Source organism: Camelus ferus, chromosome 35 (assembly GCF_009834535.1).
Source record: "Camelus ferus isolate YT-003-E chromosome 35, BCGSAC_Cfer_1.0, whole genome shotgun sequence".
Lineage (NCBI taxonomy): Eukaryota > Metazoa > Chordata > Mammalia > Artiodactyla > Camelidae > Camelus > Camelus ferus.
Window position 1 is genome coordinate 27,044,956 of NC_045730.1, and position 64,139 is coordinate 27,109,094.

The window sequence follows — 64,139 nt, forward strand, 5'->3', positions numbered from 1 at the left end:
CTATGAGAAAGAATACGTATGTATAACTGAATCACTGTGCTGTGCACCAGAAACTAACACAGCACTGTAAATCAACTCTACTTCAATTTTAAAAACATTAAAAAGAAAAGAAAAGAAAGAAGGTGGGGAGGGTATAGCTCAAGCGCTAGAGCACCTGCTTAGCATGCACGAGGTCCTGGGTTCCATCCCCAGTACCTCCTCCAAAAATAAATAAATAAACCAAATACCTTCCTCTTTTTTTTTTTTTAATTAAAGAAAGAAAGAAAGAAACTGTTGAACTGCAAAGAGTAAAAATGTTCGGCCACCCCAGAGAATTTAGTGACCACAGGTAAGAAAGGAGACACGGTGAAGTGTTCAGCCATTAGCCAGAAAATACATTTAATAGAGAAGAACACATTACAGCAGATAGTTAAGTTCTTTTTAAGAATGGGAGAACTCATTTGCAGCACAGGCAGAAAATTATGAAGGTAAGTGTAACCTTAAGGAGCTGCAGGCGTACCTTCCATATTTGCTGGATATTTATCCCTTGAAGGCAAGGGTCTTTGATCTGTTCATTGATGCATCCCCCAAACTCTAGAATGGTACCCGGCCCTCGGGTGGTGCTTGGTAAGTACCTGTCAGCAGCATCCGCGTCAGGCCCCAGACTACCTAACAGGGCAGCAGAACACAGCTGCGCTGGGGAAGGCCTGCGGGGCTGCTGGTCGCCCTCCCTGCCTGCGCTTCGGCTCAGTCACGTCTCACCTGGGAAAGGACGGGGGCCCAGGCTCCTCTTAGCTGATTCTGCCATCTCCTAGGTGTGTCCATGGTGTGCCTGTTAGGGTTTTGTTTTTCTCTTCCTTTCTAGCACCTTTAATTATCCTGAAAAACAATCTGAGAGTGATGGTAAATGAGATCATTTCTCTAGCATGGGTAATTTATTCTGATGTATGTGATTTTCCGGGTTTTCGAGCAGGGACAGACCACACACGGGGTCTGTGCAGTTGGAAGGGTCTGAGGAAGGCCAGCTTGCCCCCATATCTCTTCCTTCTGGTGGTGTGGCTCAACAGGAGGTGAGCCAGGAGTGAGGGGACACATACTGAAGCTTGTGACGGCTCCCACCGGGAGGAGGAAAGTGTTGACTGTTCACTTTGTTAGCTAAGTCCTGAATGGTGAGAAACAGTATGGAACACATTAGAGAATGAGTGGGGGGGTGTGTGTAGCTCACTGGTAGAGCGCGTGCTTAACACGCACAAGGTCCTGGTGGAATGTTCTAGGCAGAGGAAGTGGTGGCCTGGCACCTGGAGTGAAGCAGGTGTGGAAGGTCTGAAGGTCAGAAGCTCAGGCGGGGTCCTGAGCACCCAGGGGAGACAGCAGCGAAAGCGCTGTGGAACCCTCTAGAACAGTCTGTCTCATATAACCTTCTAGAAACTCACAATTCAGGCCATCCAAGGTGGTGGATACCACATGTGGCTAGTGCGTGCTCGAAATGAGGCTAATGTCACTGAGGAACTGAACATTTAACTGTATTAAATTTTTAATAATTTTAAGTTGCCACATTTGCTAGTAGCTCGCATATTAACAAAGCAGCTCCGGATCCTAACATTCTGATTTAATCCAAAATCACAGTTTTGTCCATCAATTCAACTTTTTCCTGCACCAAGTCCTTTGCTAGATTTATCTCCTGTCAGGGCGCCAAGCGAACCGGAGCTCTGCCTGCCGTCCAGGTTAGCAGGCTCTCCCAGACAGCGCCAAGGCCCAGAGCTGGCGGACAGAGGCGGAGCCCCGGCTTAGCTCAGAAATGGAGTTCACATGTATTAAATGTCTACAGCAACCCCGACACACATTACCATTCTTTGAAATACACACTGTTACTTTTAATTTAAGAAAACAAATGCAAATATGCACCAACAGTGGGAAAGACCCTCGCCTCTGGGGACTGAGGAACAGAGGTCAGGAGGTCAGGGGGCAGAGAGTTTCTTTTCACAAAATGCCCTTTTCTACCGTTAGATTTAATAGGAGCGCACACTAACATTAGAAGCGAACCAAACCCCCAAAACAATGGCTGTTAGTGGTAAACAGTGGCTACTAGAGACCGAAGGAAATTAGAGTTCTTATCTGCTCTGGGTGCCAGCCAAGCAAGGTCCAAAGCCAGCGAGATTTACTAGGTGCACACACTGTGGGTGAGATTTCAAACGCTCACCATTTCCCAGAGGCACTTCCCACTGCTGTCTGGAGAGGTGCGAGGAGGCTCGCCAGATTCCACTGAGAAGCAGGCAACCTACAACACGCCCAGTTCCAAACAAGCATGAGTTGTGACACGTGTACTGTAACTGGGAGAGAGAGAGTGAATCACAACGGAGCAAATGCGGTCCCGAGAAGGAGTCAGGAGAAGGGTCTGCCGGGCGACTCCGGGGATGAGTCGGCGGCGGCCGCCCCAGCGTGCTGACCTGGCCCTCCAGCGGCGGCAGCTCAGCCCCCTCCACCCGGGGCGAGGACCTCAGCGGGGTATCCTCGAAGGATACTGGGTCTCCTTCGCATTTCCAAGTGCATCTTCCCTTTGGGGAGAGGCAGTGCTGACCAGTAAAAATGAACGCTGTCATGATGCCAGGCTCCCCCGGGAGTGACTGCCGCGACGTCGGCGGTGCCACAGCCGTCCTGCGCATCTGGACTTCTGGAGCCAGCGCCACCTGTGGCGCGAGCACAGGCTTGGACTGAGAGGAACCAGCTCCCAGCCGCAGCTCCCCTGCGCACTCCTGTGTGACCCTGACCTTGTCCCTGCACCTCTGAGGCCCCGCCTCCCGCAGTGTAAGGTGGACAGGAGCTTGGGTGGAAACGGGAAGTCCAGGCAACGCAGCTGAGTCACTGGACGGATCCTGAGAGATGGCTGTCTCTCGCCCATCTATAAATGACCACACCAACCATGCACACGGGACACGCCCCCCCCCCCCGGGAGCTGGACGTGACCCCAGCCCCGCACACAACCGCTGAGCCCCCAGGGTGGGTCGCCAGCTCCACCAGTCTGTCCGGGTTTGGGACAGGAGCCGGAGTCTCGGCGGGTCAGGCTCGGTGACAGCAAGTGACTCGACCTGCCCGGCCTCAGAGTCCTCACCTGTCACCCGAGGCGTGGTTGAGCTGCCACTAAACTGAATCTCCTTCTCGGGCGTCCTTCACTGTGGCCCGCTCCGTGGGAGGCGGCGTCTGAGCTCCCTGGGCCCCCGCGGACCGCAGAGCCGTGCGGCCGCGGGCGGAAGGGGAAGCGCGCATGCGCCATGCCCAGCGCATGCGCGCCCACGGGGGAGGCGCTGCCGGGTGGGGGTGGGGAGTGAACTTCTCCGCCTCTGCGCTTCCTTCTTCCCCGACCCCCTCGCTTTCCTCGCCTCTGTTGCTGGAGACGTGGAACCCAGCAGGGCCAGCCCTTGTCTTACCTGTCCTTGGGCGTTTCCTGGATTCCCCGTCCTCGGTCTCCCACGTGCATCAGAATCCCCCAGGAGCCTTTTAGGATCCAGGTTCGGGTCCGGCCCCCTTCCTGTTCTGAGTCCATCGGCTGGGGTGGGGCCCGGGGATAGGGTCAGGGGTCACCCTGGCCCGACGCCTGTCCCTCTCTCCAGCTGTGCGCGCTGCTCCGCACCCCGGGTCTGGTCCTGGTCCGTCGCGGCAAGACGAGCAGGAGGCCCGCCCTAAGGATGAGTGAGACCTCGCTACTCATGGCGTCTCAGTTCAGGAAATGACAACTTCATGCTTCCGTTGCTGCTTTGGACTGAATTGTGTCCCCCAGATTCATATACTGAAACCCTAAACCCACATGCGCCTGTACTGGAGAGAGGGTCTTAAGGTGCATTAAGGTTAAAAGGGTGGAAAAGGTGGAGCCCTGAGCTGACAGAACCTCTGTCCTTACAAGAGGAGGAGACATGGGACGTCGCCAGCACGTCCTGTCTTCGGAATGCTGAATGCATCAAGACTTCACCTGCTTGCTGCCCATCACAGCGGGGTCAGGCCACTGGATTATCGCAGTAACCTCTTAGCTCATCTTCCTACCTTGGATTGTCACACCCCACCTCAGTCTATTATATAAAAAAAAAAAAAAAAAAAGCAGACAGAGCAATGCTTTTGTTAGTTAACTATTGAAGTGTAGTTGATTTACAATGTAGTGTTAGTTTCAGGTGTACAGCCTAGTGATTCAGTTATACACATATATGCATATTTTTCAGATTCTTTTTCATTATAGACTATTACAAGATACTGTCTGTCAGACCTTGTTGTTCACCTATTTTATATGTAGTAGTTAGTGTTTACTGGTCTCAAACTCCCCCACCCTACCCCTTTGGTAACCACCAGTTTGTTTTCTCTGTCTGTGAGTTTGTTTTTGTTCTATAAATAGATTCATTAGGATCATTTTCCAGGTCCCACGTGCAGGTGGTATCACATACTGCCTGTCTTTGTCTGACTCTCTGCACTCAGTATGGTCATCTCTAGGTCCATCGTGTTGCTGCACACGACATTACCACCAGAGCTATGCTTTCATTGCTAAAACAGTGTGTCACTTCTGCATTCCAGCACCTTCCACTGGCTTCTCCTCTTGCTCCGAGAAAAGCCTTTCTCTTTAAGACCAGCCTCCAGGCCCTTACAAGGTCGGTACCCCCTTCAGCCTTACCCCTCCCCAATTCCTTTCTGACCTCAGGGTCCCTCCTCTGGTGGCCTGGGCTTCCCAGACTTTCCTTACTGGGGTCTGCACAGGCCTGTGTCCCCCCTCCCTCCACGAGGCCTTCCCTGCCTCCCTACTGGGAGTGCAGCCCTCCTTCACCACACTCCTCTCCCTTGCCCGGCTCTGTTTTCTCCGCAGCACTGACACCATGTAACACTGTGCTGTTTGCTTGTTTGCTGGGTCACTGTAGGTTTATACCACTAGAATATTCTTCGGGACGGTAGGAATTGTTCTCTGTGTTGTTCATTCCTATGCCCCAGACTGAGAACACACCTGCCATGCAGTGCCGCCCACCCCACAAAGATGCCTGGAATAAATGGATGGATGTAGTAAGTGTCTGTTTCTTTCCATTTTTTTCCCCAGAAAACGCAATCTTTTGAAATAAAGCGGTCTTTAACATTGGTTTACATAACTGATCTTGTACTTTTTAAAGAGTAACCCCACCGCTACTGAGCGCCACAGCCGGGGGAGTCCAGGCAGCCGGGGGCGCAAGTCACCTGGTGTTACTACGTGCTTCACTGCAGGCAAAGGAAGAGAACCTCGCGGTGCCTGCGTTTATAAACCTGAAAGAAAAACAATGTTCTAGCAGAACTGTTTTTAATGTAAAGGCTGAGTTTTAAAGGATACTTTTAAAGACAAATTACCCAGGGCACTTAGTTCATGTGGAAAAGACTCAACCTTTCTACCGTTCACCTGCAAATTCTTCCTTAGGAACGTGGTGGGGCGGGTTCCATTTTTCTAAGGCTGGAATAACCCTTGGATTAACAATATGTAGGGTTCACACAGTCCCAGTGGTCTCCTTGTAGGAAAAAGGGAAATTACCCAGGAAAGCAGTGGGTCCGATGTCCCGCCAGCGTCCACGTGGGCCTCTTGCCAAGTCCAAGTCCATACTGCTCGCCGCATGACAGGCCAATAAGTTGAAGGATGAGTTGTTGGGACAAGGAATAGTGACTTTATTCGGAAAGCCCTGCGACCAAGAAGCTGGGAACTAGTGCTCCCAAGAACTTGCCTGAGTCAGAATTCAGGCTTCCTTTATACTAAAAGGGGAGGGAGGAACATCAAGCACTGCCTGCTTCCGGTCAGCCATTCACAGGCGGGCCTGGTCAGGACGCCTCCTACGAGCACGCAAGGGGGTTTTGGCTGAACGCTCCTCACCTCGGAGGCAGGGTTCCCAGCAATGGGCCATGATGTATCATTTAAGCTACAGGCAACATCCCTTTAGTGATTAACTTGTAGCAAAAGCAACAGAATCAAAGGTTAAAGTAAAAGCAACAGATCCCATGTGGAGTCAGGTTTGTTCTTCCCTCATTACAGGCCTGCTGAGAGCCCTGGCCTGGGATGCGCGTCCCAGGCAGCCTGTCCTCGGGCCCTTCACTGTCTGCCAAGCCTGCTCTGACCCCGGGGGGATGGCTGACACTCGAGCAGCACCTGGAACATGCTGGAACAGCACGTCCTGAGAGCTCCTGCAGAGATCACCGACACGGTTTGCTTCAGAATCTCCCCTTCCAGGAAAAGCCTTCTCCAAAGCAGACTGAAGAATCATGCAAAGCCACAAAAAATATTCTCTCTGACAAAGGGTCAGGAGGATCCAGGGCCCGCCTGCCCTTCAGCGGGGGCTCAGCCTGGGGCTGCCCGCACCTGATTGCCCCAGTGCAGGAATTTATCCTCCTCGGAGGCCGGGAAGCCCAGAACAGCAGGTGTGATAAGCAGCAGGTATTCCTGGAGCTGGCTGGGGGGAGGCAGGGGGGTTCTGAGCTCGGCCCCCGCCGGCCTGGTTCACCCCCTCAGAGCACCTCCCCTGTTGAATGTCTGTGCTCCTCCCTTAAAACCTGAAGCAGGCTGTAGTTACTGGTGACTTCAGTGTGCAAGGGGTTAGGCAAGCACAGTGGATGGATGTCTGTGCAGCATCTGTCTTCAGAAACGAAGCCCTCCACACCAGGGCAAGTCTTGAAATACGGCCCCCAGACTCCGAAGGCCCAGACTGCCTTCCGTCCCTTGCCGTGGATGCTGGGGAGACTTAAATGATTTGTTTCACATCCTTAATAACTTACTTAAAATGATCACAGTGCTACGTGCAGCTGGTTAAAAAGTTCCAGTGGCGCAAAGGCTCGGTGAAGAGCCAGGGGCTTTGCTCCCCCTGCCCCCTCCCCCTCCGCTCCCTCCCCTCCGGGCCTTTGTCAGGGGACTTTCAGTTTCATGGTCATAGTTAACATCCAAGTCCTCTCCTGGAAGCACAATGAAATCTGGCGCTCCACTGTGGTTTTATTCCAAATGATGCAAACACAGAAACAGTGTTTGATGTGCGAACGTCAAGGTCTTTTAAGATCTTTAGGGTCTAACTCTCTGAGGGCTGCGTCCGTGTGTCCTCGCTGAACGAGACTCTGGCACGGCCATCCAGTTATCTCCCCGTTACCCCTTGGGGTGGCGGGGCCCTGCAGGCAGTGGCAGATTCCATCCTGTCGTCTCTGCGTTCTGCATGTACCTGCACGCTCCAGACCAGGTCTGCAGGCCCCCGGCAGCCCTTGTGCAATTCCCTGGGCGGTAATCACTGCCCAGTCTTGCCTGCTGCCTTGCAGGAGAACTCAGGGAGCAGCGCTCCACAGCTCAACCACGTCAGGTCCCCAGAAGGCCCAGTATCTCCTTCTGAGCCAGTTTAGGAAGGAGAGCTGGCGAGGGTGGAAATGTGTAGCCGCAGAGGTGAACTGCTCTCAGCCCCCAGGTGCCTTGTCACTTCCAGGAAACAGAGCCAAAGGCAAAGTTTCACCATTGTTGTCAGCATTGAGGGCAGCAGCCCTGGGAACGGGGGCCTTCCCACCTGATCTGGAAAAGTGGCAGAAGTCAGCATGGCTCGGTCCAGCCGTGCTCGGCCCAGGAGGAAAGTCAGCCCGGAGCTGCCTTCCCTTCCTTCTACGTGTGAGTGTTTTATTGAAGTCTAGTCAGCTGCAGAGTGTCCATTTCTGGTGTGCAGCACAATGCTTCAGTCATGCATATACATACATGTATTTGTTTTCATTTTCCTTTTCATTAGAGTTTACTACAAGATATTGAATATAGTTCCCTGTGCTGTCCACTATACACTTGTTTATTTTATATACAGTAGTTAGTATCTGCAAATCTTGAACTTCCAATTTAACCCTTCCTACCCCCTTCCCCCCTGCTAACCATAAGCTTGTTCACTGTAAGTCTATTTCTGTTTTGTAGAGTTCATTGGTGTCCTTTTTTTTTTATTTAAAGATTCCACATATGAGTGATATCATATGGCATTTCTCTTTCTCATTCTGGCTTACTTCACTTGGAATGACAATCTCCAGGTCCATCCATGCTGCTGCAAATGACCTTATTTCATTCTTTTTGATGGCTGAGTAGTATTCCATTGTGTAAATTTACCACAGCTTCCTTATCAAGTTCTCTGTCGATGGACATTCCCTTCCTCCTCTTTGATGGTGACCTGGTGCCCCTCACTGCTCTGTCTGCCTCCTTGGACCATGCTCCTGCCGCCTGTGGCCTGGGCCACCAGGCTTTTTCCAAATAGCACCCCCACCAGCTGACAAACTGCAGCTTCACAGCTGAACTACTGCACAGCGATACCTTTGTGCCAGAGGAAGGACTTGTCTGTTTCTACCTCTAGTGCAGTGTGGAGGCTTCAACAGTCATCTTTATATTAATTCACACGTTTAGTCACTAACCCTAGAATCAGAAAGTGTTCTCAAAGCTGCAAAGCATTACCCAAATCCAAAGCGATATTTTGCTTGCTGTGGCCGGCCTGTTGGAATCTGACTGTTGTCGCATTCCACAATCTCTTTCCCTCTAAAAGTGTGTGCTTTCAGAGAGCACAATGTAGGAGCTTATTTTAAGGGGCAGGGACTTAAAATCATATTATTTTGAGAATTTCACAATCGCTCTTGGAATAGAGACACCTGGGGGTGTCCTAAAACCAGGGCTGGGAATCTGTGATTTAACCACTTGGAAAGCAGCATATAAACAGGGCTGGGTACCCAGGCAGACTTGAAAATCTAGTTCGGATTTTTTCACAAGGCTCTCTGTCTGTGAGTTAGACACTCCTGTGTTGGTTTTTGCTTTGGGGCCTGGGAGGGTGGGGTGGTAGGGAGAGGGGAGGACGCAGGAGGTCTGACACACAAAACGCCCCTCCAGTCAGGTCTCTGGTCAACCTGAGGGGGGGGCACCTGTTGCCTTCTTTCCTTTGAGCACCTACGGGCACCCATGGGCATCAAGCTTCTGTATTTTTTTAAGGCTCAGAATTGCAACTGCCCAACTCCTGGGCAAATCCTGACCCCATGGCCCTGCCATGGTGAGTAACCAAGCCAGCCGCCTGTGCAGGACGCAGGGAACCAGGCACACGTCCACCCACACCCAGGTCTCCTGTTGCTGTGCTTCCTTCCAGCTCTTTCTCTCTTGAAAAAAAAGATCCCTCTTTTGATTTCACACGTGGGTCGCCCTGGGCGCCCCTTGGTCAGCGCTCATCCCTGTGCAGTCTGCCCTCCTCGGTCCCACCCGCCTTCCGGGGCGAGGCTCAATCCCTGGATGGTGGGTGGAGGTGGGCGGTACCCGGGGCGGGCGTGTGTCCCCGAGTCCAGGCCTGCAATGGGGTCCCCACGGGCTGCACCTGCGTCCCTGGCCTCGCGGGGGGCCCACTCCGCGCTGGGCCCACCCAGGTGGGCAGAGGCCTCGCCCTGAGTCTCTCCAGCCTTTCTCTTTCTTCAGAAAGTGGTTTTGATCATTTGCAACAGTGTTTTCACTACAAAAGCAGTTTTCTCCAACATTCCACCTCTTTCTAGAAGTGCATGTCAACAGATGAAACACAAATGACATTGGTGACGAAGTTGCCAATGAGTCGGTGTGCAGATGAAGAAAAGGCGCGAGGGGCCGGCGGCTAGCTGACCACAGCGCGTATCCCGCAGTCCGTACACGCACATCGAGTCCCGTGCTGCCCACCCAAAACCAAGAGAGGCGCTGTGTCAGCTGCATCTCGGTAAAACTGGGCGGGGGTGGGGTGGGGTGGACACCGCAATGACAGGTGAGGCTGCTTTGGAAGGGCCTTTCCTGCCTGCAGATTTCACAGACGCCGTCCTGCAGCCCCTCTGGTCCCCAGCGACATTCCGCCATCTGAGCTCCAGCCTCTGAGGACGCCGGACCTGGAACAGACCCCGGGCTGCGGCAGCCGGTTTCCTCTCGTGGCCCGTGCTCCTGGTAACACAGACCCCTGGGCTTTCTATGGGGAGGGGCCTTCTCCTCGGCACCGTCCCAGGGGTCCCCCAACCGCTGCATCTGCCCCAAGCTTTAAGACTAGGCTGGTTGGATTCTTTTAAGTTGAAGCATAGTTGAATTACACTGTGGTATTAGTTTCAGGTGTGCAGCAGAGTGATTCAGTTATACACACACACGGATATACTCTTTCTAAACTCCAAATGCTATAAATACTCACCTTAGCATGTCCACTCCTTCCCTCCTTCATGGACACCTGTCCCTGGCAAGACTCAGCCAGCCATCTGAGCAGACATGACGTGATTTCAGATGACGGCTTTCAGGACAATCAAGTTTCAAATATGGATCTTCAGGGACCTGGGAGAGGGGGAGGTCAGGGTCTCGTAGCAAGGCCCGGGGTAAAGGCACTGGCTTCGCAAGCACCCTTCTTCCTTGGGTAAAGACAAGGCTCATTGACCGTCCAGCAAGAGGGCTGCACTGCATCCCTTAAGGTGAAGTCAGATACAAGCCCACCTTCAAATAACTCTCCACCCACCCCACGTGAAAATGGCAACTCCTTCTCTGAAACAAGAGTACCTGACAGGTTGAAGCTGGCTCTCCAGACAGATCACAAAGCCCTTTTCTTTTTTTATTCTTCTTTTCATCAAAGGAATACGTACACTTGGCTTTGAACAAGAAAATCCATTTCAACATTTCTGCGTCATGAAAACCCTCCTTCCCGGCAGCAGTGAAGCATCTGGTCCCAGCGGGGCCCAGGGCCGGGTGAGTGGGTTCTGCCTACCGCCTGACCTCCCCATCTGCACCCACGAGCGGGGCCAGCCAGGCCTCCGTTTGCTCTGTTGGTGGGGCAGTGGGCGGCCTGGTGGCCCCTGGACAGTGCAGTCCAGTGTGGGAGCCACTATAGAAGCATGGCCTCATCACACCTCCCCGTAATTCTTGGAGCTCAAGCTAGTCCTTAAATGTCCGTCTCCTTAAGGAAAAAAGCTGGGGGAGGGTGTAGCTCAAGTGGTAGAGCACATGCTTAGGATGCATGAGGTCCTTGGTTCAACCACCAGTACCTCCATTAAAAAAAAAACCCTAAATAAATAGACCTAATGACCCCATTGCCAAAAAAAAGGAAAATAAAAAATAAACTAGATTTTTAAAAAATTACATATATTAAAAAAAGAAAAGAAAAAGGCTCGGGTGGATTCTGTTGCCTCAACTAAGAACCCCGACAACACAGACTCACAGGTTCACAATGAGGAACAGCAGCCCGGCCGAAGCCCCGCTCCCGGCGACGAGCCTGGAACAACTGCAGGCGACGCTTCTGGTGCGTGGTAACCCAGAGCCAACGTTGTAACAGGATTTTGTGAACTTAGCACAACTACCTACTTCTGTTTTCCCTTTTTCATTCTCCAAATATATTTACACTTCGTCCATTTTATATTAGCTATGTAAATATTTACTGTTGAGTTAAGCAGTGTGCTATGCGCTTCTCTTCTCAGGGAACATTGATTTCTTAACTGTTTTCCAGTTGCTCAGTTTTCTAAGCCAAAAAAGATCTATTGGTCTGATTTCCAAATGTCCCAACAGACCCAGGATGAGGATGTTCGCGCGCTTCGCCCAAGATGCCCCAGAAGAGAGAGGGTAGAAGACAGCCCGTGTTCCGAAGGGGCTAGTCCTCCTCCGTGGACGTGGATTTATAAAATACACCCCCAAAGTCACACACAGGAGGCAACATCCAGAACTGGGTTCTGCAGCTAAGCCAACACCACAGACTCTCCACATCTACTGATTAACAACTGCTCTCGAAAGATTATCAAAGTCAATGACACAGAATAGTGCCATTTTGCTAAGCCTCCATTTCTTTTTGTTTTTTAAAAGTTATGCTTCATTTATAGTTATTATAAAATACTGGCTGTGTTCCCCATGTTGTTCATCCTTGTAGCTTATTTTATACCTAATAATTTGTACCTCTTAATCTTCACCTCCATCTTGCCCCCCTTCCGTCTCTGCATCTGTGAGTCTGTTTCTTGTCTGTTACATTCACCAGTTTGTTGTGTAGTTTTAGACTCCACATGTAAGTGATATCTTACCATATTTGTCTCTATTTCACTCAGCATAAAGCCCTCCAAGTCCATCCATGCTGTACACCAGAAACTAATACATTTAAAATCAACTGTGCTTCAATTAAAAAGCAAACAAACAGCCCATTTAAAATATGGCCAGAAGAACTGAACAGACATCTCTTGAAAAGAGGAAATGCAGACGGCCAACAGGAGCATGAAAGCTGCTCAACCCATCACCGACATCAGGGAAACACATCAAAGCCACCGTGAGACCCCACCTCACACCTGTCAGAACGGCCGTCATGGAAAAGAGCACAATGACAAGGGCTGGCGAGACGTGGAGAGAAGGGAGCCCCTGTGCGCCTCCATTTCTTTGATTTTCTCTTAGGCTTCAGATATTTATTTGTATTGATTGATTTTAATATTTTATTGCTTCTTAAATTACCAAGGTAACATACTGGCCCTGGACCACAGTCCAATAATACATGAACAAATAAAGCAAAAGGCGTGTCTTCTTAACTCCCTCCCCAGCCTGCCCACCCCTTCCTCATGGGAGAGTTTCCTCCCAGACTCCCCTGAGGGGGGAGGCGTGTGGCGGCGGGTCACCCGACCAGGAGGCTGGAAGGATCGTTCGGAAACCTGACTGCCAGGTCTTGCTCAGCCCCTCGGTAGCTGAGTGACCGTGGGCTCTGGGCCCCGGCCGCCCCCTCTCCAGCCCCGGGACAACAGCGCTGTGGGCCTCCTCGCAGGGCTGTCTGGGTGCGTGTCACACACTGTGGACCCAGAACCTTGGGGCCCCCAGTGACACCCCCCCACCTTGCTGACCTCCCAGCAGCTGAAACCCAGCTCACTCTTCTCATCCCGACACTCAGGAGGGAAGTAACCTTTAGCCTGAGTATGTGCGGGACTTAGATTACTTTTAAAAGATAAGTAGCTTTGTAAGAAGATCAGCGGCTGCCAGGGGTTTCAGGGCAGCAGGGACGACCAGAGGGGCACAGGCAGGGAAAATACTCCGTATGAAACTACAGTGATGTACACTGTATGTCATTAAACATCAGTCCAGGGTGGGGTGCAGCTCAGGGGTAGAGTGCTTGCCTAGCATGCACAAGGTCCCGGGTTCAATCCCCAGTACCTCCATTAAAAATAAACTAATAAATAAATAAACCTAGTTACTCCCTCCCCAAAACAAACCAAAAAATAAAACAACAAAACCCCAAAACATTTGTCCAAACCCACAGAATGTACAACATCGAGTGAACCCCATGTGAAGTACGGGCTCTGGGTGATGGTGGCGTGTCAGCGTGGGCTCTTCCCTGGGAGCAGACGTACCACCCCGTGGAGGGTGTTCAGTTCATAACGGGGACAGCTGTGCATCTGTGGGGACGGGGGTACTTGGGCAACCTCTGTGCCTTCTCCTCCTCAGCTTTGCTGTGAACCTAAAACTGCTTTTTAAAATGAAGTCTATTAAAAAAAATAAAGAAGACATAACTACAAACATGAAAGGAAGGAAGGAAGAAAGGAATAAAGGAAGGATGGAAGGAAGACAGACAGACAGACTAGTAGCTTTGTAGAAAATAGCCCTTAAAAAAGCCAAATGCTGTGTGTCAGTGGTGGAAGTTTTTCAAAAATTAGGAACGTGATGGTTCTGAACCAGGAAGATCCAAATTGGGGGTAAACAAAGGAGGGGAATTCAAGCTACAGTGCTGCCCTGGAACAAGGGTGTGTTGATCAAGTGACTGCCCCCCCAGCTCTAGAGACAGAAAGGTGACAGAGGGCGGACAGCCACGGTGGAACACACTTAGACAAAAACAATGAGTAACTTTTCATGTGTGTCCCAGATGTTGCATGGGATGTACTATAGTAAAAATAGTCATTGTGTATCTGGAATTTTGACTTAACTGGTATTAAATCTGTCTTTTTTTTAAGCTGTATTTTTATCTGCCAGATCTGGCAGCCCTGTCCGTAGCAACACTGCAGGTGTCTTCCTCAACATCAGACTTCTCACCAACACGCACACCCACAAGCAAGATCCACAGGGCCACAGAGACACGCAGGCAGATGTGAAGGGTCAAAAACATTGTGAATTATGCTCCTCTTCCTGCCTTGAACAGCCCGAAGGTCGTGGTGATGACAGCCCTTTAGAAACTCAACCCAAACAGTCCTTTCTTCCAGACCAAATCCTAGGAAGTTGCCAGAGATTTTGACTTTTGATTCTCCCAGAGACACCATCCTGAATGTCGCTGGCCATGCCAGGAATGTGGTTTGGGCCGGGCCCAGCACAGCTTTTCCCAGCGCTGTTCTAAGGAAGCAGTCATGAAGCAAAACCAATCTGTGTAGTTGAAAACTGCAGGGCTGGCTGCTTCGCGATGCCCAGACCCTCCAGGTGCGGCTTCCCCTCCACGCTGTTGGCTGTGCTCCCAAGGCCGCTGAGGCTGGGGGGCGCTGGCAGCCACGGCTGGAGGCCGAGCAGGGGAGCGGGGGCCGGAGCGCTGGGCCGCAGCGGGCCAGGGCCGGCCTGCCTCCAGGTGGCACCGCCCACCCCTGCACCCACCTCTGATGGTGGATCTGCTTCCTCCACTTCACAGCAGTGAGGCTCCCTCAGTCTCCGCAGGGCTAGAGGTCAAACTCAGCTTTTTTCTTTTAATGGAAGTACTGAGGACTGAACCAGGACCTCACGCCTGCTAAGCACACACTCCATCCCTGAGCTATATCCACCCGCCTCCCAAGCTCGGCTCTTTTGGATCACTACTCTTCTGCACAAGGTTCAAAATCCAAAACATACTTGGAAATCGGTGAAGAGTCTGCTTCCCCAGCCTCTTGCGCCCCTCCCTGGAGGTGACTGACACCGTGGAGAGAGATTTGTACAAATACATGTTTTTCTTGCTCTTTTTCTTCTAGACAGATGACATCTTGCTATTCTGCCTGAAACCAAGCGCTTTCAGTCTCGGTCTAGCGCTCTAACTAAAAAACAAAAAAGAAAAGGAAGTATTTTCTTACTACAAAATATAGCACTATAAGAAATTTAAGAGAATGGAAAGAATCCGCGGTCACGTCCTCCCTGCTCCCCAGAGGCCACCGCTGCCACCGCTGCCACCGCTGCACAGCCCGAGTCTTCCCATAGATGATGCCTCTGAACAACTTGTGTGTCCTCTTCCTCCTGCGCCAGGAAGCTCCTCGGACAGGAAGACGTGGAGGAGGAGGAACAGGAGCAGACAGTTTGTGGAGGGCCCCAGAGGGTGCGGGGCGTTCGGGCGGGAGAGCTCCATCCGTCCAGGGAGCAGGTGAACTGACTCATCCTTCTGAGAACACTTTTTTGAGCCCCAAGCACCTGCTCTGTGGGAACACAGATCCGAGGATAAATCGAAGCAGGGAAAATAATGAAACCAACAGGCCATTTCAACACCGTGTGATGAGAGTTAAAACAACAGGAAGCCTGGGGGGCAGATGCCAGAGGAGGCAGAGCTTGCCGGGGAGGGCGGCACTGGAGCTGAACCCTGACCCGGTGACCTGCAGGTCAAGCCAGGTGACGAGTGGGGGGCATTCCCATGCAGAAAGGGCAGTAGGAGGAGAGATGGCTCAGCAAGGCGGCAGGAAGGGAAGGTGAGTCACGTGAAAGGAATGCTGGCTTGACCCCGAGAAGGGACACTCTCACAGGTCCCGAGGCAGGAAACTGACACAGCGGACTTGCACTTGGACAGCGACCCAGGTCGGCAGCAGGGGAGAAACACCTGAGGGTGGATGTGGTGGAGGCAGTCTGGGGACTGGAAAACCGGTCAGGGCAGTGCTGTGTGAAGCCGGGAGAGAGGATGGCAACCTGAACACAGGCCGTGGGGGCCCTATGGATGGAGACTTGGCTGGATTCTAAAGCAGTAATTTTGGATACAGATTTGGTGACTGGCTGGGGGAAGAATGGCTTCCAGGTTGAGTCCTGGGCATTTCTTGATTCAAAATTCTCCTTTGGTTTCCCTTTTTCTACAAAAATTTACAAGCTTCTGGCCTTGACCTGAAGACCCTCACTGACATCATTTCAACCTCCCTCTGTAGTCTCTCTCTCTCTCTCTGTCTCTGTGTCTCTCACCTTGCACTTGGCCACAGTGGAATGCTGGTAATTCCCCAAGCACACCCTCCCTTTGCCCAAGGTCCTCCTCCACCCACCTGGACTTCCTGAAGCGTGCCCCATCCCTCAAGCCCAGCTCAAGGCCACCTCCTCCAAGAAGCCCTCCCAGCCCTGCCTTCCCTTCTTCCCTCTGCTCATTTGGAGCTAATCTCCTCCAGGCTCCAGCAGCACTTTTGCTTCTCTATCTGCTGAAACACTCACCACATCCTACATTTTGCTTTTTGTGGAAGTGGGAGGCCAGTGGAGGCCAGCGTTTGCACTCCCCCTGGAAGGCTGCCCCCACGCTGCCCAGCCACTCAGCCACCTCTTCTGACTCAGCAAATGCTTTCTGGGCAAAAGCAGCCCCCATGCTGGTCTCCAATTGCTGGATTCCTGTCTCTGCCAGGTCTTCTCCTTGTAACTATTCACTGTCTTTTTAGTTCTCTGATGCTTTTAGGAAGACTATTTTTTTAAAAAAACACATGGCATTTTTTGTTGGCTTCAGCAAGAGGACCGGGGTATCAGGAAGTGGAAGGGAGGTGCTGTTCATTCTTTACTGAAAGCACAGCCTTGACCCCGTACTGCGGACCATGTGCAGGCTTCGCTCCTTCCCTGGAGCACCACTCCCCCCAGGAAGCTGTCTCTGAACACCCACCCTCACCACGCACAATACCTGGTGAATATTCAGCTTCAGCTGGATACTGCCAGACTGTGAGTCACCTGAGGGCGAGAACTGCTCCGTGTTTAGTGTCCACCATGGGACCCTGCATGTGGGGGCCATTCAATGACAGCTGCATAAGTCAATGTCTGATTAATAACAGCTTTGTTCTGATTTCTTAGATTTTTGACATTTCCTCTGAAAAGTGGGTCTTATCTTTAGGAGCAAGAGTTCAATCTGTTCTTCAGGGACTGAGTCTTAAAGGAGAGGCTGAAGGAATGTGCCCAGGCTCGCTGTCTGTTTCCTCGTTCTCATGGAGCTGATCTCTGCTCCACTGAGAACCTCCTTTCCAGGCAGTCATGTTCCAGCAAGTCAGGAGGTGACGGAGAGGCATGAGCGTGCCGTCAGCAAGAAGTCAGCCTGGGGTCCCAAAACAGAGTTTCAAAAATCCACACACACAGAATTAATTTGTTGTAAAATGCTGCCATTTTCTCAAAAGTGTTCTGGCGAGGACAGGACGATGTAAATGTGTGTGTGTGTGTGTGTGTGTGTTCATTTAAAATGCACTTAAGAAGTCAGTTTCTTTAATCAGAAACTTGCCTTCCGAGAGCGGTCGGCTAGTACGTGACCTAGAAGCCGCACAGCACAGCCAGCTCCTACAACGGCTTCGCGAGATGGATCGACCGATCAATAGGAGAGCCCTTTCTACTAGAAAAATAACTGTCAGAAACAGGTTTTCATTTTGAAAAACAGTGACCTGCTAAGCATGACGGATGTCAGAAATGGGCTCTTTCCCCAGAAAGAGAACAAGAAGCCCAGTTTGTTTTGCAGGCAAGTCGGCCCCGCTGAGGAACAGAGCACCCTCATCTCATAAAGCCTTTCCTGGAGGCTAAAGGGGAGACACTGGCCCTTGGCTTGTTTCAGGACGCGAGTGTAGCTCTGGTTTTTAAAGAGCAGCAGGAACACTGTCCTTTCAAGTCAGAAAGACGACAGTGTCCCTGTTACCACGTCCACATAGCACGTCCCAGTCAGCACAGCAGCACAAGACAAAGAAGCTCGAGCTGCCAGGGCTGAACGGGAGGAGACAGAGTTACAACATTTTATGATGGTATGACTGCCTTCACAGGAAACTAGAAGGAATTAACAGACAAATGACTAGATACAAAAAGGAGACAGTCTGGCCTGATGCCAGATAGAAACACATACATGGCAGTTTCACCCTATTCGCTAACAACAACTGATCAGAAAATTTTATTTTTAAAAGACACCATTTAATAGAAACAAAAATCTTAATGAACCTAGAAATAAATCTAATAAAAGATATGCGAGCCCTATACATAGTAAGGTGCACACCTTCACCGAAAAGCATTGAAGAAGCCCCGAATGAAGGGAAGGACATTGTAAGCTGATGGGTAGGAAGGTGTCACCTGAAAGTGTCAGAGTTCACATGCTGCTCCACAGAGCGAATGCAACTCCCTTCCAAGTTCCCAACAGCGTTTCTGTGTTTGTTTTTGTGAAACATGACACATGTATGAGGAATAACAAAGAACATCCAAGATACTTTGAAAAAAAGGACCACGGAGAAGAGACCAGCTCTGCCAGATGCAACGACAGGATGAAGCTGGAGTGATTAAGGCAGTTGTGTTACTGGCTCACAGACAAAGTGACCAACGGAATGAAACAGCCCAGAGGCAGGACTATGCAAATGAGGACCATATGACCAAGGGCCATGGCAAATCCTTGCGGAAAAGACAAACTGCTCAATGAGAAAAACAGGTTATCATTATGGAAAAAAAAATGAACATGGGTCCTCAGTATAAAAGTAAACCTGAGAAGAGGGTGTAGCTCAGTGGTGGAGCACATGCTTAGCATGCACGAGGTCCTGGGTTCAATCCCCAGCACCTCCATTAAATAAATAAATAAACCTAATTACCCACTCTCCAAAAAAGAAAGAAAAACAGTAAATCCTGAATAGATTAAGAACTTGGATGTCAAAAGAAAAAATTTTACCTTTTAGAAGAAAACATAGGTGACTTCCATCTTGAGAGTAAGGAATAATTTTAAAATAAGGTCGAATCTACAGAATACTTGGCCAGTTCTCCTCAAAACTGTCATGGCATGAAAAGCCAAGAAAGATTAGGAACAGATTAGGGAGACGTGACAAGCAGACAGACTGCGGTTTCCTGCGGGAGGTCCTGGAACAGAAAAGGACATGAATGGAAAATCGACAAAATCCAATCGGGACTGGGGTTTCCTCAACAGAAATGCTGCTGGTGTCTTAGTTCTAAAAATGTCCTGTGGTAACGCAGGGGGGCGTTAGGGGAAAGGAAACTGGTGGGGGAGGACTTACCCTCCTTGCAACTCGGCCATAAACCTAAAATTACCCCCAAAGGAAAACTTAACTTCAAAAATAAATAAGACCTGGGGGGAGGGTATAGCTCAAGTGGTTAGAGTGCATGTGCACTAGGTCCTGAGTTCAATCCCCAGGACCTCCTCTAAAAATAAATAAACCTAATTACCTCCCTCCACACAAAAAACTAATCAATCAATCAATCAATCAATCAATCAATCAAGTCACCTAGAAAATGTGAAGAAAAAATAAATATTCGAAGCAATTTGAAAAAAAAAACAATTTAAAAAATAAAATAAAAATAAAAAAGACCCAAGAATCTCTAATGATAAAATATTGATAAACTTGACTACCTAAAATTAATAACCTTTTCTCATCAAAATACCTTAAGTCACCCATTGATCATTGTTAGAAACAGATGCGTGGTTAAGACCTGGTTAAAATCTGGGGAATTCATCAAATTATACTGCACTCCAGATTCGCAGACAAGAATGGAGGAAGAAAGGTCCCCTCTCCAGGGACAACCAGGGACTTAACTGGAGGTGGTGACAGGTCAGGGGTCACTGTGCTTGGACTGGGGTGGCTCCGGGGTGGATGGGGGGCTCTCCCCACCCATTCTAGCCACTCAGGCCTGTGTCTGGGGAGCTGGGTGGGAAAGGGGGACGTAAGGATTTCCAGCTGAGAGTTTGCAGCGTTTCCCCTCTTCAACCGGCTGCCCTTCGACCCGCTCCGGCCCCACCTCCCCCCGGGCCGGTCCAAGGGGAACCACCCCTGGAAAGGCCCCTGTCGGAGAAGGGCCCGCATGCTCCCGGCGCAGCCCCTCCAGGAGACCTGACAGTGGTGCACCTCGTCTCCTCCTCGCCCACAGGGGAGACGACGCCACAAACACTGCTTCCAGGTGCTGGGATCTCCAGAATACAGACCAGACACCAAACTGTAAGCAATGTTCTCTTAAAATTATTTTGCTATCTGTCTATGTGGCCATGATTCTCTCTCCTTTTTCAACTTGTGATCAGGCTCAGAGGCAGTTTTCCATCCCGAGTTATTTGAAATGGGTAAGTTAGACTTCATCAAAATGTTAAACTTTCGTGTCAAGGGACCCTATCAAGAAAATGAAGAACAGGGGGAAATATGTGCAAATCACATATCTGAGAAGAGTCTACTACCCTGAACATGTAAAGAACTCTTACAACTCAGTAACAAAGACTATCAGCCCAAATTCAAAATGCGCAAAGTATTTGAACAGGCATTTCTTCAAAGGAGAAATACAAACGGCCCACGAGTGCCTGGAAAAGATGGTCAGTACCATTCGTCACCAGGGAAATGCAAATCAAACTGCGACGAGCTTCCTTCCCACCAGGACGGCAGTAAGAGTAAGTGTCGGTGACAATGTGGAGAAATGGGAACCCCTTGCTGGTGAGAATATAATAAAGTGGTGCAGCTGCTCTGGAAAGTGCAGGTCCTCAAAAATTTAGACACAGAATTACCATAAGACCCAGCAGTTCCTTCCTGGCTTGTACACCCAGGAGACGTGAAAACTTACACTCATACAAAAACCTGTACACAAAGGTTTGCAGCCGCATCAGTCACAATACCAAAAAAATGGGTCAACAACCCAAATACCCGTCAGCTGAAGCGTGGATAAATAAGAAGTGGTATACTCTTATTTATTACTGAATGAGTATTATTCAGCCACAAAAAGGAATGAAATTCTGACGCATGCTACATACCACATGGATGAACCCTGAAAACATTACGTGAAGTGAATGGAGCCGGTCACACATGAAAACAAAGCCTGCAATTCTGTTTATGGGAAATGTGCAGAATGTAAAAACCAGTTTGCACAACCAAACCCAAAGGAGCCCTGGATAGAGACATTTTAGACACTGAGGTCAGGGTTATGTTTGGAAGGTGGTTTTGGTCTGAGAGTTTTGCAGACCCCTCCCTTCACCGCAGCCGGGCGGCCTGCAGGCTGTGGGTATGCCCAGGGAAGATGCCCTCAGTCTCCTTCCTTCCAGAAAAAGAGCAGCTGGCCTTCACCATCCCTCAGCGCTGGGAGGTTCCTATCCCTTGGCTCCCAGGGAGCATCTAGAACACTGTCAACACTCTGACCAGAGAACTGAGGTGTCCCTTGGGCATCGCTGCTGCACGTGAAGGAAATACACTCACCCCCAAAACATAACTAGGGGCTGGATTCAATAGCAAACCTTTCTCTTAAACAAATTCCTCCTTTGCCTGAAGTCTTCAGAGGCAGGTCCTCCCCAGGGAGCACTCAGTAAGGAACTCCACACCATGCGGGCAGCCCAGGACCAGGTGCTCCAGCCCACAGGGGCCCCGACAGCCAGGGACGCTAGGCAGCATCTCCACGACCCTTCCCCAGAGGGTCATGAGAGCTGGGGGGGGGGACGGGACGAGCACAGCGCCTCATCACCAGCCGGGCTCTGCACCAGGCCTCGTCTTGGGGGAACCTGGGGGAAGAAGGGGGACCTGCCCTTGGCTGAAGCCCAGCCTGACAGCCTCGCCAGTGGACCGGGAAGGAGCAGAGGAGCAGCGGTTTGAGGCCGCTTCTTGGGGCCCATGGTGGGCCAGCTGTGGGGGGTCTGGGGATGGAACACAGCACGTGGAAGGCTCGGGAAGCCGGGAAGGGGGCAGGGGGAGACAAAGCAGGGGCCGACGGAGGACACGGTCATGACCTTCCACACTTTCAGTGTGAGAGGTTCACCCATGTGACCTTTAGAGCCTGGTCCAACTCCAACCATCGATCCTACCGGGGCCCTAAGGCAAGAGGCCTGGGAACTGCTGTCTCCAGGCCCTTGGTGCCACCATCTGTCCTCGTCCACATTTCAGAAACGGCCCCACGGCATCCCCGTTGGAATGGTGCCCAGCCAGCTTGACCTCCACCGCTTACTTGCCGTCTCTCCACACTGGGGCCTCCCGCCCTCCTTTGTGGCCCCATTCTGGCCTCCAGCCAGGGCCCTGCAGTGGGAAGAGGGTATCTCGTCCAGCTCTGCAGTCCATGCATATCTGGCATCCACTCCTGGTGAGTGGACATCCTCCTGTCTGGGACTCCCAGGCTCCACCCAGGGTGACGAGTCTGGCTTTGGCCCTACTCTGATCTCTGTCGAGGAACGCTGGCCATGCCTGGCTTGGTGGCCGTGCCCGGACGTCCACTCACTCCTCTCCTGATGGCACCCCAATCATCCCTCTGCTGAGTGTCCCCTCCTCCAGCCACCCTGGCAACTGGAATGCAGCCTGCTCCGCACTGCCCTGCTGTCACCGCCTCTGGTGCGGCTCACCGGCCAGACTCCGAACCGGTTCTGAACGTAGAGCCAACATACATAGGGGAGGTGGAAGACAGGTGAGTAAAGAAAACGCAAAGGTTTTGACCTGAGAAATGGGAAGGAAGGACTTGCCCTCAACCGAGATGGGCAAGGCTGTGACAGCACACCTGTGGCTGCTGGGGGAGGCTTGGGTGCGCCCGGTTACAGACACCCACCGGCCACCCGGGCGTGGAGACTGTGGGGCCACTGGCCCCCCTGCATTGAGGGGAGTGGCCTGGGCTGGGCATTGTTACTTTGAATGCTGTTGGCACGTGGATGGCATTGAAGCCTTCGCACTCGATGAGGTCACTGAGGAGCTGACGTAGACGCGAAAAAAAGTCCAAGACACTCGTATGTTAAGAGACTGGGGAGAAGAGGAAGAATCCAGCAGGCGCCTCCCAGCAGATGATCAGTAAGCGTGGCCATGGAGTCCCTCCTCCTTGGGAGTTTCTGTCCCGCGTGTCCTGGCCCCATGTGCAGACTCTCACCACCAGCACAGGGCTTCTCAAGGAGCTCCCCCCGCAGCCCTGGCCTTGCTCCGTGTCTCCCCCACTTCCTCCAGGGACATGCGGGCCTGCTGGTGCACAGCCGCACGAAGCTTCTTCAGCTGGTAAATGGTGATTCTTTGCAGACCATTTCTCAAATTCCTCTTAAGGAAAAATCAGAAAATTTTGTGTTTAGTTGATTTTTATACCAAAGTGTAATCGCCTCATTGAAATATAAAATATATAAAAGCCTACAAAAATTGTAAGTCCACCCATTTTAAAAATGTGTAACTGACGCAACATGGTAAGCCGACCACACGTCAATAAAAAAGAACGACAACAAAAAAAAGAATGTATAAAGGGAACTGTATTAGTTTTCTAGGACTGCCCGTAACAAGGTACCATAATTTAGTGGCTTGAAGCCACAGAACGCAGCCTCTCACAGCTCTGGAGGCTGGAAGTCCAGAACCGAGTGTCAGCAGGACCCCACTCCTGCCTAAGGCTCCAGGAGGCTTCCTTGCCTCTTCCTGGCCCCTGCTGGCTGTTTCTGACGTGCACTCACTGTCTCCACCCATCTCCACATGGCCGTCTCTCCTCCATGTGTGTGTCCAAATTTCCCTTTTCTTATAAGGACCCCATCACTGCATTAGGGCCACACTGACCCAGGATGACCTCATCTTAACTTGACTACAATGGCAAAAGGTCCTGTTTCCAAACAGAGTCACACTCACGGGTCCTGGGTGGACACGATTCTAGAGGGGACCCTCTCCACCGCAGTGCAGTAATTAAGAGAGGCCAACACCAACACCTCACTAAGACAGGACAGTGGCGATTCACATGGAAATGAACACACACACACCCCTGCAAGACAAAGCAGGTCTGAAGTAAACCCTTCGGGCAAAAAAGGACTCACCCTAGCCCTGAGCTCACGTCACCCTGCTGTCTCCCCTGTGTTCAGAAACCGCAGCGCTGGCCCTGAGGCCCCGAGCTTCCTGGGTGGGCCCTGCACTCACCCCGAGGCTCTCATGCCGGGACGGATGGTCTGGCTGTGGCAGAGACGCACTGTTACTGCCTGGTCCTTCCCTTCCTTTACCTCCGCTTCCCAGAGAATCCCGAGGCATCGCTTCTAGGACTTCCACTTGGTCTCAGCGCATCTGAGTCAAATCAGCTGGGATTTAAATTACCAGGTCAGAAGTGAGCCTGATTTTCCACAGCGAGGCTGGCTTCCTGAAGGTGCAGCTCCAAGGGCGTGCAAACTGGCCCCTTCATGTGGACAGACACCCGTGTGGAAGAGGGCAGAGGTGGTGGGGGTGAGGCTGCGATGCCTGTTCCTCAGCCTGAGTGCCTCTCCCTGCTTCATGGAGCGGTGCCCAGGTGGCCCCACTGGATGGAGCACATGGTGTGCAGGTGGACAGGGCGTGGCCCTCCTGGTCCTTCTCTACCGCGTATTTGCAGGTCACCATTCAACCAGAGGGCTGGAGGGCCGCATCTTCCTCAGCTGCCAACAGGGGGAGACGGTTATTTTAAAACGTGCAGTCTAAACAAGGCGTCTCAGAAATTTCCTCTGTGCACAGCACCGATCTGAACTGAGTCACCTCAGCATTATATAAACTAAATCGCTAACACAGCTTTCTTTCCCCTCTCTTCCCAGCATCCCGCGTTTCCTGAGAGACCTGCTGCTGCTGCACCCCCGATCTCCTGGGTCAGCCTGTCAGGTGCAGTTCACGCCAGAGCAGCCGATTTCTGCTAAAAGTGGGTCCCTGCCTACCCTGCCCATCCTTTCTTCCCCAGAAGACAAACTACCAAAGCCCAGCCACTTGCAGAAGTGCAGTGCTCGGCATGGAGCACCGCACGCTGTGCCGGGGACTCCTGCACAGGGCGGGTGACCAAAGTCACAGAGCCTTCCCATCTTTTTCCTGCAGCACCAAAGTTCTTTCAGGGAGCAGATCAATCTGGCCACACGGGATAAAATTAGCAACCCACGAACTTCACCCCCGATTTTTATCCTGAAGAGTCAGGAAATACTATTCTTTACGTATGAAGTGAAGTGATTTCCTCCTAACTTACCGGCTAAACTATGTAAGTGGACTATGAGGTCCCCTGTTTTGACTGGGTTTTAAATTCAGGCTCTACATTTTCTGGCGATGACTCCTGGGAAAAGCTCCATATTTCGTTTCCTCATCCGTGAAAATAGAGGAACGTTTCCCATTTAACAGGATTGTCTGAAGATGAACAAATACCAAATACCACGTGGAAGCACCTCCAGTCTGCATTCAAAAAAGGTTTAAAGGGTCACAGATTTGACAGCACTGTAGCATCTACAGTAAGAAAGCGGAACACTTTCAAGGTAGTAAGTTATAAAGTAAAACATTTATGCTAAACACCAGAAACTGATACATTGTAACTGACTGCACTTCAATTAAAATAATAATAAAGAAAGACACAACGACCCCCCGAGTGTCTACTCGTTTGTTAGTATTAAAGGAAACTGTCAGGAAACACTGGACGAGACCCCAGACGAAACCTGCACCCACAGCAGCCCTGGAAACACCTGGTTTCAAAGGAAAAGGGCCAAGCGGACACTGCCTGGCTGTGCAACAGACGTTAACCTCCTCAGTATTCGCAACCATCTCTTCTAAACTCCTGACAGCTTCGGCCACATTCCTGCTTTCCGGAGTAAGCGCTGAGCGCCCTGCCCTCCCCGCCGGGGCTCCGACCCCTCCGCCCGCACCAGCGGCTGCCGCGCGCGGGCCGGGCCGCGTTCTGGGCCGAGAGTCCCCGCCTGACCCGGCCCGACAGCTCAGCCTCCCGGCGTCTCTGCAGCGTGTCCGCTCCGCTCCAATCCTCTCGCGAGGGGACGTCAGGGGGCGCTCCAGCCTCTTCCTGTTTCCTTTCAGGTGAAAAGGGGAAAGATGGGGCAAAACTCGTCAGTCACAGCTGCCAGCCTCAGCACAAGCTTTTTGTCCATTTTCCATTATATTTTCTTGACAATTAGTAAGATAAGACTTAATTGAACATTTATACATAAATATTTAAGAAAAAAATTAATTTGGAAAAACTTTATCAACAATTCATCAAAACAAAGGTCTGCTTTTGACAGTGGACACATAATATTACTTAGTTTGCCATCATTTCCTCTCTGGGAATAAAGGGAAAATGCAAAGTATGGCACAGAAGTCATTAAAAAACCCAGCAGATTTTTTAAAACACTTAAGAGACATGAGTTAGAAAAAGCACAAACAAACCAACTGAAAAAACCATTTTTGCAGCAATAAGAGAAATCTGAACATGGACCACGTATTAGATGATATTAAGTAATTACTGTTTATTTAAGTGTAACAATGTCACTGTGGTTATGGTTTTTGTTTAAAGGCCTTTTTAAAAATATCCCAGCTTAAAAAAAATGTACGGGGGCTGTTGACACATTCAGTAAACAGAGTTAACAGACCTTCATGTGTATGTAAGTGGCCCGCGGCGTGAGTCACTACACGGATAAGAACCGTGAAAGGTACTCAGGCCACGCACTGCTAAGGACGCCTGTGACGCGGAGCCAGAACCCGGCGTGGGCACGCGGGTGGGAGGGTGGAGGGCAGGCAGGTACCCCAGGCGCCCCTACAACCCAGAGAGGCGAAGGGAAGGCAGCGGAGGCAGGGTGAGCCTGCCCCAGGGCTGACGGACTGTGAAAACAGAAGCCAGACAGCCTCAGAACCACTCTTCCTGAGCCAGACGCAGGCCGGAGGCGCTCTCGTCCCTCGTTTCCGGGGCGCAGCAGGGGACCCCCAGGAACTCTTGATGGAATGAAACCCTCGCTATTCAAATTGCTCGCATACAAGGTACCCCAATCCATAAAAACAGAACATTCTTCCTGCTGAACCCCCTTTTGGGCACTCGAGAACAGTAATCTAGACATTTTTCACGCAGGATTAGGCAGGCGCGCAGCGAGTCAAACCGCCCAGGCACAAACACAAAACGGCTGCGTCTGTGCCTGACGCCTCACGAGCGCTTACACGTGGTGCTTCGTGTGATACTCCAGCCACATGGGAACGGCTTTCTACTTCTTTCTTTCTTTTTTTATTTGACAAGCAGCAATATCATGTTTGTCATTTTAATGTAGATACAATTATTAGGCTATCTGTCATATTAGAATATTTAAGTTTTTATCGTATGTCCTTTAAGATACATTAAAAAAAAAAAAAAAAACACATCAACTGCAAACGTGAAGGCGAGAAAAAGCATGGTACCCAACCAAATTTCCACGTTTCAGCAATACTTCACTCTTTCTTTTTTTAATAAAGTTTTAAGAAATGTCATAATGACATGAGCTTGAAATATCTGTAGACATTTTCTCTGAAGCTCGGGACGTGGCACTGGTGATGTTGTAAACAGCAGAAAAACAGGGGCTGCCAAATGACCAAATTACGGAGGCACAGGCCTGCTCTCTCCCCCGGGGACGCCCGGAGGGCGACGCGACGAGACCGCACACGGCGCCGGCGGTGCGGACGTCACGCCACGTAGCTGTACTCGTCCGCCGACGCCTGGCTGCGCTCCACGTACTGCTTGTCTATCAGGACCTCGATGCACTTCTTGATCATGCTGATGCTTGGGTTAAACCTGGCCCTAGACTGGCTGATCACCTGTGGGAGGGAGACACGCCCGTTACACTGCTGTCCTCACGCGGGGGCGCCGAGCAGTCAGCTCGCTTTGGGTGTAATGACCGAAAACAACTTAATGCAAACTAACATTTATGAGCTGAAGGAATTAAAATGCAGAACACAGATACAGCAAAATCAAGTAATACTGATATGTAACTAAACTACAAACCAACCTATCTAAACACTCACACACCCGCAAGCTTCCTTTGGCCCCTCCTCGACTTCCATCTCCCGACGGAAGTAACACTTGCTCAAGAAAGCGTCCCTAGCGTCCTCAGGGCAAGACTCCTACATACGATCTTAGGTCCCTACACCTTTTCTTCACTGCATGTTAATGCAATTTTACATTTACTTGTGTATTATCTCAATAATGCATTTCTTTCCTGTTGGACTGTGAACTCCAGAAGGGTAGCAGCCCCATCCTGAGCTGCTCTGCACCCCAACTCCAGCTCCATCCTGAGCCGCTCTGCACCCCAACTCCATCCTGAGCTGCTCTGCACCCCTACTCTAGCCCCATCCTGAGCCACATATTGGGCACCTCAGCTCCTAGAACCCAACACTAAAATGACGAGTCCCCGTAGCTGCTTGGAAAACCAATGGGACTTAACAGAGGGTTGTAAAAAAACAAGACTCCACTCCCGATGAATGTGAGCACACACTTGGTAACTCCCCAGAACAAGGCAGAAGAGAAGGCTGAGAAACCTATACTTTGAAAACTATAAAATACTGATGAAGGAAAATGAAAATGATACAAAGAAATAGAAAGATATCCTTTGTTCCTGGATTGGGGTAATTAATATTGTTAAAATGCCCATATGTCCAAAGCATTCTTACAGACTGTATGTAACCCCTATAAAAATACCCATAACAATTTTCACTGAATTAGAACAAACAATTTTAAAATTTGTATAAAACCACAGAAGACCCTGAATAGCCAAAGCAATCTTGAGAAAAAAGGACAATGCTGGAGGTAGCATGTGCCCCAGCTTCAGATTATACTACAAAGCTGCAGTAATCAGAACAGTATGGTACAGGCACAAAAACAGCCACATATCTCAGTGGAATAGGGTAGAGAGCCCAGAAATTAATCGATGCAGTTACGGTCAATTAGTCTAGGGCACAGGAGGCAAGAACACACAATGGAGAAAAGATAGTCTCTCCATTAAGTGGTGATGGGGAGATGGACAGCTACATGTACAAGAATGAAATTAGGACATTTTCTCATAACACATTAAAACATAAACTCAAAATGGATTACAGACCTGAATGTAAGACTGGAAACCATAAAACTCCTAAAAGAAAACATAGGCAGAACACTCTCTGACATAAACTGTAGCAATATTTTTTTGGATCTGTCTCCTAAGGCAAAGGAAACAAAGGAAAAACATTAACAAATGGGATCTAACTAAACTTAAAAGCTTTGCACTGCAAAGAAAACTATCAACAAAATGAAAAAAACAACCTACTAAATGGGAGAAAATATTTGCAAATGATACATCTGATAAGGGGTTACTATCCAAAATGTATAAAGAGCTGATAAAACTCAACATCTAAATAACAGACAACCAGATTAAAAAATGGGCAGAAGACCTGAATATTTTTCCAAGGAAGACATACAGATGGCCAATAGGCACATGAAAAGATGCTCAGCATTGCTAATGATTAGAGAAATGCCAATCAAAACCACAATGAGCTTATCACCTCACATCTATTGACCACAAATAACAAAATGTTGGAAGGATGTGGAGAAAAGGGGAAAATTCCTACCTGGCACGCTGTTGATGGGAATGTAATTTGGTGCAGCCACTATGGAAAACAGGATTTGGTTTTCCTTGAAAAACTAAAAGTAGAAATACCATATGATCTGGCAACTCCATTCTCAGATACAAAGGAAATAAAACACTAATTTGGAAAGATACATGCATCCCAGTGTTCATAGCACCATTATTTACAATGGCCCAGTTATGGAAGCAACCTAACTGTCCATCAACAGATGACTGGATAGAGAAGATCTGGTATATACAGAGATAAACACACACATACACACATATATACAAACATATACACACACAATAAAAAGTTTTGCCATTTGCAACAACAGAGATCAACCTAGAGGGTATATGTTTAGTGAAATAAGTCAAAGACAAATACCGTATGCTATCACTTATATGTGGATCTAAAAAATGAAACAAACTAGTGAACACAGCAAAACAGAAACAGACTCACAGATACAGAGAACAAGCCAGTAGTTACTGGTGGGGAGAATGAAAGGGGGGGAGGCAGGTACAAATTACTCTGTATATAGAACTAAGCTACAAGGGTACATTATACAGCACAGGGAATATAGCCGATATTTTACAATAATTCTAGATCACATAAAATCTAGAAAAAATACTGAATCACTATGTTGTACACCTGAAATTAATTATAAATCAACAGATGTCAAAAAAGGAAGATGTGGTTATACACAATAAAATATTACTCAGATATTTGTGACAACCTGAATGGACCTAGAGGGTATTATGCTAAATGAAATAAATCAAACAGAGAAAGATAAATATCATATGATTTCACTTATATATGGAATCTAAAATCAGAACAAACATAACAAAAAAGAAACAGACTGATAGATACAGAGAACAAACTGGTGTCTGGCAGAGGGGTAAGCGCTGAGGGGATGAGAGAAGAAAAAGGTGAAGGGGATTAAGAGGTACAGTCTTCCCAGATATAAAATAAATAAGTCATTGTGATGTTACACTACAGCACAGGGAATGCGGTCAATAACATTGTAATAAATGGTGACAGATGGTAACTAGACTTACCATGTGGTAATTCCGTTACACATAAAAACATCAAATCGCTATTTTGTACACCTGAAACTAATAATAGTATTGTAAGTCAACTATACTTCAACTGAAAAACAAAACAAACTGAGAATCTACCAGAGATGCAACTACACATTTGTCTCTTACTCACAGTATGTGCACTGGACAGTGAGTAAAACTCTACATGACCACCACACTCACAGTCTTCCTCTGTATAAAGCAGTCAATGGGTAATTCTTTTTGCTAAGTCACAATGCACTGCGCTGCCTGATGGCTGATGGGGCCAAACTAAGGAGACGTCCAGGCTAAACATGAAGAAAACTAGTAGCCCATGAAGTGACCTAACAGAAGAAGGGGGATCAGATGAGATTTACAATTCTGGTAAAGTGAGGAGGCTAACAAATCCTCTTTCCAAGAATAAACTATAAATTTGGACACACTTGCTACAAGGAAAAAAACAAGTATTTCAGCACTGTGGAAATCAAAGAAAGGCAATCCAACAGCCTGCAAAGGATTTACGCCTAAAAAACTGTTGAACTTTGGGCAAGAAGAGTTAGAGTCTGCGATGTTCTTGTATGAGGCCACACTGACCTCCCCCAGGGCTTGCTCATTGTGGAGGCTGTGCCAGGAAAAGGCAGGTCACAAGGACTGGAGGCACTGGTGGCATGGTCAAAAAGAGGTCACTTGACTTGCAGTGGTGAACAACCAACAGACCCAGAAGTGGGTTCAGTGGAATGATGATCTCAGCCATGGCTGAACAGGGAGGGCCAACAACTCTGCTAGCCTGAGACTGTGGATGTGACTGGGGCAAGCACACTCCTGACTGTAGTGGCACACAAGCACAGTGAACGCAGAAGAACGGAGTTACCTGGATACTCGCAAACAACCCCGAGACCGTGCATTTGTCTAGAAGACATGTGCAAGGGCTCAGAGGGGAGTAAAAGTGTGTCAGGTATGAAAATGAACAGAGCAGTGAAGGCACAATCCTATGCATACAGACATCTATTCATAGAGGACAAAAGCTTTATTTGAGAACTAACTCTGTTCGATTTGGGGATTTTGGCTGACCACTAAGATAAGAAAACATGGTGATACCTAAAAAGCCAGGGTTAAAAATAAAACCAAGAATAATAAGAACAAAAGAAAACTGAGCTGAGACATCAGTGGTCACATAGTTGGGGAGAAACAGATTTAGCCCAAGGAAATTACTTTACAAAAAGCATACAAACATAGAAGAACAACAACCTTCAGGGGAAAAAGAATACACACATAAACACACACACACACAGCTAAAATCCTCAAAATCTTAGACAAATACTGAAATAGGAAAGTGTGCCCTATTCCTGGGGAAAAAATGCAGTCAATAAAAACTGTCACTAAGTGTCAGCAGATGTGGCATGAAGTGCTACAAAAGATGGCATTTTTTATAAGGAAAAACATAAGGAAACATACAGAAAAACATAAAGAAAAATATTTTTTAAAATTCAAGAAAAGTATGGTAACATGAATCAATAATCTCATAAGGAGAAAGAAAATTTAAAAAAGAACCAAGTCAAAATTTAAAGTGGACAAGTAAAATGATTGAAATTTAGTAGAGAAGCTCAATAGCATATTCATGATGGCAGAAGTGAAAAAAATCAATGAACCTAAAAACAGATCAACAGAAATTATCTAACTTGACTAGGGGGAAAAACCAAAAGGAGACCAGTAAAAACAAATCATCCCCAGCTGCCTACGGGAGGGAGAAAGGTGCCCATGCTGAAGAAATGTACTTGGAGACCATATCTAAGCCCACTCAAGTAACATCCAACACCCCCCATTATATACAAACAAAAAGGATGGCTAATGTGGTTAGGATCTTCAGGATCTAGAAAAACAGGCAGGGAGGGAACTTCGGGTCATCGAGGTAGCCAGGGAGGGCAGTCAGGCCAAGAGTTGTCCAGAGCCCAGAGACAGTGGTCTCCCCAGGGTCCAGGTGCTACTCTCACTCCATCTGCCATGAAAAGGTCTGTACCACAAGCCCTTCCTTGTTGGCACAGCAGAGGAGCAGCATCAGCCATCCAACAAGCCCACGCGAAGAGCCTACCGGCAAGGATGGCATCTAGGAAGACAAAGGCGTCATGTCCTTTAATCAAAGCCTAAATAAGCTCTTAGAATTGGGCATAAGTCAGATATCCAAAGACAGCATTCCTTAGAAGCTAGAGCTCCAAGCCTTTAAATCCCCCACTGGCCTGTGGCATTTACTGTAGTGCCCCACCCCACCCCACCAACCCCACTTACAGGGTAGGATAAATACACTTTCTATACCTGTGTGTTCTGCTGACAGGTGAACAAAACTCCAAGATTGGAACAATAGGTGTGTTAATACCACATATTGTCCTTAGAAGTCTTGTGGCATTAACGGAAGGGACAAACTCAGTCGTGCACATGAAGGTACCCTCCCAGGGCCTCCTCTAATCAGCCTGTAGGAGAGCCAGCCCAGGGTCTCTGTACTCCACAACATGCCCCAGAGTGGGGCTCACCTTTGCACCTCCCTCTGCCTGCACAGCATGCTCATCTTTAACCTTTTCTGTAACTCAGAGACATCCCTGGGACTTTCACACAGCTCCTGTCAAAACTGCAAGCCAGTAACTATAAACCTCATTTTGACATCTTGCTTTTTGGGAATAATTACCCTGTACCTGAAATGTTAGCCTGCTTAGTGCTTGTTCAAAAAAGATGATAATAAAGTCGATGTTGCACATTCCTCAAAGTAAAAAGCAAACAAAAAAATTCATCCTGAAAAACAAGAAAAATATACTGAAGAAAAACTGACAGTTTCAGAGACCTGAGGAACATCAAGTGTATGAATGTAAATGTAATAGAAGACTCAAACTCAGAAAAGAGAAGGGAGAAAAGAGCAGAAAAATATTTGAAAAAATGGCTGAAAAATCCCCAAACTGATAAATAACATTAGTACATAATCCAAGCACCTCCACCCAAGCCCAAACAGGATGGATATTGAGACACAAATATCTAGATACATTACAGTCCAATTGTTGAAAACTAAAGAACAAGAAAAGTCCTTAAAAGGAACAAAAGAAAAATGACTCATTACATATAGTGAAAAATCAATATGCTTAAAAGCGATTTTATGTGAAACAATGGGTTCAGAAGGCAGTGCAAAATCACATTCAAATACATGAAAGGAAGTAATAAGCTGTTAACAAAGAACTCTACATCCAGAAAAACTATGTAACAAACATTAAGGGGAAATAAGAACATTCTTTGATTAATAAGGGCTGAGCGAATCCACTGCTAGCAAAGCTGTCTTATGAGTAATAATACTAAAGTCAGTTCTTCAGGTGTTAATTCAAACCCACAGGAAGAAATGAAGGCAATGGATACGACATACAAGTGGGTTAATACGGAAGAGTCTATGGACATATTATTATTCTCATTTTTCCTTTTATGTACTTTAAAAGGCAGTATACTATATAGAGCAATGAATATAACAGTGTATTGCTGGGTTATGATACGTGGAGATGTACATACATGTGAATAGAAAGGAACAGAGGATAGAACTATGTCAAAATAAATTTTCTGTAAATTACCAGAATTAAGTTAAAATATATCTGAGATAGAACGTGATAAATTCAGATGCATAATATAATCTTTTAGAGCCACCATTAAGTAATAAATAGTAAAAAGAACAACAGAGAAAATGAAATGATATGCTAAAATACACATTTAAAACAAAGATGATAAAAGAGAAACAGAGGAACAAAAAATAAGAAACAAATAACACAGCAAATGACCGATTTAGTTAAACTATATCAACATTACATGAATCGTAGATGGTCTAAACACTCCATTTACAAATAAGGGACTGTTAGACTGAAAAACTATACCCATAAAAAGTATATGGAGTAGCTATAAAAAATAACAAATAAAATAGATTTAAGAAATTATGTACTACATATGCATGACTGGGACATTGTGTTCAATACCTGAAATTGACACATTATAACTGCCTATACTTCAAAAACACAAATAAATAAGTAAGAAACCATGTATACAGACAAAAACGGAAGTTTTATAATGATAACAGGGTTAATATTTTAGGAAGCCTTAACAGAGACACATACATATGTATATAACAACAGAGTTTCAAATGTAGGAAGCAAAAATTGATAGAATTTAAAGAAAAAATGGATGACTGAATACAAATACTTGAATATTTCAATACTCTACTTTCAATAAGTGATAGAATAACTAGCAAACTCAGTAAGACTATATAAGAATTGAAGAACAGTATCAACCCACTCAACCTGACATGTGCAGAGCATCATTCAAGTACATACGGAACATTCTCCCAAATAGACCACATGCTAGGACACCAAGTAATTCTTAATGTATTTAAAAGGATTAAAATCATAACAATGTATGTTTCAGACAACAATGGATTTAGATTAAAAAATCAAAAAATAAATCTAAAATTTTCAGATATTTGGAAATTAAACAATACACTTCTAAGTAACCCAGGGGTCAAGAAAGAAATCACAAGAAAATTATAAAATACTGTGCAGTAAATGAAAATAAAAACATCAAAAATTTTGGGAAGCAGTTAAAACAGTGCTTAAATGGAAGTTTATATTATTAAATGCCTATTATGATACAAGAATAAATTTCTCAAATCAATTTCCTAAGTTTTCCCCTTAAGAAACTAGAAAAAATTAGTTGAAACTAAAACAAAATAAGTTTAGAGCACAAATCAATGAAACAGAAAACTGAAAAACAATAGGAAAAATAAATAAATAAAACGAAACGTTGATTCTCTGAATAGATAGCAACCTGATACCACTTTAGTTAGGCTAACCTCAAAAAAGAAAGAAGCCACAAATAAACAAAAGCAGGAATTAAGGAATATTACTATTAACTCTAAATAAATTTAAAAGATTAGGCCATATTATGAACAACTCTATTATATCACCCAAAATCAGACAATTTAGACTCATGGACAACTTTCTAGGATCACACAATTTATTAAAACTGACTAAAAAATAGAAAATTTGAACAGATCTATAACAAAGAAATTGAATTATGACTTTAAAAACTTTCTACTAAAAAAAAGTCCACCAATTCTGCAGGACATCACTGGTGAATTCCATCAAACATTTAAAGAAATAATGCCAACCCTCCACAAACTCTTTCAAAAACAGAGGAGGAGAAAAGACTTCCCGACTCATTCCATGAGGCCAGCATTACCTGATAGGAAAACCAAAGACACTGCCAGAAAAACGTGGACTAAAATCCCTCAAGAACATAGATTAAAAAGATAAAAAAGCAAACTATGTTCAGCATCAATAAAGAGAGGATACATTACAACCAATCAGCATATATATACACCAAAACACAAGATTAGTTTAGCAATTATTTAGGTAAAATTGATTAATTACTGACTGCATTAATAGCATAAAGTAGGGAGAAAACAAACATGATCATCTCAGCAGATTCATCTGAACACTGATAAACCCGAAAGACCTCATGGTAAAAAGTCTCCATAAACTAAGAATAAAGTGGATCTTCCTCAACCTGATGAAGGGCCTCTATAAAAACTCCACAGCTACTATCATACTTAACGGTGAAAGTCTAAATCTTACTTTCAGATGGAAATGGATTCAAAAAATGTCAACCTCATATAAAATATCCATGATAAAACAGGAAAAGAAAAAACAAGACTGTAAACTTTGTCAGGCATTATTATCCTAACTGTATAATGAATATAATCATTTTACACAATAAATATTCTTTATGTATATATCACACAAAATTGAAAAATTAAACATTGGGAAGAAATTTTTAAAAATCAAAATGTTCAAAGTGGTTATCATTGAGTGATTTTTATTTTCTACTCTGTATGTTTCCTGCTTTTCAAATTTCCTTTAACGAGGGCATTATGCTAAGTTAGATAAGTCAGAGAAAGACAAATGCCATATATATCACTTGTGTGGAGAATCTAAAAACATAAAACGCAGAGAAGTACAAGAATGGCAGTTATCAGGGGCTGGGGGTAGGGGAAATGGAGAGAGATTGTTAAAGGGTTCGAACTTGCAACTAGAAGATGAGTGAGACTTGAAGATCTGAAGCACAGCATAGTGATTACCGTCAACTACACTATATTATGTACTTCAAAGTTGCTAAGAAATTAGATCTTACATGTTCTCATCACAGAAAAGAAATGATAATTACATGACCTGATAGAAATATAGCTAACACCACAGTGATAATCATATTGCAATACATAAACATATCAAATCAGTATGTTGTATACTTTAAACTTGTACAATTTTACATGTCAATTATTTCTCAATTTAAAAAATTCCCTTTAATGAGAATGTGTTACTAGCTATCATTTAAAAACCACATGTTTAAGATTTTATGCCAATGTAAATTATATAGTTTATTTTTAAAAGATGAGCAGGAAAAATATAATGGTGTTATTAGATCTGCCATATTAATAGTTGTTTTTAAAATAAGTGTGTGTTAGGGGGGTGAAAATGTGTAACTGATTAACAGGAAATAAAGCAGGGTTCCTTGTCCAGCCTAAGCCACACAACCTAAACAAATGACTGAGTAGGATAGGAGTGGCTACTGCAAAGAGAATAATACCTATCGCAGTTATATATTACATGCTTTTAGGCAGTTCAATAGCTTAATTTCATTCGTAAGACATACATGATGGCATCCAAGAGATTTATTTAATAACAACAACATTAAGAACAAATCTGAAACTCTCTTCTGAACTTTCTCTTTTCCCCAGGGAATCTCATTTTCATACGGTTTAAGAATTAAAATCAAAGACACTGAGTAAAACTGGGGGAAAAAACATCTATTGCAATACTACATCACCATCTTTCAGAACAAGGAAAAATTATGATCATCAAACTATGTTGTTGTTTTTTTAAATCTGTATTGGAACAGTACAGATGAACCACTGAGGTGACCAGAATTACACGGAAAAATAGCCCTTATGTTTTTCATAGATGTTCAACAACTTTCACATCAGTGTCCATCAAAACTAAATCCAACAACAGCAGAATTTTAATTTATAAATGATCGCAATATTTCATCTCTGTCAAAATATTTTACAAAAAATATTTTACAACTCTTTCAAAGAAGGAAAAACAAACCTCTGCTAGACACAGTGTAGAAACCCATCTGCTCAGAGGTGTGAGGTGGATGCAGCAAATTACATCTGTAAGCCTCATTGCAGATGCTCTCTAATGAAACTCAAGATGCTGATTTTGACCCAAACACCCTACACAGATTGGATCTGGCTGTATTAGAGAGCATCTCTCCCTTTCCAGGGCAACTGAAATCAGATGACACAGTTCAACAAACAGTTTCTCATTTTGAACCTTAGAAGTCCAAGTTCAGTAAAGAAGAAGCCTCAAATTTATAATGAGAACCCATTTTGTTCACCCTACTGATCATCTTTGTAATGTTAGAGGGTTTTTTTAAAAAATTTTGTTCATATCATAATGACTAGTTCACTAAACCTTGAATATAAACAACTGGTTTAAAAAATTAAGGATTTAATAGAAATTTAGAACGCCAGAATGATAACCAAGCAAAGCCAAACACAAAGAGCATGAGAAAACTGACTTCACAGGAGCCTTGAGGAGAAGCTTAAAAAAAAAAAAAAAAAAAAAAGCAAAGAAATAAAAAAGTTTTAATTGGAAACATGGTCTTCATAATCACCAGAGTCAAATGATGAAATATCATAATTTTAACTAAAAATTCAAAGTTGTTTTCTATAGTAGAATATAGACAATGTAGTCATTAAGTTCCATTTTGGTTAAATTATCCTGGCTTGGTTTCTGTTGTTTGCAACCAAAGAATATCAAGATATATATATATATATATATATATATACACACAATCTGAACACCGTCCTCTCTCTTGTCTTTCTCAAATAATTTTTTAAGACACTGTAAATCTATTATATCAATTCTTCACTTTCTGCTGACATGCATTAATGCTACTCCTCTGAAAGTACTGTGATAAGAGAAACCAATCACCCCAAACTGTCAAATTCCTCTCACGCCTTTTAGTCCTCATCTTATTGGGCATCTCTGCTACATTTAAAAGACTGAATCATTTGTATTCCATGATACTACTGCCTCGTGGTTTTTTCTGTACTTATGTCACCCTTTATTTGAGTTTCCATCATAGATTATTCTTCTCCTTTTCATCCAACAAACATTAGTGTTCCCCCTTCTTCTATATGGATTCTACTTATTTATCTCTGCACAAGTGACTTTGGGTGACCACATCTTTCTTCATGGTTTTCTCTGCTATCATTATGTATCTTTAACAATGATTCCTCTTTTAAACTCCAGACCCATTTATGCAACAGCTCATTAGACATATTTACAGGAATGCCCCACAAACACTTCACAGTATGCCCCAGTGGAAATTCACCCTTCCTATCTTCCAAAACTAAACCTCTTTCTTTATCTGTAATCATAATAGTAACCATATAAACATGCACACAGACATCCAAGCTAGAAACCATGAAGTTTCTCTACATATTTACTTCTCCTTCTTTACTATCCATAACTAATCTAGTCACAGAGTTTTGCCAATTTTCTGTTAACCTCAAATATTTCTCTATTCTTTCTCATTTTCTCCATTGCTATCACAATTCTAATTCTGAAAGCCATATTTTCAGACAACTCTAATAGCTACCTGCAACATCCAACTCATCTCCCTGCCTCCAGTTTTCTTACCTTCCCCCGCGTCCATGCCCAACCCCAGCCCCCACCACATGTAACCTCTACACTTACCAAAAAACACTTACTGAACAAAGTGAGCTGAACATAGCAACAGTATCACAGAAGCAAAGTAAAAAGGTGTATAATCAGAAGGTGGTAGATATTTAGACACATTTATAATCTGGCTGAACATGAATGACTGAAAATATTTATCGACATTCTGAAATCAGCAAAGTGACAGTGAGAGAAAAAAAGCATTATAAATCAAAATGAATATGAGAACAGGAGAGGACAAAACAGCAGATAAATATTACCACCAAATTTTTAAACATGGAAAGATAATAGATAAACAGCAAATGATGAGGCCTAGAGCAGTAAACTATAAAGGATCAATCTGCTTCATGACATCGAGCCCTCGACAGGTTCTAACATGCAAATATGCTTGAAAAAGAGAATACAGAAGTGGCAGCGAAACCAGGAGGACTGATGGAAACTTGAAAATGAGGAAACCTCCCGATTCTTTCACCATCTATGACTGGCTGTAAAGATAAAGAGTAAACTACATATGCACAAAAGGGTTACACACAAATATTTTCAAAAATGGCCTTTCAAATGAAGAATAAAGATAAATTTATGGTCCTTCATAATAAGTTAATATCTATAGTTTTTTAATGCCTAAAGAAGTCTTAAATATCTTGAAGTAATCTCATTTCCTCAGGACAGGTTTGGCCAATGAGAATAACCAGATGGTTAAAAAAATTGTTTCAACTGTAGGTTTCGATGTTTATTATACAGTCATTCTATATTCTCTTAGGGAGTATGAAAAAGAGACTTCAGAAGTTTCTATTTAACTCTAGTCCTCTCCATCTGGTACATCATTTTTTTAAAGCTGAAAATTAAGATGTTGTCTAACTCAGTTCTAGAAAAAAATCAGAGAATATAATAACACCTTATGCTTTAAAGATGGAGACTTCTGTAGTTCTTAAGTCATTCATAATATATTGGAAAAAACAAGATAAGAATAAAATAATTTACCATAGGAAATGACAGTTGAATTTGGCAGGAGAGTTGCAGGAATAAGAGGGATTTAAAATGAGTACTGAGGAGAAAAAGAATATAGGGTAGTATATATCAGTCCTTTCATGAAATACACTAGAGAAAAGGGGGTACAAAATTGTCATAACATCTTGACATCATTGAAGGGTTCTATTTCCAGAATCATGGTAGATTTGGTGCCCTGAATGACCCTTATGCTAAAAACAAATGAAAATGATGAATATATTTATGAAATATTTATGTGCAACACATATTATTATTAAAACTTATAATTGTTTATATACACACACAATATGTCCTTAAGTTCATTAATGAGTCAAGTAAGGATTATTAAGGCCAAGGGATGAGAGAAGCCAGAAAATCAGAGATAAGCAAAACACACCACTTGAGACGTTTCAAAACTGGTGAAACTGAACATCCTTGTTTACAAGTAAGGTTGATTAAAGATAAAGTTGGAGGCCAATATGCAGTGTAGAATCTAATCATATAATAGGCTTATATGCAAAAGACTTACAATACTAATATTAGGGTAAGCTAGAAATAAAACTGCCCGTTTCTCTGCTCCTTACATGACCCTATTAAAACTCTCCCAGAAAACTGAACCTTAAACAGGGAAAAAAAAAACTCAAAACCACAAGCCAAGCCTCATAAGAGGTTGCAACTTGAATTTTTATTATCTGAGTGGCATAAAAACCTCTAACAAGGAATTTTGTTTCAAGTTGTCTTGAACTGGTAATACTTCCAATGTATCTGAAGTAAATTCAAGCATGCATAAGAAGGAAGCTTTCAGCTAGCCTTCAACAAATATCCAGAGAGAAATTTCCCACAAGGAATCCTAGGCATAGGAGGCAAGAGTCAACAGGAATCAGACAATAATATGAAATAAATGATTCATTTATCAAGAAATAAAAGAAAGCCTTGAAAATAATGAATAAAAAGTGAGGAGTTTTAAAAATCAATAAAAGTATAAAGAATATCATAAGTAAAATTTAAAATTTAATAAAGTGGTATGAAGTTCAAAACCAGGAAAATTAATTGATGGTTTTAGATGTCAAGATGCAGTTTGAATCTGAAGAAATAAAGGTTCGCAAGGGACTAGAGGAGATCTCCTGGGTGCTGACCATATTTTTGATCTTGATTCAGATGCTGGCAACATGAGTAGGTCTTTTTTATGAAATGCATGAGAATTCTATAAAAGTTTATTCATAAAAATTCAATGAATCATGTTAACAGCATATTAGACATAACTTTAAAAAAATAATGAAATGGAAATCATATTAAATTATTCAGAATGCAGGTCAGCAAGTTAAAGAGATAAAATACAAAAAGTACAAAGGAGAGACAAGAAAGATACAGTAAAAAGGGGAAAAACTCTAAACTGCATGTAAGAAAAATAAATAAATAAACTACATGTAAAAGAGAATAAGGCAGAAGCAGTATCTGAAGAGATAATGCCAGAAAACTCGTACAACTCATAAAAGATACCAATATTAAAACTTTTTTGTGTGTGGGGAGAGGGAGGTAAAGAGGTTTCTTTCTTTATTTTTAGAGGAGGCAGTGGGGACTGATCCCAGGACCTCCTGCATGCTAAACATGCACTACCACTTGAGCTGTACCTTCCCCCTCATGCTAAAACTTTAAAACACAAAGATTTTAAAAATTCTTAAACCTGCCAGAGAGAAAGGTCAAAATACCTTCAGGGAAACACAAACTGAAAATGGATCTCAAAATTAAGTTTGCTAACAGCATATCATAACAAAAAGGTAGAAGGAAAACGATCTGAGGACCATAAATAAATAATACAAACATAACATAAATTAAATATACAAAATAAAAATATAAACGGAGGACTGAGCTGTAAGAGGGAATGAGCAGTAAGGCACTAGTATTACGAGTCGGCAAATATGGCCACGACGCAATCTTGGCTACCAGATTTTGTGAACAAAACTTCACAGAAACAAAGCCGCGTTAGTTTACCGACATACTGTCTACAGTTGCTTCTGCGCCGCAGAGCTGATAAAACTGAAGATATGTACAACTGGTACTTTACTAAAGTTTTCCAGCGCCTGCCCTGCTTATAATATATGTAATAAATAGAAGCAATTATTTTTTAAAGTGATAACCAATTACTCCAGAGACAATAATTGAATTAAAGCATTTTAAGACCCGTGTGTTATTCAGGAGCAGAGCAAATAGCTTGACTTACTGCATAATTAATACGTTAAATAGGCAGCTTAACATTTCTCAGACTGGAGCTGACTTTGCAGAGTGATAATTTCTAAGACTGAACAAAAAAAAGAATGGTTAGAAAGTAATTTCCAATATAGCAGGGAAAAATAATTAATATGTATTACAGTATAAAGGAAATAAATTGATAATTAAATAAAACAAATAAGATAGTGAAAAGACAAAGGGAGAAAATATTTGCAAATGATATATGTGATAGGAGTTTAATATCACAATATGAACTCTTACAACTCAACCATAAAGAGACAAATAATTCAACTAACGAGTGGGCAAAGGATGTGAATAGAAGAGGAAAATACAAAACGAGACGCACAAACGGCCAACAAGCACGTGAAAAGACGCTCAACAGCATTAGGCATCAGGGAGATGAAAAGCAAAGCTATGAGACACGACTTTACACCCAGTGGGACGACTGGGGCCAGTGAGACAGACAGTAACAAGCAGTGACACAGATATGAGTAAATTGATGTCATAAATCAACTATACTTCAATAAAAAGATGTGCATAAATCAGAACCTTCACACATTGATGTGGGATTACAAAATGACACAAGTATTTTGTAATTTGTCAATTCCTCAAAAGCTAAGTATAGAGTTACAAAACAACCGAACAATTCTACTCCTAGGTATGTATGTAAGAAAATAAAACACATGTCCATGCGAAAACATATACAAGAATGATCACAGCAGCATTATTCATAATAGTCAAAAAGCAGAAACAACCCAAATGTCCACCAAATAATGAAAAAGGAAACGCACTATCCCCATAAGATGGATGATCGGTCACCCATAAAAAGGAGTAAAGACATGTATGCTATGAGTCAACCTTGAAATTTTACGGTAAGTGAAAGAATCCAGTCTCAAAAGACCACATATTTTGTTATTTCATTCATATGAAATGTCTAAAATAGGCAAACACATAGAGACAGAAAGACAAATAGTTCAGAGGGACTGTGGAGAAGGGAGAATAAGGAGTAATATATCATTTCTTTTTAAGGTGATAACTATAAATGTACTAAAAATCATCTAAATGTATACTTTAAAAGGCTTGATCTCCAGAATATATAAGCAGCTCATACAAATCAATAAGAAAAAAATAAACAACCCTATCCAAAAATGGGCAGAAGACTTAAACAAGCAACTCTCCAAGGAAGACATACAAATGATCAATAGGCACATGAAAAAATGCTCAATATTACTAATTATCAGAGAAATGCAAAGCAAAACTACAATGAGGTATCACCTCACACCAGTCAGAATGGCCGTCATTCAAAAATCCACAAATGACAAATGCTGGAGAGGCTGTGGAGAAAGGGGAACCCTCCTTTACTGCTTGTGGGAATGCAGTTTGGTGCAGCCACTACGGAAAACAGTGTGGAGATTCCTCAAAAGACTAGCAATAGACTTACCGTATGACCCAGCAATCGCACTCCTGGGCTTGTATCCAGAAGGAACCCTACTTCAGGATGACACCTGCACCCCAATGTTCACAGCAGCACTATTTACAATAGCAAAACATGGAAACAGCCTAAATGTCCATCAATAAGTGACTGGATAAAGAAGAAGTGGTATATTTATACAATGGAATACTACTCAGCCATAAAAACCGACAACATAATGCCATTTGCAGCAACGTGGATGCTCCTGGAGAATGTCATTCTAAGTGAAGTAAGCCAGAAAGAGAAAGGAAAATACCATATGAGATCGCTTATATGTGGAATCTAAAAGACAAAAACAAAAATAAACAAACAAACAAAAACAAAGCGTAAATACAGGACAGAAATAGACTCATAGACAGAGAATACAGACTTGTGGTTGCCAGCGGGGTGGAGGGTGGGAAGGGATAGACTGGGATTTCAAAATTGTAGAATAGATAAACAAGATTATACTATATAGCACAGGGAAATATACACAAAATGTTGATAACTCACAGAGAAAAAAATGTGACAATGGGTGTGTATATGTCCATGAATGACTGAAAAATTGTGCTGAACACTGGAATTTGACACAACATTGTAAAATGATTATAAATCAATAAAAAATGTTTAAAAAAAAAAGCCCTTAGGGGGGAAAAAATAAAAGGAAGAATTTTACAATATGCATATTTTAGCAATGAGTTTTAACAAAAAGTCAAGGTATGAATTGTTTTAATTTAACAAAAATTATTCCATAGTTTAAAAAAAGGGGGAGGGGGAGCATGCCCCAGCTAACTTTGAGGCTAGCATATCCTGGATATGACATGCAACAGCTGTTGTGATAAGAAAGAATCCCCTATAACCAAAATGAGTAGCAAAGAACAGATTTGTCAAATATGCTACAGCAATGACCAAGACAAAGAGCACATGAGAAAAGCTCTAAAGAAATTCCTTCTAACTCTTAGAACTCCATGATCTTAAGATAATGTATCCATATTATTAAGTACAAATGTTAATTTGTGGCAGTAAAATCTTGCTTACTTTTGATAAATCTAAGAAAACTAGATTTCAATGGAAATGTCAGTAGAGAAAAGGAGAGAGAAATCAACATCAAGTCAAAGTCAAAAACTGCACAGGCTGTATCTGCTTTTCAGTAACAGTATGTGTGGTAACCTGAATGATATCACGACTCAGATACTTAACATTCTAATAATATGAACAAGGTGTTGACCTATTTAGCACTGTCAAAAATTTGAGGCTTGTTATTAAAATATAGATTCACATTATTTACTTTGTGACTCAGAACTTTCCCAAGTTCACATACTTTTTGAAATGAATATGTCAAAGTTCAAAAGTGTATGAATCTGCAACTAAAAACACTGCAACATCAGAAATCATGTATTTATTGAAGAAAGAGCCATGCCTCCAATCATTGCACAAGTGTCTACTTCATTTAAATAAATGAGTAATCTAGAAATATATTATGCTTGATGTAAATAATATAGTCATTGATTATGTATTTATAACATATCCATTCATAACTCAAGTGGGTTAAATTAAGATCAACCTACTTATAATTCTTAGTTTAGCCTAATGCAAATATCTGAAAACAACTTTCTTCTCGAGTTAATTTTATCTATGGTTAGCATTGACTATACTATACTGCATATGATCTTTTGTAGATAGTCTGTATATGTGTGTGTGATTAAAGGATATGGCTACCAATAAACATCACTTACCTCATTTAATTTGTACAGCTCTCATTTTAAATCTACTTTATAGATCACTTATTTCATTTTCATGTAGTTCTTCCAATGAGAAGACTGATTTACAGATGCACTGGCATATTAAAAAAACAATAAAACTAAAACTATCAGTATAAAATATAATAACCCTAGGAAGACTTTTAAAAAAATGTACCTTCTTCAAGGATGGGTCGTGGGATGACAAATGGAATGTCCTGCAGAGGTTCCATGTTCTTGTGGCCAGCACTAACAATCTTTATTTGCGGCAGAGAACAAGTGTTTCTGGCATGCTGGTTTGTCCATGGTACCAACTTCTTACTGTTCCAGGAATGTCACCAGATACAATTGTGCTTGGGGAAGGCAAGCTGTCATTTGGGATGAACACACAACAAGACTGTACTTCAAGCTAGAAAAAAAAAAAGCAGAACCAAAATATTTGGATCAGATCATATTTGAGAGTAAATGTATCCTCAAAGACCTAATATCTTTACCAGAGTACAGAGGCAAGCCAAAAAAGAAAGTGCCCCATACTTATGTCTTTAGAGTTACTTGTACTAAAGAATACAACAAACACTTGAAAAGGTGTTGTTTCTTGCTATAAAGTTGATCAAAAGAGCACAGTGACATGAAATGAAAACCTATCTGCCTTTCCACAGTTCTTTCCAAGAAACATGATTGAGTAAGAAAATGTGCTGGCAAAAAAGGTGAGAAAATCCTCCTCCTTTTGCAGTTCATTAGGTTTTGTTAACACCAGCTAAGGCCTTAGGACTGACTAGCATTTTATTGCTCTTACTTTAAAAAAAACCCAAAAACCCCACAAACAGCTATTTCTATGTAAATTTGTCCCTTCCTTTTTACTTTATGACTGAAATATGAGAAAAAATGTGTACAACAGTTCAATTATATCTCTAGACAAAAATTAAAGGAGAATATGTCTATGACATACATAGTAATGAAGAAAATTCAAGAGACTTAAAAATCAGTACATTAGTCCTTACTTTTATCATACTTCGACTTATTATCTGAATTGTAATTTCATGTGAAACTTTTATGTTCCCGTATCCCTAGCGTAGTTACTTGCCAGGACCTTGTAGAGTTCAAATAAGACTAAGTAAGATAAAATCAAAACCTGAATACATCATGAGTTCTTAATTCAAAAGCAGTGTAGGTTAAAGCCTATTAGTCTCAGTTAGCTCTTTTACAAGGTAGTATTCTGTACCTGGTTAGTAAACTGCCCAAACAGCCTAGCATGCTTAAATCATTTAAAAAAAATACAAAATATGGTCTGTTCTATAAAACATTTGGCATACAAAAGTATTATCTGTTTTTATCTAATAAAAACTAAAATTTGTTTGATAAATGCTTGCATATACTAGCAAATTAAAATAACAAAGAGACTACATTTTATAAAAGATAACTAAGAATACAGTAATGTCCCTTCTCTTGGAGTTAATATATCCCTTAGCAAGAGCATGATATGTAACAGGTCTGGAATTCCTTGTTAAGATAATTTGCCAGTCTTATAAATAAGCAGACTTACTCATCTTTCCTTCAACATTTCTGTACATGTACAAACTGATGAATTTTGTGAAGAAAAATAGTAATATATTATTTTGCAAAAATAAATACACTGGTTCATGGAGTATGAGAATTTTTCATTCAAGAATTTCATCTTGTAGCTTAAGCGTGTATATGTTAAGTGATTTAAGTGATTTAAGAATACAACATTTTTAACTTCTGAAATAGAAGTGTATATTGTCTCAGATGTATTACATTTATGTACGAAATATGAACTAATTCATTAGTGATGTGCACATAGAAGTGTGCAAGTTAAAGCAGCACACTGAGAGCGTATTCTCCTATACTAATTATGGTTATAAGGTCAAACTATGAAGAGTCAGTATTTAATACTTCATGTTAAGTATTGACCCTATGCTGAAAAATGCTCTCAACAATGTGAGATAATTAGGTTAATATGCCACCATACACGAATATATACATAGATGTTGTGAGAAACAAATCTCAATTGTGCCAAAACTTCCAAAAATCACAATATATTCCAAATTTCCATTAATTCAGAAATAAATTATTTAATTAAATTTAAACAGCCTCAGCAATGCAGGCAGAATCAACAGCATATTAATCTGACGTATGTATACAAGAACTCCAAAAAATTAAAGATTAATGATAAGAAGCAAAACAAATACATTATCCAAATTGCTCAAACTTATGATAAAGTTACATCTATTATATACACTAAAGACATCACATAAATCTTTTTACACTTTAAAAATAACTGTTAAACTGTATGTCTAAAATCGTGGTTTTAATGTAAAATGTTGAGTGATTTATGTAAGTGCATATAAATCTGGAGCAGTAAATTTTGCGTTAATGTAAGGATCTGACAATCCAAGGGAAAGAAAATGAAGTAATCTGCCAGGAAGAAGTCCTCAAACCAGGGGTCAGATCATGTTCACGGAAACGATCTGCTTGGGACCCTCTGAGCCACACCAAACACAAATGATCTTTAAAAAAAAAATCCTGTTCATTAATGCATCACAGCTGCACTGAGTGTCACTTCGTTTTTCCGTGGCAACATCCTTTCTGTTTCACGGATCTTACTTCAGTTTTGGTAGCAACATGTTCTTTTGCCAATATTGAACACATTCATGTGTTAAAGTGAAGGGATTATTACAAATTCTTGAAGTAGAGCCACCTCTATTTTGATTCCTGCTAGGTCAAGGGCTACATACCTAAGTATCATATGCTGAGGATAAACCAATAAAGCAGAAATTATTTGGTATTGTTTTAATAAATGAAATGATTGTCATGCATTCTGAAGTTCCAAGTTCCATTTTTTCTTAAGTTTCAAGTGCTACTTGAAAAGATATATGGCACCGTGTACCCCTACCTTCCAGAAGTTAAGGTTTGGTAAACTTAGATTTTTCTAATTTGTGTGCTACATAACTGCGATCATAACTCAGTTAAAAAGAGGAGATTTTAGGTAGGTTTCACGTATACGTTGAGCTAAACATTTTAATTAGCCCACCGTCCATCACACAGAAGACTTAACATAAATGCTTTACCATATTGTCTAACATTACCTGTCCCTGTGGCTACGTGGAACTCTTGGTCTTGACCTGTGTTGAAAGTGCATAACCCTGGACTATCAAAGGATGAGTCAAAGCCCGGATATCTCAGCTCACTCATTCATCCCTTCGTTCCTTCCTTCATCCATATTTGTTGAGGACCAGCTGTTGGGCCGGTGCTGTGTGAATGGGTAGGTGGGAGGGGGTCACTAGTGAGCAGAGAAATCAACCCAGCAAGCATGTTCATAACAAGTTGTTGCAAAGTGAGATGCACATTCTGAAGAAGGAAAAGAATAAGATTAAAGAGAATTTGTTACAAAGGAGCCACCTGGGCTGGGCCGTCAAGGAAGGTTCTGCAGTGAAGGGCTACTTGAGCAGAGGGGAAGACCAGGTAGGGGCCAGCTCGATGAGGGGGTCGTGCTGGGATTCGATCATTCTGCATGGAAGGAGCCACATGGGCAAAGGCCTGTTTGAGAGCCACTGGGCCCGGGAGGAGGTGCAGGAGGCAGGGTGGGCAGAGCACAGCGACCACGGGCACCTGAAGAGGGGCCTTGGAGGCTTGTTAAAGGATTGGGTTTTATTTGAAGAGCCCTGGCAGGGCTTTAGACCAGGAGAGCTGGGCTCGGCCATGCCTTTTGCAAAGACCATCATAGATGCAGTGTGGGGATCCGACGGGAAGAGAATCCAACTCAATCCAAAGAGGCGGCCCCAAATTGCAGTTGACTGTACTTCAATTAAAAAAAAAAAAGGTACGGGATTTCTTGTTGGGGTGATGAAAATGTTCTAAAATTGACTGTGGTGACTGTGCACAACTTGGTGAATATACTAAAATCTGTTGAATTGTACACTTTAAATGGGTAAATTACGGTGTGTGAATTATATCACAAAAGCTGTTTAAAATATTAGAGGGCATTGCCATAAAATTATATTGAAAAGGTCAATAAAATCTCATAATTAAAAAAAAATCCCAAAACAAAGAGGCGGCCCCCACAGTGGTCCGGGCAGGAGATGAAGGTGGCCTGGCCCAAGGTGGTGGCCACACAGGTGAGGGGGTGGGCGGGCTCAGGGGACACTCGGGAAGTGAGATGCTAGGGGCATGGTGATGTGTTGGTTTGGGTGCTTAGAATAAAGGAAATGGTAAGGATGACAGCTTCCTGGCTTGTGTCACCTCCAGGGAGGAGGTGGGTGTCACTCACTGAGGTAGAACTTCAGAGGGTCCACGGGGGGCTGGGGAGGAACCATGAGTTTACTGTTGCACCATCTGGGCTTGCAGCATCTGAGATCATCTGAGGGGACGTCAGACAGGGAAGTGCCTTGGTGGAGGGGGGGCGGTGGGTGCAGGGAGGCACCTGGACAGGATGTCACAACACGGGCTTGTAGGTCTTCGTGAAGAGGGTGAACCCTGGGAATAAGCCACAGGGGTTTCTCATCCTCCAAATCAACCTTGGCTTGTGGACTGGGACCAGGAGTCACAGACTGATGGGCGGGGCTTCCTAGGCCCTACAGTGGCCCCCACTTCGTCATGTGCCATTTGGTCAAAACCACTGTTTCTGACATCATGGCTGAGGCCCACTGAGGTGGCTGCCAGTTTCAAAGGGGCCTGAAAGGATAAAGCCCTGTATGCAAATACCTCCACTGTGTACTCTCGCAGGATGTAAGGAACCAAGCCTCAGCCACTGTGGATAATTCAGGACAACCCTGAAGGCTGCGGTCCTTATCAGAAAATAGCTGTGACTGTCTTTTCACAAATTCCAGTCTGCACACTTGCTAAATGCCTGGAGAAAGAGCACCTGGCCTCGGCTGAGAAATGCACCGCTGTGCTGTGAAGTCCAGGGAGCACCGAGGGCAGGTCTGCTGCGCTGGGGCTCTGGTGCCTCTCCCCTCGGCTCTGACTCACAGCTCCAAGCTGGGCTAAGTCACAACACCCCAGTGGTTTCAGCATCTTCATCTGTTAAGAAGGGCTGGGTGCTCTATCTTGGCTGTGCCTTAAAATCCCTGGGGAGCTTTTAAGACATCCTGACACACAAGCCCCACCCACCCAAATTGAAAAGCACATCTCCAGGGCTCGACCCCACACATTATTATTTTTTTTTTAAGGCTCCTCCAGTTAAAGCTTCTGATCTGGGAGGTGTTGAAAACCAGTGGGTTAGGTGCCCACTCATCTACTTTCAGAGCTGGGATGATGTCATGACCAAACAGAAATTTTCCATCACACAGATTTTATGCTTCTGTATTTTTTTCTTTTACTATGCCACATAAGAATTCTTTTGAGCCTTAGCTTCAGTCCTTAAAAACATGAATTTTTTCAGCATTAATTTTATGTTTAATGTGCACTTGCTTCAAAATGATTTGAAAACCCTTCACCTAGACTGACATAAGTTTTAACAATTTCTATAAAGACATTTAATAAGAAAATCAATAATTCACTTTTCAAACACGAAATGAGGTAGGAAAGTCAAAATCTGTATACTAGTTCAATGGAAAATATTAAAAAGCAGTTTTAATGTGCCGCTTGGTGGCACATCAATTTCTAACCTACTATGTGGCATACATAATCAAAGCAGTTCTCTTTTTCTGGTAATTAAGAAAAAAAACAACAATCCTTTGCATGTAAGAATTTTTTTTCTCATGACCGTATTTCTGAGAGTTTGTGCATATTCTGCTGACTTACCAAAATTGAAGTGGGAGGAAAGGGGGCAGGGCACAACCACTGAAGGAGTGACACAGCACATGAGGACAGGACAGACTGGTCAGAACCAAGATGGTAGAAGATTCGACTTCCAGTGACCTTGAGCCTCACAGTGCAGCCCCAGGCACCATGACAGTTCCCCGGCTGACCATAAAAGGTCAAGAAGTGGGGAGGGGGTGCATTTCCTGGAAATCCTTGCCCCTTCCCCAAAGTAGTCAGAATAGTCTTCCTACCCACTAGCAGGTGAGATTACCCATAACACCCAACAACCCCACACCTCGTGGTGGCTCTCACCTGCTCTGTCACTCTCTCTCTGCATGCTCACCTTCTGAGGTGGCCTGCATGCTGTCTGTGGGGTGTGTGTCTACTTTTACTTTAAACCCCCCACACCTCCTGGCTTCTCTCCCTCTCACCTTTCTGAGATGGCCCACATCCTGCCTACGGAGTGCGCATCTCCTAAGCCATTTTCCCTTCTGAGAGACAGACTGCACTCTGTCTACAGAACATGTGTCTCTCTAAATAAACTTGCCTTCACTGTACCACGCCCTGCTCTTGAATTCTTTCCTCTGCGAGGCAAGAACGTATCCTCCCCTCAACAAAATTACTTGGAAAAGTCCAGTAGACTGTAGGAAGTGTTACAACTACAGTCGTTATTTCAATACCATTTCTTCCCTCCGACCCTCCCCAAAAAGCCATAAGCATCACCTACTGCCAAATACATGGAAGACCCTAGAACTGAAGGGCTGTGTTGGGAAAGTGTACGTCAAATCAGGAAGAGATGCATTGCTTCTATGCATTTAGATCAATGGCTGAATTCCAGAGCTTGGGGAGCTTTTTAGATCAGCCTGTCATTATTTAAATGATTGCTGTTCATCTGCCACAAGAGCACCCGGGATGGTGCAGGTGGCAACAATTTGTTTATTTTGGGAAATGAAACAGACACAGACATCTTCCAAAGGGCTACACCCTCCGCGTTTCTGTGTGTGTTAGGTAGAAGCTACAGCACTGTTCCTTCTGTGAACATTCATGGTACTGCACTGCAATCATTTATGAAAACGAACGCCTGTGAAGGGTGATGGAGCTGAGGCTGCTGTGAGCCACGTGGTACCTGGGGATGACTGGGTTGCACTCTCTGGGATCCAGTGGGTTGATGTCACAGTTCTTGTAGTTAAAGGTTCCGTTCCATAAGTGCTTTGCCAGCTGAAATGCTATCTTCCGTTGTGCGAGTGTGACTTCTCTTCCATGCCAGACGTAAACTTCACTCCCCAAATCAAACACCAGTACCTGGGAAAACGGCCCTGGAACATCTGTTAATGTCCAGGACAGGTTCTAGTGGAATCAGGGTCCCTAGGGACAGGGAGTCCAGTGGGTGATGGCGCCAATCCTAAGGGAGCATTTAATACCAACACAGGAAGGTCTGGCTGCCCAGCACTGTGCACCAAGCCAGCCTCTGCCCTGTGGTGTGATTTCTGTCTTGTTGTCCTAAATGCCCAAGTTAATGTCACCCCCCTGAACACTCAAGCCACCTCAGACTTCAGACTCACAAGAGTTATTTAAGCACATTTTCCTTCTTCCCCTCCCTCCCATCCCTCCTTCCTTCTTTTCTCTCTCCCTCCCTCTCTCCTTTGTCATTCATTCACTTAGCTTATAAGGCCATTTCATACAGCCTCAAGGACCGAGTGATGCCTTCTCTCTCCAATTCCAAGTCCATACTGGACACACTGAGTAGGCCACCTCTGGTCCAGCTGGCTGTGCCTGTCTTAGGTTGTCCTCCTCTGAGGATCTTACCCGTTGTTGGCTATCCAGCCATCCATACTGGACACATTAAGTAGGCATCTCTTATCCAGCCAGCTACATGACATTTCTCACAGCTTGTTTATCAGTTCAGCCCATGGCTTGTTCTCTACAGCCTTCAGGTGAGGCCAACAGTTTCCTGATAGCCAGTTGTTCCCTAATATCAACAACCACCCATCACTTATACTTTTCTTGCCTTTTGCCTTTATGCCTCAGGACACCGGCTCAACTCACCTTCCAGAACTTGAACTTCCCTGTTCTCCACTCTGACACCTCAAAAAGACCTCAGCTTTGTCTCAAGACTCAGCTGTCTCTACCATCTGACATCTCTTGATCTAGCCAGGGCTACAAATCCCAGCTGTGACATTTAGAAATGGGATAAAGGCAGGAAGGATGATAAAGCTGGAGAAAGGAATTAACATTTGTTTTTCCCCACTATGTGCCTGGCTCTGGGCCCAGCCCTGACACATCAGATCTTTCAATTCTACTTCTGAAGAACACCAGGGAGGCTGGAGATGATACTTCCACTATCTATGACTTTGGGTTAGGAAATAACTCTCTCCATCAAGATCCCAAGTGTTTTCGTTCATGAAAACTAATCCACTTCCTTGAATTACTGACTTTCAGTTGCAGGTCTGAGAATTGATGAATATCTGTAATGAAGTTTTGACCCATCTACAACAAAATAAGAAAAATAAGGGCAACAAGATGCATTTTTCCATAGGCTAAAATAGTCTATGTAATGGGTTATCTTTTGTTCTGAGACCACAGTGGAACAATATGTTAAGATGGAGTAAAGTCATTCCTTATTGCAAAAATTGCATACAGTCAAAATTATCCTTCAAAATTTCTTATGAAGGTATGAAAATGAAGTCCAAGCCAATCACAACCTAATTTTCCTACAGCATGGAATAGATTGCTAATCCTATGGTTGAGTGTATCTGGTGAAATACTTGGGCTTCCTTTAAGTGTCATGATGTTTTTAAAAACAAACCTCTTAAAGACCTGAATGACACATAGCTGAGGGACATGAGACTGTAGACTCAGGGGAACAGAAGATTCACTGTACACCCAGACCTGCTAGGAGAAGAGAAGATCCACACCTTCCATGCCTTCATCAGTCCAGAGTACATGCTCAGTAAGTGGAACAGAACAGCCGACAGACTGTCCCACACTCTTTAAAGTGTGTACTTTTGAACATATATGGTTGAAGAGAAGTCACAAAAGTTAAATGCCTGTATGACACTTTGTCCTTCCATTGTTGTCTTTTAGTTTTTGGTGGGGGGAAAATAAAAACAAAAACCCTTCCTTTCATGACATGAGGTTGAGACCAAATAAAACTTTTAGTAAAAAGGGAGTTGAAAAAATAAAACATTAGCAGTCTTGTATCAATCTCCAAACCCTTTTAAAGGATACTTGTTTGTGAAATTCAGAGATCTGAATTTGCAAGTTATAAACAATATTAGAATAGTAAGCAGATGCCATAGGAAACGGGGGGGGGGGGGAGTTGCAGCCAATATCCTAAGGTCAAACCTGGATTCCTAAAGAAACGATCCATCTAAAGACTTATTTTCAAAAGTGCTGAATTTAAACACCATTATTTTAACCTATTTTTCTAACTTTCCATGGTTCCTTCTCATAGCATAGTTGAAAATTTAGCAAAAGAATAGATTTACCATGTCAAAATCTAGTTCTCACCCCACTCAGATAAACCTACTCCACTCCACCTCAAGCTCCACATCTAGCCCCTCAGCCAAAACCTCAGAGTTGTTCTTGTATGTTCCTTCTCCTTCACCCACTTCCAATCCAACAGCGAATCTTGCCCATTCTCTCCTTAAACTGGATCCAGATTCCAACACCTGCTCACCACCTCCAACGCACCAGGGACTGTGCAGATTATCACAACAGCTTCCTCCCTGGCCTTGCTGGTTCAACCCTCATCTACTGTCAGTGCAGCAGCCTCAGCACTCCTACTGATGCTTAAGTTAGATCAACATTTATCTGCTCAAAACCTAAAAGTGGCTCCACATCATTCAGAATCCCAAGTTCTTACTCTGGCCAACAAGAGTGACTTGACCCATGTACCTCACTTACTTCTCTGACCTCATCCCTTGCTGTTACTGTTTCATGAACTTGGGACAGTGTCTGGCAGAAGGCTGCTGTTAGACAGCGGGTACCGGGCTCTGTTATCACTAGCGTTATTTCCATGACTGCTACTGCTACTCCCAGCACTGTGTTGTCACCCACCACTTGCTCCCCTCCAGCCACACCACCTTTCTTGCTGCCCCCAAACACACAAAGTGGAGTTCTGCCTTTACACTCTGCACTGACTGTTCCCCTTGACAAGAACACCCTTTTTCCCAGACATCATCCAGACCTTGCCAGGCTATCTGCAGGGCTTCCTCACTCACCACCTTCAGCTCAAATACTCACTCACTCAGTACGTCCTTCTCTGACCACGCTATTTTAAAATTGCAACTGCTTCCTCTAACCATGACACCCCATCCCCTTTCCTTGTTTAATTGTTTTCCTTACAGCAACTACCACCTTCTAGTATAATATATAATATCTATTTTTTTGTTGTTTATACTTTGTCTCTATATATTTTAACATAAGCTCCAAGAGGGTAGTGATTTTGTACATTTTGTTTACTTCTGTATACTGGCTAGTAGATAATAAATATTTGTTGAACAAATAACATTCAATTATTATATTCAGATCATCAAAAACCACTCAGAATTTACTGAATTTAATATCCATTCATGATATTTTTAAGACTCCTTAGAAAACTAGAAATATTAGGGTATTCTCTCAATCAGACAAAGGTAGCTTTAAAAAAATTCTACAGGTAAGGTAACATTTAATAGTGAAATATTACATTCCTTCCCCCAAGGCTGAGAATTTAACAAGGATATCCACTCTCACCATTTCTATTCAATATGGCACTGGGGGTCTGAGCTAATGAAATAAGGCAAAAAGAAAAAAAGGCATTAATATTATCAAAGATGAAGTTCAAACTGTTTTATTCAAAGACAATGACTGTGTAGAAAATCCAAAGGAGTCTATAAAATGTTAGGACTAGTGAGTGAATTTAACAGTATCACAGGGTATAAAGTCAACACCCCAAAATTCATTTTACTTTTAAAGACTAACAACAAACACTTGAAATATAAAATTTTAAAATATCATTTATATCCTCAAAAAATTAAACACAGGATTACCATATGATTCAGTAATTCCACCTCTCATATGTAAACAAAAGGATTGGAAATAGAGACTTGAACAGGTATCTGTACACCAATCTTCATGGCAGCATTATTCATAATAAACAAAAGATGAAAATAATGTCCATCTATACAAGACTGGATAAACAAAATGTATTATATATAGTAGAATATTATTATACAATCTGAGAAAGGAATGACATTATGACACATGCTACAACATGGACAGGTGTTAAAGGCACTGTGCTAAGTGGAATAAAGCAGAAGGACAAATATTGTATGATTCCATGTATATGAGGTGCCTAAAACAGTCAAATCATACAGACAGAAAGTAGAATGGTAGTTTCAGGGCTAAGCAAGGGAATGGAGAGCTATTATTTAATGGATACAGAGATTCAATGTAGGATGATAAAAAAGTTCTGGAGCTGGAGAGCAGTGATGGTTGCACAACAATGTGGATGTACTTAATGCCACTGAACTATACATTCAAAAATGGTTAGAATGGTATATTTTGTATTATATATAGTATCACAATAAAAAATATCATTTATAAAATCATCAAATGCCTAGGAATAAAATTAATAAAAGATGTGCAAATCCTCCACCCTAAAAACTACAAACATGGCTGAGAGAATTTTCCAAAGACATGCATAAATGGAGAGAATTACTACATTTATGATTAGAAAGACTCTATTATTAAGATGTCAAGTCTGCCCAAGTTGATCTATAGATTCAACTGCCATCTCCATCAAAACCCCTTGATTTTTGCCTTTGAGTTTGCATTTTCCATGGAGCTGCTTTTTCAATAAACAGGCTGATTATAAAATTTACACAAAAAGCAAAAGATCTAAAAAGCCAAAACAATGTTGAAGAAGGAGGAAGAGGAGGAGGAGGAGGATGAAAAGGAGTAAGAAGATGAAAAAGGAGAAGAATTTACACTACCATGTTTTGAAACATACTCTAAAGCTATAGTAATTAAGAGCAAGTAGTACTGGCATAAGAATAGACAAGAAGGCCAATGGGGACAGAATAGAAAGTCCAAAAATACACCCAGACAATATGACCATCTGATTTTCAACAAAGACACCAATGAAATTCAGCAGGGGAAAGAAAACTCTTTTCCATATAGTATGGGAGCAACTGAGTACCTTTATTACTCCACACTGTACACACTCCCCCAAAATTAATTCTCAATGGACATGGATCTAATACTTAAATGCGATGGCTAAAACAATAAAGCTTTTTGGAGGAAACCCTAGAATGATGTATTTGGGAACTGTGGCAAAGATTTCTTAGCTAAGATGCAAAAAGCACTAATTATAAAGTGGAAAAAATATGATAATAGACTTCATCAAAAGGCAAAACTTTTATTCATCAGAAACACCATTAAGAGAGTGAAAAGGCAATCTATCGACTAGTAGAAAACAATCATAGTACATATATTTAACAAAGGATCTGTATTAAAAATACATAAAGAATTACTACAAATCAACAGTAAAAAGATAATCATAAAAATAGAAGAATGAAAAATACTCAACATCATTAGTTATCAAGGGAAATAAATTAAACCACAGTGAGATATTAAGAGATCCTCCCAAAAGGACAAAATCTAAAAGACTGGTGATGCCAAGTGTTGGTGAGGACACAGGCAAGTGGGAACTTTGGTACACTGCTTGTAAAATGGCATCCCGTGTTTGGAAAACTGGTTAGCAGTTGCCAACAAAACTGAATTTACACTTAAATTAAGCAGTCCCACTCGTATGACAAAGAGAAGTTAGTCTGTATGGCCACAAAAAAAGTGTACAGAAATGGTAAGTGCACCAATGACCATCAACAGCAGAATGAATGAATATGATGCAAAGGAACAGTACTGAGCAATACAAAGGAACAAGCTATTACTGCACATGGAAGAACCTCAAACACTTTATGCTAAATGAAAGAAGCCAGCACCAAAGGTTGCATATGTATAATTTATATGACATTCTGGGAAAGGCAGAACACTAGGGATGGAGAACAGATCACTGGTTGCCAGGATCTGTTGTGGGGAGGAGCATTTGGATTCTAATGGGAGATCTGGGGGCTGTATGCTGACCATGGTGGTGGTTACAGGAATCTATTATGTGTTAAAAGTCATAGAAATGTATACATAGAAAAGCAATGAATTCAACTGTATGTAAACTTAAGACTATTTACATCTAGTGAAAGGAACCAGACACATTTCTATGCAAGAAAGCATAGTGTACAAGTCCTTTTACCTAATGCTGAAAAACAGACCAAACCTACCTATGGGGAAAGAACTCAAAAGAGTGGTTAAATTGGGGTCGTGATATGAATGAGAAAGGGAACTTTCCATGGTGAAGGAAAGGTTCTAAATTTTTACCTGTGTGGCAGTCACGTGGCTATTGATGTCATTGAGCTTTATACTTAGATTTGTTCACTTTACCCCAGGAAAGTGTTGCAAAAAATTTTTCATCTTGACAGGCATGTGATTATGAAGAGAATGCTCAAAACTTCTTATTTTCCCACAACTGAATTTCAATTGATACACTTAAGTCCTTAAGTTTTTGAGCATTAAGCCTTCTTTCTGGCAGGAAATTAGGTACCTAAAGGAGCTTCTTAATTCTGTCAAATATTAAGTCAGAAGCCAAAGCCACCGGCTCCAGATCTCTAACTTCTTCACTTATTACTAAAAACAGCCTTAGGGGCCAGGGAGCCTGGACTTTCCCTGCACTTTTATGAGACTTTCCTCCATCTTAGCTGAATTAACTCAAAATCTATATGTGACTCAGTCAAACTGTTACGAATCCAATAAGAAGACGTTTGCATTCTGGGTTAGAGGCACAAGAAAAATGCTATAATAGTTTAAAAAAAAACCTCACATCTCCCATAAAAGGTGTATTAATTCCTTTTTGAGTTTTACCAAACAAAAGATGTTTAAATCTCGACTTAAAAGGACGTCAAAGCAACACTTCATTGTCAGTATGCAAAATCTAGAAAATAATGCAGCAAGAAAGCACTAGCCTTCGGATTAGCTATTATATAGACTACTTTCTTTCACCCTCTCAATTCATAGCCCCCATGGGAGTTTATTAATGTAAGGCTAAGTTCACGTTAATTAAGCTTAACTGCCCTTGACCGCTTAAACAGCTAATCCATAAAAAACGCAGCTGCTTTTGGACAGATAGATTTATCTATCCGAAATCTATGTATTCATAGATAGGTATCTCTATGTACTTGTGTATATAGAGATATGTAATTACTGAAAATTTTTTTCTTTATTTTAACATTTCCATTGCTTCAGCCAGACTGCATTAGCATCATGCACCATTCATGGATAAATGGTAAAGCACTGCCATTCACGTGTGCTGTCCTTCCCATGTGGAAGAAAACTGAAATAAAGCTGCAGCATCAACCATGTGAGTTTGAACCTCCCCTTGAGCAGTGGGTATTTTTCACACAGTCTTCTGAAGCCAAGTCCCTGGACTCCCAAGCCTTAAACTGCTAAGCAAAGTCAAGTGGAGTGTCCGTGCCAACGATGAGAGAGCCTGACACAAAGAAGTATCAGCTGTTCATCACTGTTTCATGTCCACCTGGACCTCCCGTTTGGCTTTATCATTTTTCCTGCAGCCACCTCAAGCCAACCACTCAGATCGAATCACTATGGCAACTCGTGAATGCCTTCCGCTCCATAAGATGACTACTTCTCCCCAGGTGCTTTCTTTACCAGGCTGTTTAACAAACAGCAGGGCAACTGGGAATGAGCCTGGGAAGACCTGGCTGGGATGAGGGGCCTGCGGTGACCCCTTCGCACACCCACCCACGGTGGCATTGCACACTGCGGCCCCCAGGCACCTCACCTGAGGCCGTGGATGGGATGCTGAGGCCCTGGCAGTGCTCTGTGTGGCAACAATTCACTGTAAAGAGGCAGCACCGCATTGATCCCCGAGGAAAGTAAGTGCTAAACGTTTGAGTCACAGTGAGGACAGGACCGCTTTGTTGAATAACCTTAGACTACTTGTCTGGGCTTCGACTCCCACAGTCCTGTGAAATGTCCCAAAGATGCAAAGATAAGTCACCTTCAGGACATGTTCCCTTGTATGTGGGAGACAGTGAAAGTCTCCCTCCTTTTCATTCATGACAGCAGCCCTTTCAGGTCCTTAAACAAGGGAATGAGAGATTTTTTTTTAAGCCCAGTAGGAAAGGAAAGAGGAGAAGGAATTCTGATATAGTGCACATGACCTGGAACAGCAAGAGCGAAGCTGGGCAGATCGTGGTCCCTGGGGAGGCCATGGGCAGTACCCCATGCCCCCCCAGTGGGAGAAGAGGGGACTGAGAGCTTCCATGGGCCCATAACCCCCTCACTTCACTACATGGAGTCAGTAGTTGGGAGATGTTGCCCTTCTGTGGTCCCTAACTGGACACTGATGCTGTCACAGACACCATGGGGATCATCACAAAGTCCTGGGCAAGGGAACACTTAGGTCCCAGATCAGTGCCCATTTCACTTCCATCTTCCACAGAACACAAAGCACTGAAGAAACCAAGGTGCTTCCACAGTATGTGTCTTCACGGATCAGATTTTCCTTTTCCTCTAAAACAGTTAATCCCAAGCATCCCCACTCCCTCCTCTTCCTCCTGCAATGGGACGTGCCCATGCTTGACAGAGAAAAAACACAGGATGTGGGCCATGCCATAAGAATCTCCACATCTCCTGCAGAAACACATCGACAGACTGTCCTGAGTTGGTGATGGGGATGCTGAATCTGGAAGCTAAAGGGGATACCCTAGTCCAGGGCCTGTCCAGCCTCAGCAGAAGTCACCTCGCTTACATGACAGGGACAGACACACTAGTGCACACCCCTCGAGGGAGCCAGGCCATCTATCCCTGGTGTATGCTCAGCCATGAGGACAGGCTACTGGGCAGTTTTGGTTTGAAACCTAACGTGTCCTCCCCAGGCCTTGGGACCTTGGTGCTGGCCCCTTACCAGTCACCTCCCTGGGGAAGCAGAAAAAAGGCATCTGGGTGCAGAGTCTAGAGGAGCACACACCAGGGTCAAAAATAATTTCCTCAAAATGTACAGGGGCCCAGCTGGTCTCAATTAAAAATATATCTGGAAGCCAGAGATCTTGATCTCAAACAGATATAGGAGTACAAAAAGAGCTTTTAGCACATATGATCTAGTATATACTAAGGAATAAATGCTTTTGTTAATACAAGTAACTGTTAAGGATATATACATATATAAAATATATACTATGTACATGTATATATACTAAAAAACTTTTTATGTAATAAAAATACATCATGTATCATGCAAATACATTGAAGCATGTATTACGTATTTACTTTCATTTTGTGTCAATCATAAATTTCTAGGCTTAGCTTACCTGAAAAATGAGAAAAAAAGTCATAAAACTCTAAAAAACAGTTACTAAAAGTAACTCAAACCTTGTGTTTATCCAATATAACCACAAAAAAAAAATACAAATTTGCATTACACACTCATTTCCTCAAAAGAGCTTTAAAACCATCACAATAAAATGACAGGCAATCAAAATTCCTGTTGGTCTGCCTGGGCAGCATGGCAAAATCATGCAGGAGGATCTGTTGTAATATCATCTAACAAAATCAGGAAAAAGAGCAATAGAGCAGTCAAACAATAAATGCTGGAGGGGGTGTAGAGAAAAGGGAGCCCTCCTACACTGCTGGTGGGAACATAGTTTGGTGCAGCCACTATGGAAGACAGTATGGCGATTCCTTTAAAAACTAAAAATAGACTCACCACATGATCCAGCAATCCCACTCCCGGGCATATATCTGAAGAAAACTCTAATTTGAAAAGATACAAGCACCCCAATGTTCACAGCAGCACTATTTACAACAGCAAAGACATGGAAGCAACCTAAATGTCCATTGACAGATGAATGAATAAAGACGATGTAGTTATATATGTGTACACACACACACACACACACACACACACACACACACAATGGAATACTACTCAGCCATAAAAAGAATGAAATAATGCCACTGGCAGCAACATGGTTGGACCTAGAGATGATCATACTAAGTGAAGTAAGTCAGACAGAGAAAGACAAACATATCACCTATATGTGGACTCTAAAAAAATGATACAAATGAACTTGTTTACAAAACAGAAACACTCACAGACATAAACAAACTTATGGTTACCAAAGGGGAAGGGGAAGGGGAGGGATAAACTAAGAGTTTGGGATTAGCATATACAAACTACTATATATAAAAGAGATAAACAACAAGGTCCTACTGCATAGCACAAGAAACTATATTCAATATCTTGTAATAACCTATAATGAAAAAATATGTATGTATAACTGAATCACTATGCTGCACACTAGAAACTAACACAACATTGTAAATCAACTGTACTTCAATTTAAAACAAAAAATTTTTTTAAAGCATTGGAACAGCAATTTGTAAAGATCCTATTCTTTCCACAGGTTTTCTTTCAAATTCTTTCGAATTCTCTTCAAGCTTGTACATCTGGACTAGCCTTTGCTAAACAGTAAATAAGCACTGCTTTGTAACAGTGGTGGGATATTCATAAGAAATAGGGATATTTTGGATCCATTTTTCCCTGTCCATACAATGTAGATTAGTTTCCATGACAACACCAGCTGCTCAGTCACAACATCGCCCCCCAGCTCAACTGCTATGACTCACAGTAAGCCATCTGTCCAATTTGTCAATAGATGACCATTTTAAAGAAAAGGGGAATGATTCTGCTGTTTATTAAGTCTTAATATTTATATTTCTGGAGAAACGGGTATCTTCTATATTTTGTAGTTTAGCGACAGAGGGCAGTTGGGGTTTCTGAGCCCTGGAAGTCATTCCTGGTGTCTTGGCATTGTTGATTTGATAGAGCTGGCTTCTTGGGGGCCATTCCAACCCGGGTGACCTCCCAGCCCCCAGCGTCCTCAAGTACACGCAGACTTAGACATATTCATCACAGGGAGAACGTTCTTGAGGCTGCGTGGCAACTAAAGCTTCATTTGTTAAAGGTTAATCCAAGGCTGCAGCAAAAATACTCAATAAGGGGGTTATTAAATTTCTCATGAAATGTAACCAGGGAGCTTTGTTGTCTGGATGTCAGGTTAAAGCCACGACTGAGAAAAATGCTTCTGAAGACAAAAAAGCACAGTGTTACGGCTATCCTCATATATCAACCTTGTCACTTGCACTTGAGAGTTCTTTAATCTTCATGACAAACATCAAGTGTTGAGTGTGCACTTTACAGCTTACACAGAGCCATAAGCTGGGGGAGCACATTCAGTGTTTCAGAATTGCCCTTGGCCACAAAATCATTGACTGGCTGCTGAGGTTTGACAGTGGACGACAGGCCTTTATCCCTAAGTCAGACAAGACTCCCACTAGGGTCCCTTCCCTGCTAGTCCTGGGTCTTGCATCAGGAAGACACTGCACACTCAAACACTTCAGAATAAACTCACAGGAATCTCAGGCAATCAAGGACCTCACAGCTCATCTGCCTGGACCACTCATTTTTATAAATAAGGACTTTGACACCCAGAAGAGGGAGATGAATTCTCTAAATAAGGCTGAGTTCAAATTGGAAACCTAGGTTTTTGAATGTTGTCCTACTGCAGGGACAAGGAGGCACATAGGCAGCAGGGGATGGGATGCAGCCTTGGGGCAGTGATGGCCTCTGACACATCCCACACGTGGTGGCCTCAAGCATGAACACATCAGAGCAGAGCATTGGTCATGCTTCTGAGGCTGA

The 64,139-nt window shown here is 43.6% G+C and overlaps 3 long non-coding RNA genes across 5 annotated transcripts in view; all 3 read right to left on the reverse strand.

Annotated features, from left to right (window-relative positions):
* Positions 1 to 218: 218 nt before the first annotated feature.
* Positions 219 to 3,594, reverse strand: LOC116661481. 3 transcript variants are annotated; one of them, XR_004317356.1, is made up of 5 exons: positions 3,089 to 3,594; positions 2,427 to 2,666; positions 2,180 to 2,309; positions 742 to 870; positions 219 to 614 (listed from the first exon to the last, which is right to left on the reverse strand). It is a non-coding gene; the product is annotated as an uncharacterized LOC116661481 (long non-coding RNA). The 3 variants fall into 3 exon arrangements; XR_004317357.1 differs by having other exon boundaries at positions 219 to 648; XR_004317355.1 differs by having other exon boundaries at positions 219 to 870.
* A 16,796-nt stretch (positions 3,595 to 20,390) lies between these two features.
* On the reverse strand, positions 20,391 to 25,670 carry LOC116661471. The gene is made up of 4 exons (XR_004317335.1): positions 25,596 to 25,670; positions 24,932 to 25,131; positions 23,878 to 24,362; positions 20,391 to 23,028 (listed from the first exon to the last, which is right to left on the reverse strand). It is a non-coding gene; the product is annotated as an uncharacterized LOC116661471 (long non-coding RNA).
* Positions 25,671 to 62,536: 36,866 nt separating this feature from the next.
* Positions 62,537 to 64,139, reverse strand: part of LOC116661470 — a 30,934-nt gene continuing 29,331 nt past the window's right edge. The window contains exon 3 of the long non-coding RNA XR_004317334.1: positions 62,537 to 62,583. This is a non-coding gene — a long non-coding RNA (uncharacterized LOC116661470). The remainder of the gene's footprint in view (positions 62,584 to 64,139) is intronic.